At 35.5% G+C, this 72,089-nt stretch overlaps 1 protein-coding gene across 3 annotated transcripts; it reads left to right on the top strand.

The window, feature by feature from the left end:
* The first annotated feature begins 3,365 nt into the window (after window positions 1-3,365).
* LDL3 (LSD1-like 3) lies at window positions 3,366-36,635 on the top strand. 3 transcript variants are annotated; one of them, XR_016358823.1, is made up of 11 exons: window positions 3,366-3,634; window positions 3,861-3,975; window positions 4,314-6,553; window positions 15,255-15,396; window positions 15,892-18,555; window positions 20,328-20,421; window positions 23,440-23,930; window positions 24,067-24,831; window positions 25,131-25,205; window positions 35,561-35,706; window positions 35,806-36,635. XR_016358823.1 is itself a non-coding variant. In XM_089810253.1 (10 exons), exons 3-10 carry the CDS (start codon window positions 4,317-4,319, stop codon window positions 35,615-35,617), a joined length of 6,525 nt encoding a protein of 2,174 aa, XP_089666379.1. In that variant the 5' UTR covers window positions 3,366-3,634; window positions 3,861-3,975; window positions 4,314-4,316; the 3' UTR covers window positions 35,618-36,635. The 3 variants fall into 3 exon arrangements, 2 of the variants coding, with proteins under 2 accessions (XP_089666379.1, XP_089666380.1); XM_089810253.1 differs by having other exon boundaries at window positions 35,561-36,635; XM_089810254.1 differs by having other exon boundaries at window positions 3,497-3,634; window positions 4,323-6,553; window positions 35,561-36,635.
* Window positions 36,636-72,089: the final 35,454 nt, after the last annotated feature.

Raw genomic sequence — 72,089 nt, forward strand, 5'->3', positions numbered from 1 at the left:
TAGGAATTTGTGGAGAATTGGTGATGTCCCTTTTATCACCCTAGATTAGTTTTTCTATGGAAAATTGTTCCACCATATGTTTGCTGACACATATGGAAAGAAAAAAATAACATATTATTTAGGGAGGAGAGTAAACCAGAGGATGTGGTTTTTGGAATAATGGACAAATTATTGGAGGAAAATTTAAGAATGGCTAAATGTAAAATGCCAAAGGAGGAACTAGCTAGACATGAAGGCCTAATTGTTGAAAGATGGGGTTGTCATGAGGAATTTTTCCTCTTTGATAACTCAAAAATGATGATGAGACAGCAGACGAGATGGAGACCCCCCACCCTAACGCAGTATAAACTAAACTTTGATGGTGCTGCAAATGGAGGAATAGGAGCGGCAGGAGGAGTGCTACGGGACAAAAATGGTGATGTGCTATTGGTGTATGCAGGAAAGGTGAGAAATGGAAGCAATAATTTGGCTAAAGCCATGGTTATGGGGCCTTCAACTAACTAGGTAAATGCAAATTAAGGAGTTAACAATTGAGGGGGACTCCAAATTAATCATTGACTTGGTTAAGGGAGTGGTTGGATCGGGTTGGAATATTCGAAACACCATTATAGATATCAAGCAAGTCTTGAACGGAATGGAAAATGTCCACCTGCAACACATCTACAAGGAAGGAAACAAGGTGGCAGACACGGCGGTTGCCATGGGGTTTAATATAATGGCAATCACGTGTTGGAGGAATTGGGTTGATCTCAACGAAGATATTAAATCATTGATAATCATGGAAATAGGTGGGAATAATATATGATGATGACTATAAATTTTAAAAGTAGGGCCAAATTTGGCAACATGGTGATAATTTTCGCTAAATTTAACAATGACTTTTTGGAAATAAAGGGAAGACGTGCTATACAAATGGTAATTGGAGTGATTACAAATTAAAAGGGATGTCATTTCATAATTATGGTAACCCATTATGAGTTTCAAATTACTTCCCAATTGGAAGTACACAAGATATCATTAATCAAGATGTCAGAAAATGTTGGGGTGTGAAAATTATGATTTTATACACTCACAAATCCCATAATAATCTCGCATGGGATTTTGGAGCTCATCAAGCATGGGTCTGCAAATTTTATTTGCTTGTTGTTAAAGGGTTTCAGGCGGAGAGTAGTTGTAAAGAGATTGTTGTTGAGAAAGTTCAGATGCGTATTACTGAAGAAGGGGACCCAAAAATTGGTGAAATAGAGATTGGGTGGGGACTTGAATAGGTTGGAACCCATGAAAATGGAGAATTCTAAAGATAGGATGGCCACTTGGTTTCTTCTGAAGGAAGGGGGTTTTTTGCCCTACATGCAGTCGATGGCAGGGTAGAACAAGATTTGCACGCTCCAATTTGTTAATGGATGGAATGAGAGGAAGGTCACTATTAATGGAATCAACTTCCAAGTCACTGACGAAGTGATTGCCATGGAAACTGGCCTCTCAATGAAGGGGAAAAAATGGAGAAAGGTTACCAAAATTACTAATGAGGCCGGTATGAATAGCTTCTTCACAGAAGGTGAGGAGTCGATTCGTTATAGAGGAGGGTTTAAAAGAAAAAAGTTGCCCGCCTCATGGGATGATGTGTGCCTAGTCCTTATGAGGTATTTGATGTTGGAGGGTAGGTTCGGTGTCTATTATTACTATCATTTCCCTTTGTTAAACCATTTTAGGAATAGGGATTTCATTTCTACCTCCCTTTATCTTCTGCATTCCCTTGAGGATATGGTTGCTGACGTTAGAGAAAAAAGGAGTAAAGGTTTAAATTTTACCATAATTCATTAAGGTTTAATCTTTCGGCTTTATCAATTTCACCTGGCCCTATGCCCCCCTAGGGTGGTGGTGGTGGATAACCAGCGCCACTATCAGAATTCACCCCCAAGCTCCAGTACGGGCACTAAAATTCACACCCCCCGACCCTCCCCTAGTAGGGAAAACAAGAAAAAGAAAAAACTTGATACAATAGTAGAACAAAGGGGAAATGAGAAGACAAAAATTGAAAAATCGGTTGAGGTTGATGGAGAGGATTCAGAGGAGGAGACCGGGGGTAAGGCTAGGAGGAGATCTGGTAGGCTTGCACAATCTCAGGCTAGGTGCAAACGAAAATCCCTTAGATATTTGGTTGAGGAGGTTGAGGAAGATAGTCCAGAAAACAATAATGAAGGAAGGGAGGAGGAAGATAATTCTAATTCCAAGAAGGATGATGGAAAGGAGGAGATGGAGAAAAGTTTTAACTCAGGGGATAACTTGGTGGATAATGCCCAGACCCAGGCGTCTGCTGATAATGTTGTGAATACGGAGATCACCCATGTGTTTGCCAGCTTTTCCCTCAAACCCATTACCTTTTGTGAAGAGAGCAACAAGATGGACACTTCCCCCATAACTATTTCATCCTCGGTTAAGGATAATTCTAAGGTTTCCTCTAACCCAATGGTTTTACAGGATGAAATCCAAGTGCTGAAAGCTAAGGAGGAAGCTTTAAAGGTGGAAGCAACGACTAAGGAAGGGACTGAGGTGCTAGAGGAACGATATGCTAAATTGGAAAGAAGGGTTAAAACTTTGGAGGAGGGGTTTTTTACCTTCTCCAGATTTGGCCTCAAAGTCATACATGTTGCAGCCACCACCCTTCAATTGTTGGCACAGGAAAAGGAGGACACGGGTATGGATATGTAGGACCACAAGTTGCTCTTCAAGTTCCTTGCTGATGATTGGGCCCAGATCCTGCTGGACGCGAAGGGGAAGGGGAAAAAAGAAAATTAAGCTTCTTAGTTTACTGGGATCCTTGGATCCAAGACTTTTTTATGTTTTACTGTTGGTTAAGGTTTTGCTGGTTTATAGCTGTAATTAAGACTCGGGTTGGCCTGTTATGCCAATTTTGGTTAGGTCGAATTTCGTAGTTTGCTAGTTTTCTCGGCTTGGTTTTAGCTTAGTTGCTCTTAAACTCTGTTGGTTTTTGCAGACATTTGGAACTATGTTGATGTTTAGTTAGTCTTTTTTCTGCTGGTGGTTTCTGCTGGTAGTGTGCTGGTTACCAGCTTTTTGCTTGTATGGGCCGACCCCCTTGTTTTGGTCACTTTTAATTTCAAAAATTATAGTACATATATTTTCATTTTTTAGACTCTTTTAAAAATAATAATTAAACAATATCTATGACAAAAACCATCACAATTATTGACCCCTATTGGTATTTGAGTCTTTTCCTCTACACCTTACCCATTAAAAAATAGCAAATAAATATTAAATTACAATACATCACTTAACAACGATCATTTAAAATAGTAAATAAATAAATATGAATTTAAAGCCGGAATTCATGTATTGCATTCATGACATATTCTCTTACTTTGGGGGAGAACAAATTCATTCTTTCTTTTGGTCGAAACTACTAAAGAAACCTCAGGTTTTGGTCGGGTTCGGGTGAGAGCCCTTCGCAGTTGCCCGAATTGCAAATATCGACCATCTTTCAACAAAAATTAGTTTTATTATCCTGTTTTGCTCAGAAACAACAATGACGTAAAGGAAAAACAAAAAGTTTTTCTCGCTCCCTGGAATTAGGTGTTTCTAAGGGCGGTGCTCACTCCAAGCACAGAACAAGGTAAACTGTATTTGACACAAGAATTTCTATGATGGATGACATGGATGCATAGCATTGACGATGATGATGGGCATGTGTGTTTCTGCTTTTCATTCATACTCAAACCCTTTCAATTTTTTTTTTTTTTCATTATTCCTTGCTGATTGATAATTTATGGTTTTCACGTCGTCCAATCTGCAATGTTGTCCGTACATCTGAGACCAATTTTTTTCTCTTTTATAAACAGAACGGTGGTCTTCTGGACAAATTTGATATGATTATCAATTTTATCTCATCTAGAGATCGCTGCTAGGGCAAAAAAATTAAATTATTTTCTGCTGATCTGCGATCGAAGGAAGAAGGTATGTTATCTAATGCATCATTTGAAACCGTTATCTTGTTAATTTTACTGCTGTATTTTGCTTTTCTTGACCTTCTATTGAATTTGGGTTCTTTTCAATATGAACTCTGAAGGGGACCTGTGGGGTGTATTTAAATGGGATGCGGTGAAACCCTATTAAACATACTTTTGCTAGCTACCTCTGTTCTTAAACCATGACAAAATTTGAACTATTAGGGCATTTTATGTTGAGGGTTTAGTTAGGGGTGTTCATCTTCTTTGGTCACGTAGTCATTGGAATTGATGGGAAAAAATCTTATGTAACATGGTATTTATTGAAATGTGTACTGTTAACTTTAGGAGATGCAGGATAACCCCATGAGTGATGATAGTGGTAATGATATCAGTGAATTGGGAATAGAAAGTAACAGCAGGGAGAGTTTTTCACCTCAGACTAGAGGCTGCATGCAGGTTTCAGACTGCAATGGTATGGATACCGTGACAATGAAAGATGGTGTGGGTTTAGACGAATGTGGTGAAATGGTCGATAAACAGGAAGGTGTGGAAGGTGAAAATCCCATGATTGAGATTCAAGCTGACCCTGTCGAGAAGAGGGATGGTGAACTCCCATTGCCAGTATCTGGGAATGATGTTGATGGGACTCAAGCTGATCATTTTGGGGAAGACAATATTCAGTCCACACCTAAGCTGAAGGGTATAATGGATGCGATGCAGGATGACCCAGATGGAGAAGAAACTCTTGCAAAGTTCAAAAAGCCTCGTCGTCTAAAGAGGGCAGGAGTTAAAGCTGCTTTAGAAGACGATATCGGAAATGTGATGACGATTTCCAAAGACAACAATGAAAGCTTGTCTTTAGACAACACTGATAAAGAGTCAAATAAAACACCAGCCAAAATCAAGAAGCCTCGCAGATTAAAAAAGGGAGAGATTAATGAGAATTTAGAAGATGATACATGTGATATTATGGGGATAATATCCGTATCTGAGAATATAATTTCTACAAAAGACAACACTGTTAGAGAAGGGGATGCATCAGCTAAAATAAAAAAACCTCGCAGATTGAAAAAGGGCAAGGTTGATGATACTTTTGAAGATGACACAGGAAACATGGTGCATCTACCTAGAGATGAGAGTGAAAGCTCTGTGAAGAACACCACTGTTATAGAAGCAGTCGAAACACCAGCAAAATTAAAAAAGCCTTGTGGATTAGAAGAGGGTAAGGACAAGGCTATGTTACAAGATGATATGGTCATTATGGAGGAGATCTCAAGGGATCAGAATCAAAGCCCGATGAAAGACAGAGCTGCCAGAGAAGTGGATGATATGCCGGCCAAAGTAAAAAAGCAACGCAAATTAAAGAAGGGTGAGGTCAAGGATACTTCAGAAGCAGACACAGGAAATGTGGCTGAAACATCAGTAGGCATAAACCAAAGCTTCCAGGGCAACATAACAGAAGGTTTGGAAGATTCTCTTGGTACCAAAGAGGTGAATGAATCCCCAAGCAAAAAGAAAAGGCCCCGTAGATTAAGAAAGGGTGATGCCAAGAAATTTTTAGAAGCAGATGTGGAAAATGCTGCAGATATAACTACCGATGTAAACCAAAGTTTAAAAACAGATGCTGCCCAAGATTTGGAGGAAGATAGTATTGTTAAAGAAGCAGATGAGATGCCAGCCAAAATTAAAAAGCTTCGCAGATTAAAAAAGCGTGAGGTCAAGAATGATCTAGAAGATACTGCAGAAAATGCTGCAGGGACATCGACAGACATGAACCAAAGGTTGAAAGGTTACATTGCTGAAGATTTAGAAGATGCTGATGAAATATTGGCAAAAGTAAAAAAGCTTCGTAGGTTAAAAAAGTTTGAATCTAAGAATTCTTTAGAATCAGCTGTAGACAATGCAGTTGAGATATCTAGAGACATAGACCAAAATCTTCAATGTAACATTAGTCAAAATTCAGAAGATAATATTGAACACCTTGATAAGGTAATACAAGTTTCTAAAACAAAAAAGAAGAAGCCCAAAGTTGATTCTGTCATAAGAGAGGCATCTGTTTCAGAGAATGATATTAAAGAAGCAATGGGAGGAGATACTTGTATAAAACGACAGAAAACAATTGCCTCATCTCAAGGTTCACCTTCAGTACCTGTTGAGAAAATGCATATTGGTACGGGTACAAGGGCAGGAAAGTTATCTGATTCAAATCTTGAAGATGTGCTGAAAGATGCTCCAGTTAAAGCATTAGATTCAGAAAAAGGCAACAAACAATTGGATTCACAGAGAGCTTCAAGGCAGGTTAAGAAACGAAAATTTGGTGATATGGCCTATGAGGGAGACAGTGATTGGGATGTTTTGATAAATGGGGAAGAAACTAATGAAAATAAGACAGGTGATAAAGATCGTCTCACTAAAGGCAGGGCCAGAGGCGGGTTGAATTCAAGTTTGTTGGGACAAGTTGTGCCTGGTGAGGAAACAGCTGTTGCTGCTGGACTAAAAATGCGTCAAGCTGGCCCAGCTGAAAAGATAAGATTCAAAGAAGTCTTTAAGCGCAGGGGAGGGCTACAAGAGTACCTGGATTGCAGGTTAGCTTGTTTATAACTTTGATTTTTCATTGTATCTTCTCTCACAAAATTCATACCCAAGTTAGGAAGTCAAAGTGATTGATATATCAGAACCATATTAAGGATGGACTTGGAGTGTTATCAGTTAATTCCTTAATTATAAATGTTTGAGTATTAGTTTATTTTATTTGGTTGGTTGCTTATCATTGTCACTTGTGGTATGTTGGGTAAACTATGGTACTTTTTGTTAATTATCTAAATTTACTGGTCTTTTTCTTGCATTTTTGATCATATGCATACTATCTTTCTTGAAAGTTATTGTAAATTTTGGATGGTTGAATGAAAGATGATAAAACAATGAAGGCGTGGGGCGTATGAAAGACGCAATGCATTACTCTCATTAGTCTTTCTTTATTAAAATTATACTTTACATGATTATTGTTGTCCTTTCTTACTCGGAGAAGATAATTAATTAGCTTTTGTGATCACAATCCTTTGATTGCTGTTAATTTTTTGTTTTGCTGTTTCCATTCATTTGGTAGGATTTTGATTCTGATTTTTTTATATTGCTTGTTATAAATATTTGCACTATATCTCCACATACTTTATATTCAATGTAAACACTAATACCTGATTGTTGGTTCTATGTTTGATATATATGCTTCAATGTGATAGTTCCTCACCATTTATTCCAATTTGTTCATCATGCTTTTCAACTAACTGTGTTATTCCACTGTGGTACCAAATGAAGAAAACTAAAAAGGAGCAAGAGGTGCTGTGCTGTATGCTACTTGATGGCTGGCTGGGCTGACTGTCATAGGAGACTTAATTTGTGAAGTGTACACTTCATCAGTGCTGAAATATGTCTTCCAATCTTTCAACTTACTTGTGTTTGGAGTCTCTATTCATTGTCATGTAGAGAGGCAAGGCTTAATATTTTGGAGTTCATGTTTGCGATCAAGCCTTATGAATTTTTTAGAACTTAGGATAGTTTTCTCAATTTCATTCATTCTCCTTGAAGTTTTCTCCATTCATGCATCAGTTAAAGGCTAATCATTTTAGCCAACTCAAGTGAATTCATTTTTTGTTTGAGGATGAAAGCTTCATGCTTTGTTATCCAAATGCATATTACCAGGCTTGTAGACAGCAAGCAGCAATTACTTGAATGCCAAATCAGAGAGTGAAGCTGGATACTACTTATGTAAGCAGGAATGGCTAACTTACTAGAGGTAGTAAAATCATTTACCATCACATTTTTCATCAACTTTTCTGATTCAAAAATATTTTAGCTGCAATTGTAATGAGCTCATTGCTTCTATCCATGTGGATTCAAACAAGACTCTTTCATCGAAGTCTTCTAATTTATAGGTCTGGAACTCCATTGACACAGACTTAAAGAATCAAACCCTACTCTAAGTTGTATCTTCTACTTCAATTATGAGATTGACAGATTCCTTAATTTGATCTGCTAGTTCCAGTTGTTAATGTTTTTTATTCAGAATACTATAAATGCAATATACAGAAACTCAGAAAAGTTCAAGAACAGATTGACACAAATATTAATCCTTGGAAAACCCTCCCGCTGGAGGGAAAAACCATGCCACACCAGAAAAATATCACTTTATTGAAATGATAAACGAGTCTGGATCTTTACAAAGCTCTCAAGTTTAAAATAATAACAAATGCTTTCAGCATTATAATATAGAATAGGAATCACAGATTATATCAGCATGGTTAAATCCACTGAACAAATATATGATGAACACTAAATAGTCACCTGCGGTAGCTTCTGAATCTCAGAATCTCACAGATACTAAAGACACAATAATTGATTGATTTTAGATACGATGATCAGAAATGCTATGTAGTCAGTCACATCCACTTTTTCTAGCATAACAGAAAATGAGTTAGATGCTGAAACATGCATCTAAGTGATGGTAACTCAAAGGTCACCCATCATACATCTAGTGAACCTACAGCAGTTACTATGACAAGTTGATTTGATTCCTCAAGGAATCCAAAAGCCATATGGTTAGAACACCATACATGTTCATCACACTCCAGTTCTGATGAAGTAATAAATGATATCAAAGATGACTGAGTAGAAATGAAGCCTTGTGACAATTGCAAACGGTAATCTCAATAGCTTAATCTCCTCTAAGAGATCAAGTGTCTTCAACATATTTGAAATGACACACATAGTGACTGTCAAGAGATATAGAAGGGCACGATGGCAAGAGTTGTCTGAGATACTCAAGCACATGAAGCTGGTGGTAGACATTAGAGAATGAATAGCAGAGACGGAATAAACTTGTCAGCACCATAAAAACAATATAGCTGATAACATAGGTGAGAATGATCTCTCACGCAGCTACAAAACTCTAACATCAGTGACTTTTGTTAAGCCTTATGGTAAAATTGACAGACTAGTAATTTTTCCTTTTAGCTCTTTACTAATGTAATCATAAAAAAGTGACTTTCCTTGCACTCATGTTTGGGATTGGTGGATCCAAGTCAATCTCCAATCAATAAATCTACACTATTGCTGCAAACTTTGTCAAAGTGTTATATGTGATTGCTCTTTCACACTGATGATTGGTAAAATTTGTTCATTATCCAGAATTTCTTGGGCATTTCTTCCATATCATGCAAACCGATTCTCTAAAATTCAACTCAGGTAATGTTTTCTTGGTGGAATGTCTCTCACAAAAAGTTTGCTTGATGTGTTTTCTTAGATGGCATTATTTTCTTGAATCGTTTTAACAGGGAAGTAAATATCATATGAAGAAGGGGCATACTTAATTTAGTCTTCCTTGTGTATTGAGCAGACAAGAGCTAGGAGCTAACATCAAAAAGAGCAATATAATGTGACACAGCTACATCAAAAGGTGTTTCAAACTGTCATCCTTGTACACGTGAAAGTCATGAAAATGAAATGCTTATGCGAATCATGTTAAAATGTGGATGCCCTTTTCGGTTCTCCTCAGAAGTCAGTGTGCCTTGAGTGTCTTGTCCCGTTTCCTCGTGTAGCTGTCATATATTGGAAATGATGGCCTAGAATCTCTTGAATATTTGTAGTATTCAGTATTCTCTTAATCTCCACAATACAAAATTAATGTTTGAAAGAATGTTCTGTGATTTTCTGTCTGGTAAGTGGCTGCAGAATTTCTTGCAAAGTGAACTGCAATTATTTGCAGTAAGGACTGATTTTGTTTAGTTCTTGGTATAGAAATCCTAGATTCATATTAAAATCTTTAAAATCCTGCAGATATGAATAGATCCACTATGCAATAAAGTCTGCAAAAAGACGATGTTTTAAAACTCTGTTTTGCAAAAGTGAACACTTGGTGGTTAGCCAGTAGACTTTCTTTTGAGTGTATTTCCTAGTCCACATTTCACTGGCAAACCCGTCTCATGCCTGATAACAGGTTTAGCCCGCTGTCAATCATTAAAAAAACATTCCTGTGTCACTTCTGAAAACATATTATAGCACACAATTATTCACATCTCACTTCAAAAATCTGCAAAATTCTTATCTAAAGTCAACCAGCAGAGGCGGCTCAAGGAAACTATGACAGATTTGAATACATTAATGTTTGATGTCTTTTCTTACTCAGGAAATAACATCCTTGCTTGGCTTGTTTACGCATTTATGTTTTCAGATCTGTTTAGCTGGTTGTCCTTCGAGAAGATGTTTGCATTAATAACGCGGTTACTTTCTGCTGCCCTTTATCAGCACCCAATCTGTACATAAATACATTAGATGTGAATTGATCAATTCATCATCACAATCTTATTTCCCATACCCAAAAAACTGCATGCCACTTTGCAGTGATTTGTTTCTGGATTCGATTGTGTAGAGATTTTTACCGTCAACATTTCGAATCACACTACGTGATCCGTCATCAGTATGAAGAGGGAGATTTGTATGGCACTTTACTGTGCTTAAAGAAGACTTGTGTCATTAGAGGATGTCTTACCAAGACCAGGCATTATGATTTTTCTAGAACCCTGTATAATGATTCAGTGTGCATTCTTGTGTAATTTTGTGGTTGATGTTAGATATAGAACGTTTTCTCCAAGATTATTCATGGTTGTCCTGTTATTCTCTGCATTTACTTATTTTTTTCTCTGTTAAATGCTGGACTTCTTTGGGATCAGACTTCAGTCTATAGTTTTGTTCATTCATGAAAGCCTTTTAATCTAGGTTTCTTATGTTGTAATATGGATAATCACAACACTCTATGCTCCCAAGGATATATAAATTTAAGACCAACCTCAACATTTGCAGACTAGAAGATAATTGGATCTAAGAGCAGTCTTAGGTTGGACATGTTCATCTGTAGATTTTTTTGCATGCTTGTTGTGGACCAAAGAGGGTTTTCTCTTTCTAAAGAAGACAATGGCCCTCTATTAGAGCCCCTCATCTTGTAGTAGAGAGGTTGTCATTTCTTGGCCCAAGTTCTCGATTTTCAATACTTCTGCTTTCATGCCTACCACCTACTTCTGATTCTTTGCAGCATTTCTCTTGACTTTCAAATAAGTGGTAATTTTTATTATAGCATTTGTCTTGACTCTTATTTTGTGCCGGAAAACTATCTTCATTAAAGTGGTACTGTAACATGTGCAATTGATGGAGGACTTCCTCCCATGCGACAACCGTGGGGTGAAGCAAATGACACACAGTATCCAAGACAGTATGCCTGCTACAACTCTATACTTTCTGAGGTTTCCGTCCATGAGTAAACTCTTAACATCTAGCAAAATAAATCCTTATGTTCAACCATGAATCTGCTCCAATAAAATCAAATAGTATAAAATTAATCCATTGCATTTGATGTCTTGTTCTAATAGCACAACACAAGTTACATTTGAAGCCAATCAAAAGCAAATTTAATGTAATGATTATAAATATGTCTCAAATTTTAAAATGATAAAACATGGATTTATGTGCTGAGTAGTTTCCCCTTGGCAATAATTCATTCCTCAGAAAGATTTAGCTTCAGTTGCAACAACTGATGCATAATCTGGTTAGATACTGATTAGCATGAGAGGACACCAAAAGAATGTAGCAATATGTGCATGTTTCAACTGTTTTCTTTCAACTAGTAATTACTGGAATTTAGATACTAATGAGCACGAGAGGAGACCAAAAGAATATAGCAATATGTGCATGTTTCCACTGTTTACTTTCTACTAGTAATTACAGGAATTCCCAACCCCAGCACTATATACTTAATCTGAGGGATCATACTTAAGAACTACATCTCATTAACTGACTCTGTGGAAATGGCACCAAATGGTGATATGCTTAGAGCAATCCTGAACATTGGATTCTCAAAGAGCTTGATGCAACTCTGATTATCAGGGTACACAATTTGCAGCTCCAACATGTGTACTTTTCACAATCAATTTGTGAAGCTAGAGCCTCACAACTAGCAATAAGTTGCCATTACTCTACATTTGCTAAACACAATGCCACTGTTGTCTACTTCCTGGTGAACTAGAATATCTATCCAAAGCCAAGTTGAAACAGAACCTTGAAGTGCTCTGCCTAGCACTAGTATCATGTACCTACTCTGAATCCACAAAAGCATGGAATAGTAACCCTCAATCTTAAATATGCATCAACCCTGTGTTACCGGGTTGCCCCCCCGACCATGTGGGTCATGGTCTGGTTAGAACTGGTTGGGTTTGGGGCCACTACGTTGCAGGTGCGGCAAGGGTTTGGTATTATCTTTGTGGGTTTGTCCCAGACAAACTCAGAGAACCTGGCATAAATTTTGGCAGTTTGAATTTGGTCTGCCAAGAATTTTTAGAGTTTTCTGACAGGATGTGTGGATTTTGGACTTACATTGTCTAATTTCTCCAAACTATTGTTTTATAGTTTATCTAGATAGCTGTTTCCATGTTTTCTCCAGACTTTTGCTAACATAAAAGTTCTCCGAATTTCCATGATTCCTCATAGCTCTTAGCAGAAGTCTGGAATGGACAAGAACAAATAGTAATATAGGTATATTTCGTATGAATGTAGTTATATTTATTCAGTGTTACCTGGGGATGCATCCTCAGCATAAGTTGACCCATCCTGTTTAGGGGAACGTCCTAGAAACTCGGAACTTGGATGGATTTGCGTCCCCTGGCTGTCTGATAGTATTAATTTTTGAGTTTTGATGATTTGCTCGACTTCGACTCTCATGGGAACTTTCAATTAAAACTATTTAACACAAATGTTATATGTTCAGGTTTTCATATGAATATTTGAAATTTCCCCATACAGTTTAAATTTTCCCTAATTTTATAGAGCAGTCCCTTCCACTGTCCCTTCTGCCCCCTAAAGTGACAAAAAAAAGACCATCCCAGAAACTCATTTTCTCGACCCCCATGCCTTTGTCCTCAAAACTCGGGGTAATGTAGTATGTTTTATGTATAAGTGCTAACAAATTAGTTATTAATATTAAATATACTAATAGATTATAATATTATATATAAATATTTATATCTATGCATTACTGTTAACAAATTAATTATTAATATTAGTTTTTTTTAAAAACCTGCTGGAATGGATGTGGCACGCTTTATAAACTGCAGTGCATTGGGTAAGTTTTTCAACTTGACTGTTGACGCTGACGCGACATATTCTCCAGCACCACTGGCTCATTGAGCAGCCCCAACCTATTAATATTAATATTAATACATTAATTATAAATATATTATATTTATAAATTATATATCAATAATAAATAATAATAATTTATCTCTGTATATTTCATTTTATCTAATATTATCTTATTTAGTTATTAATAAATTGCTTACATATTACCTATATAATATATGATAAAATATTAATAAATGATTGAACTCTTTTTTTGTACAAACAAACCTAAGTCCCATAAGTAAGTTTTGATCAGACCTATGAACCCAAACCCTGATTCTGATCCCGATCCCAAATCGGGACTGGCAACTCAGCCTCAACTCATAAGGAATCATATGCTTCAAGTACTGTGGCACGTACTTTGCAACACTCAAGTGAATCTATCTTGTATCAAGCATGGACTGAATGAATTTATTCTCTGCAAAGCAAATACAATTCAGATAATCTCCAAATAAATGAGAGAACCTATCGTCTGCCTAGCAGCTGGAGGATCTACTAAATCTGATTTTGAATCTACTGTAAGATAAAATTAAGAACCATTTGCAGTACATCACCTGAAATATTTTTAGAATCTCTGTTGTGATCTTCCCTTGACCAAGTAATATCTCATATGCAACCCCCTACCCTACGTCAAGACCAAAAAAAGAATGTAAAACTCGATATTTTCTATGTCAAATTCAAAGGTCCACTCCCCCTCTTACTATGCAATGAACTGTTCATTGTTGTCTATACCAATACAAACTATATCATGTGACAACTGTAGACAAATATCACTATCCATGGCATGGACTATCAATCAATTCTATCACATTATTCATGTACTGGCACATGACTATCTAGATTCTTCCTTCAAAGGGATCTGATTGTTTTAAATAGAATGAGAAAATAAAGCAAAAGTTAAATAGTTGTTGAACAATATCTGTGTCTAATTATTTGTATAAAACTTGTTGGCATTATTGACAACGCATCACAATTTGTTCAGAATCTTGAGGTTAGTCACTTGTCATGGTTTCAGTGAGTTTTTTTTTTTTGAATCTGTACTAGGTCAAGACATTTTTCTGCTGTATTTTACTCTCTTCAGCTTGTTACAAACACAAGAAAATATCATGTATATTTTGAGTAATACTATATTGTAGCTTCTGCTCTTCAAAGTCCTTTGTCTGTCATGTTTTGTTGATTGAAGGCTTGCTGCATGCGATCCAAGTGGGTTTCTAATCATTCCAATCTATCGTACCAAAAGATTAAAACAAATATTACGTATGTTTCCACAAGGCATAATGCCACTAATATAGACTTCACGTTTTCATCTACAACTTCTATTAGCAAGTAGCCTAAACTAAAATTAATTTTTCAAAATGTTTATAAACTTAAATTATTGATTACATATATACTATACAGGCACAGGTCAAGAAGATTACTGTTCATTGAAGTTTAGGGTACAACAGAATCCAGATATGGCTTGCTATGATTTTGCAATCATTTTACACACAGTTGTGGAAAATACAAAGATTCGTATGGACTGCAGGCCTGCACATATGATCATCAGAAGAGAATAGTTTATAAATATTACATGCACATGCTCTTACCCGTGTCCTTGCAAGAATCATTATTGATGGCTTTACAAACTCATCCCACCTGTTATCCTCTGAACAATTAATTGGTATTAGCTGGATACTAAAAATTATATTCTGCATTGAGATTTTGTGGATTTATATTTGACAATAAAATAGATGGTATTCGGATGCATTGTAATAATTTTTTCATTTCAAGTCCTTAAAATTATATTCTGCATTGAGCTTTTGTGGATTTATACCAGAGTAAAATAGATAGTAGTTGGATGCTTTTTAATGATTTTCTCCAATCCATTCTGGCATTAGTTGATGATGTTTTGCATCCTGTGACTATTTACTGCACATCATATTTCTCAGTATGGTAGTCTTTGAGTAATGCACACAGTTTTTAGTTAATGACTCATCTGAGTTTGCCTAGTGGTGGCTGAATAATATTGTTGCACAAATTTATTAGTTGTGAACTCTTAATGTATATGGTCTCACTATAATAATGCAGAAATTCAATCTTGTGGCTGTGGGGCAAAGATGTACGTCGGATTCTGCCTCTGTCTGAGTGTGGAGTTAGTTCTGTTCCTTTGCAAGATGAATCACCACGAGACTCTCTTATTCGTGACATCTACAATTTTTTAGATTATCGTGTAAGTACATTTTGCCATTATTGTAGACACGCCAGATATTGGTGTTGATTTAGGTCCAAATGGTATCATTTTAATGAGCAATAGCTTTATTTTGAATCAGATTTATAGTGGATGTATATTTATTTCCATGCGAATTTGAATATTCCCTTTCATTTCTTGTTTAATGTCTCACTTATTTGGGGAACTTGTAGCAATCATGGAATAATTTTTTGATCTGTCTAAAAACTAAATCCTAAATAAGGTTGACTTGAGCACATTTGTTCATTGTTTTCATTGTTTGAAAGGGCTTTCATAATCTGATCACTTGTTATTTGTAGCTGCGAGTTTAAATTCAACTTCTGTCTATCAGACATTTTATTTCTTTGGTTCATAATTGACACTTATGCCTCTGAATGTCATAACCTGCATGTCTCAATTTTTCTGCTATAAGTTTGTGAAGGATAGTATATTTCGAGAAAATCAATGGCTTACATTCTTTCTCAATGAATGGCACAGGGATATATTAATGTTGGCGTTGCGGTGAAAAAGGAAAAAGCAGAAGCAGATTCCAAGCCAAAGCTGAAGCTTTCAAATGAATTCACACACATCGAAAAATTAGGAGATAAAGTAGTTGATGCAGAAGAGGAGGTTGCTTTTATTCTTGGTCAGATCAAGGGTTCTGAGGAGAATAGCTTAAATGGACAGAATCACATTCAAGTGGGAGATGAAAACCAAATGCTGTTGCTTAACTTGGAAGAAAGCAATAAACTGGCACAGGACAGTTCTGGATTAACGATGCCTGAGAGAAAATATTCTGGTGAATGTGAAATTTCGCTGATGGAAATAGATGAAACTCCTTTGTTTGCACAATTGAAGGAAGGCGATGCAATTACAGGGACAGTAAAGAGCCCTATTGTGAAGGATGAGATTGAAAGTGAAAGCATCATTCCCGACAAAGAAAAGGAGGAGCTTCAAACAGGGAACATTCCTGGATCTGGTGGGACTGCAGATCAAGATTCATCAGGAAAGGATTATGATGTAAAAGCTGAAACAGATTCCGCGGCTAAAGCCCCTTCTGCTTTGGAGCAGATAAAAAGTTCATATGATGAAGACGAGTTTAGTGATATCGACAGTGCAAAGGTTTTGCATAATCTTCGTAAATATGAGTTGCAAACTGACTCCCAAACGGATAAACAAGAAGTCAATTTAAATGCTGTACCAGGGGACAAAGCTAATTTAAAAGATCAGAACAAGATAATTGTTGTAGGTGCAGGTCCAGCTGGACTAGCAGCAGCTCGGCATTTGCAGCGACTAAACTTTCATGTGACTGTTTTAGAGGCAAGGGATAGGGTTGGAGGAAGAGTTTATACTGACCGTTCATCGCTCTCTGTTCCAGTTGATCTTGGTGCTAGTATTATCACTGGTGTTGAGGCAGATGTGGCCACAGAGAGAAGGCCTGATCCATCTGCATTGCTTTGTACACAGCTTGGCTTGGAGTTGACAGTGCTAAATAGTGAATGTCCCTTGTATGATTCTGTAACTGGTCAAAAAGTCCCTGCTAACTTAGATGACACACTTGAAATGGAGTACAACAGCCTGCTGGATGATATGGTGATGCTTGTTGCACAGAATGGAGATACAGCAATGCGCATGTCCCTTGAAGAAGGGCTGGAATATGCCCTTAAAAAGCGTCGAATGCACCGATCAAGCACTAGTAACTTGGAGGTGGAAAGTAACCGAAGTCCTCATAATGATCCCGATAACACATGTATAAATTTAGATTCATCAATGACAGGACTAGAGGCATCGGGTGGGATGGCAGATGGTAGCTTAACTGTAACCCCAGAGGCTGATAATAATGTTTCAGAAGTTGTGATTGCAGATACTGGAATTGAAAAAGATTCTTCATGTACTAATATCAAATCATCTTCATCCAGTGAACAGAAATGCTTAAGCCAACTGGAAAGGAGGGTTATGGATTGGCATTTTGCCAATTTAGAGTATGGCTGCGCTGCAGAACTTCGCCGAGTTTCACTTCCTTATTGGAACCAAGATGATGCTTATGGAGGTTTTGGGGGAGCTCATTGTATGATTAAAGGAGGTTATAGCAGTGTAATGGAGGCATTAGCAGGAGGTCTGAATATCTACCTTGGGCACATTGTAACAGAGATCGAATACATTGTAAAAGATTCCAATCCAAAAGGTGAAATAAAAAAAGAGGTCAAGGTTCGCACTGAAAATGGCAGGGAGTTCATTGGTGATGCAGTTTTGATCACTCTACCCCTTGGCTGCTTAAAAGCAAATTCTGTTAAGTTTAGTCCAGCTCTTCCTGATTGGAAAATGGCCTCTATTCAACGCCTCGGATTTGGTGTCTTGAATAAGGTAGTGATGGAATTCCCCAAAGTCTTTTGGGATGAAAGCGTGGATTATTTTGGGGCAACTGCAGAGACTACAGATTTGAGAGGTCGATGTTTCATGTTTTGGAATCTTAAGAAAACTGTTGGATCTCCAGTTCTTATTGCTCTTGTGGTTGGGAAGGCTGCGGTGGATTGTCAAACCACGGAAACCTCTGATCATGTTCAACATGCAGTTATGATTCTTCGTAAGCTCTTTGGTGAAAGTGTTGTACCAGATCCAGTAGCATCTGTCACTACAAACTGGGGTAGTGATCCATTCACTAGGGGTGCTTATTCTTATGTTGCAGTCGGGGCTTCTGGGGAGGACTATGATATTTTAGGCAGGCCTGTAGAAAACTGTTTATTTTTTGCTGGGGAGGCAACTTGTAAAGAGCACCCTGATACAGTTGGTGGTGCGATAATGAGTGGGCTTCGAGAAGCTGTACGGATTATTGACATCCTGGAAAATTGTGTGGATTCTATGGCAGAGGCTGAAGCTATGGCTTCTGCACAGAGGCAGTCAGAAAGTGAGAGAAATGAAGTCAGGGATATTAAGAAAAGGCTTGATGCAGGGGAGCTTTCCAATGTTCTCTGCAAAGGATCCTTAGATGGTGACCAAAAGCCTTTAAGCAAAGATGCTTTACTTCAAGACATGTTTGGAAGTGCAAAGACGACATCTGGGCGTCTACATTTGGCAAAGGAGATGCTGCAGGTACCCGCCGCCGCTGTGAAGGCATTTGCTGGCACTAAAGAAGGACTTAGCATTCTCAATAAGTGGATACTGGTATGGAAGATGCTTGAATCACTGACACACCGATTTTGATTTTGCCATCACAAAATTCAATTTCAATGGTTGACTTTCTTGTTACTTTTGCAAAGTCATTGCTTCCATTTGAATTTTGAATTTTAATTTCTGCTACCAGAAAATCAGGGGTTTTAGTTTCCCTGGGCGTAATGCAGCATTGCTAAGTGATTGATAGTTTAGAGTTGTTATTCATAGGTTTTGATTTTAATTTCTTTTTGTTTGAGTTCGCTGGCTGCAAGACATGTTATGATTGTTTCAAGTTCATGATTATTATGCCTGAATCTTTCTGTCCTCACTATTTGTTGATCTTAGTGTATGAACAATATATTCCCATTTAATTTAGAGTCCCTTCATTTTTTTTTGCTAATATTGATTGGCTTATTAAAAATTTCAGTTCAAATTTGCAACTTGAGTAGCATATATTGTCAGTGAAACAGGGGGATACAGTAACTAGCATGTCAGGGAGGTGTACTGGTGTTTGTGCTATTGCAAAATGTGCCCAAGTCATCTTTTTCATGGTGGACCCAAGGTTCTGATGGTCTTATACATCTTCATGCCCCAAGAATAATCTCCAAGACATGTTTGCATGCCTGGCTAATCCTGGGACAGGTGTGGCGGTTTTCTTAATGTTCAAATTCTGTCCTTGAGAAGGTTGGGTGTTCCTGATGCTTCCAAACCTAAAATAAAGAAATCAAAAAGAGGGTTGTATTTAACAGAAAATTTTGGATTTCAGGATTCCGTTTTATTACATTTGACCTCAGGTCTAGTACAATGAGAAGATACTAGGCCCATAGTTCCCAGACTCGGACCCAACTCTGACTCGGCAAGGGTAACTCGACTCGTGAACTGGCTCGGACTCGGCCATGACTAGGCAAAGCGACAAAACCCTTGAAATTTAGAGATCTTTTAGGATTTAAAGAACATTCCATGTACCCATTATTGAATAAAGCTTAAAGACACAATAACATCATGAAATAGAAGGTAATTAGATCACATACATTAACATACATTGATTACGTAAGTACAGAGGTAAAAATAGATGTATAAAGAAAATTTTAAAACCAAAATTTAAAAATCAGGCGAGTCAGATGAGTCAGCCGAGTCAGCCAGGCGTGACTTAAAGGGTCAGGGTCACGGGTTGTTTTGACCCGGCAGGGGTGACCCGTCTTGCTGACTCGCGTGACTCATGCCGAGTCTCAATTCATAATTTAGGCCTGAACTGATTTTGTAAATGTTTATCATATATATATATTTGTGTATATGCATGTATGTATGTATGAAAATAAAAAAATCGTTTAGCTTTCCTCGTGGACTAGTGTCCAGAACAATGAGAAGATGTGAGGCCTAAACTGATTTTGCAAATGTGAATCTGATATCATTAATTTTAATTTTGTGAACTTCCTCTCCTAGTTTATTGAAAGAAGTATAATGACTTTTTCTATTGTTGTAAAATTTTTCTAGCCAACATTTAGAAATAGTTTCCAGACAACAAATAGTCAGGTCTTAACTAATTCTACTAATGTTCAGCATCAAATTCTTTGTGAAGTTTCTCTCCCTGGATTATTGAATGAAATACAGTTTGAGTTTCAATTGAGTTGTACTTAGGGTTCTTACAGTGTACTTAGGGTTCTTACAGTGTTTTAACTTTTTCTCAAGGCACCCAATTTATTAGTGTAATACAATGTGAATTGAGAAAATGCAGCAAGTCCACTTATTGTGGTGTAATCTCTGTTTCACTTTCTGTCAAACAGGACTCTATGGGCAAAGACAGAACACAACTCTTGCGGCATTGTGTGAGGTTGCTACAGATCGTTTCAACTGATATGATGTCTGTACGACAATCTGGTAAGAACACTCCGACACCCACACAACTTCTCTTCGTTCCTTTTCATTTGTAGATAGATTTAAAATTCTCATCATGTAACTTTTTTTGGGCTATATAGGTTTGGATTACTAGTTTTTGTACATTCTTGGTAATGCTTGCTCCTGGTTTCTATATTTGTTTCTCTATAAAAGCTTTCAGCATATGAAGAATTGTTGGGATTTCTTTTGCTGTTTTTGGCTATACTTGTGCATTTTTTTTGATAGGTAATTGGCGGAAGCCTAGATTATTTGTTATATTATTATATATTGAGATTAATTGTTATAAGCTCCAGTAGAGTCGAACCCAAGGCCTCCGCAATGAGAAGCTCACAATTTACTGTTGTGTTGTAGGCCCTTGTCTACTTGTGCATTTTTTATTAAAATGGTATGGAAGGTTAAGTAAATTGGTGTTTTACATATTGAGCATACATGTATTGTTCTGAACTGAGAGTTCTGTACAACAAATAGTTTATAGGAAATAGCTTTTATCAATTGAGGCAATGAAATATGAATTCTTCAATAAGATATAGATGAGCCTTTCTGAAAGATGGTACAGTGCAAATGTCTTTTACTTGGTAACTGGTTTACTTTGTCTAATTTTTAATCAATCTTGAGTGTTATGTTCAGATTTGCAACTGCAGTGGCAGCAAAGGATGGATTGTAACGTTATGTGTTAGCAAAACCCCTTTAAATTAATTTGACACCTGTTTACACATCAGATTATTAGTACTGAATTGAAGAACTAATATTAGTGATGCCATTTTATAATAGACATAATAAAAATGATACCTTGTTAAGTCTTCTTCATTGAACTATTTTATAATTGTTTGAAGATGTTGTATTTTTTCATTTTATTACTATGGAAAAAATAATATAGCTTTTGAAGTAGAAGTATTGAAAAATAATAGTTTATAAACTAAAAAATAGATCAAAATAAAACAGATCTTGAACAATTGTTAAAACAAATAGGTTTGTGCATTTTTTTACATAGCTTATTGCCTATTTAGTATTTATATGTTCATGCATCTATATAATAGTTTAGAATCTATTGATAGATGTTGACAAATGACATTCACAAAGAAAAAGTAAAACAAAATAAATCTCAAGTAAATGGAAATAAAAATTGTTTTTATTTTAGTATTTGAAAATTTGTGCATGGTTTCGAAAATTTATTGCATTACTATTGAAAAATTAAATAGCTTTTTAATATAAAATACAGTAAATAATGCATTAAATAAAATAGTTCTATAAGTAAATCATCATGTCTATGACTTTTCTTATCTGTATATTTACCTATTTACATGTCCATGTGTGTTGCCTGTATTTAGTAATTTTAAACGGATATTAAAATTTGATATTCCCATGGATATTGTGCTTCATTCATAAAAGCTCGTGTTTTGGGTGAATCTAGCCATCATTCTGCATGCAGGATAGCTGGAATGATTCGGTGCAAAGGCATTCATTGCCAGATTTTATATATATATATATATATGGTGCGATTTCTTGCAGTTTTGGGTCCAGACCATACGCCTTCCTAGTGCGTACCCTGCCATCCGCCATTAGAATAGATAAGTAGGGGTTTCTCCGGGTGGATTCCCGCCTTTCTTCATCGGATCATGCGTTAGAGGGCTAATGCCTGGTCCTCTGCTTCTTTTCCCCGGGTCGGTTGGTTCGGGTTTGCCTCTGGTTGATGTTTGATCTTGGGGAGCTAATTCCTCAATATGAATGGGCAGGCCGGGCAGATTATTGGTTGGCCCCCCTTTCATATTCTATTATTTGGGAGGGTATGTCAATCCCCACGTCTCATCTTGCCGGGCCTTTTGGATTAGGAAGACAAAGTGTACATACAAGCGAATGTTCCCCAGCAAAGGTAGCATGCATGAAAGGAAAATTCTCCAAACTCAAGGCATTGGTTGTGGTTTGCAAATTTCACTTTACCACACATATCTATATGTAATTTCTAAATTAGTATAGATATATTAAATGGATCAATATCGAAGAGGTGCCAAGAGATACTGCTCATGAGGGGTCTATCTGTTCTATATAACAAGTTCAATATGAGTGCTTCAAGATTGAGATCTCTTGGTGTAGTTAGAAAGATGTATAATGTATTTGAGATATCTAAGCTGGTGTAGATAATTTCGTTTATGTTATTCTTCTGCATGGCATATACCATTTCATAATTTATTTTTCCGAGACAGTATTTGCAAATTTTATTTTAGTTTATGGCTACACGTCAAGTGCAATTTCTTGCATTGAGATAAATAATATATGAGGGAAAACTGGTTAATCTTTGTGCGGGATGAATATCTCTATTTCATATTTTACATTTATAAAACTCGTGATTCTTTTGATTTGTACTGTGCAATGAGCTTGATTGGGGAACTCAAAATGTCATGACTCATAATGACTATTTCGTTGTTCATGTGAACTGTGATTTTTTTTTAACATAGTTGATTAGTGCTGGAACTGAAGTTTTATTTAAAGGAGACTAAGAGAACAAACACCGATGATGTGTCCCTTAGTGGATATACCATCTCAGAAACAATACATTACATAGTTGATAGTGATATTTCTGAAGCTTTTATACTTTGATTAGAAAGGAGACTAAGGGAACATGAACTGATTATGTCCCCCATGCTGGATTTTCCATCTCAGAAGCTGTACAGTAACTACCTTGTTCTATTATAGTCCAGGCCTATGTCACAAGGCCAAACGTGCCTTATGGCTGCCAAACACATCCAGACTGTTGAGGGCCTATTTAATTGGATAGGCTAAAATCAAAATGTAATCTTCCCCTCTCTCATATGTTCGTGCTGATGCATTAGCTATTAATCCAATCAAGAGGGATAGTTTCTTTTTCTGCAGCAAAAAATAGTTTGTATGAAATTTAATGCCTGTAACTATATAAGTGCACAACTGATATTACTTAAAACTCTTTTTCAATATAATACTCAAGATTGTCATTTACCATAGTTCACACAAATTTGTCTTGGTTAGGTATTGGAAGAACGGTCAAGCAGAAAGTAATTAACCATACAAGCCGTGACATTCGTGCTGTAGCTAAACAGCTGGTAAATACATGGATTGAATTATTTCGGAAGGAAAAAGCAAATGGAGGTTTTAAACTTCTTAAGCAGTCAGATGGACCTGCTAAGATATCTGGCTTATCAGACATGACAAAAGCAAAATACAAAGAGCAAATTGGGAAACTTTCTAACTCAGCAACCAATGGTTCTAAGGGGATTCTGGTAGAACTGGCTTCTGTTAAGGATCATTCTAGTGCTGGTCTGAAAAATAAAAATTCAGAGGTGCAATCTATACCAATGGATGTTGGTACTGAACAGAAAAAGGATTCAAACTTTGAAGTTGGTCAGAATTATGATCAAGGACAAGGTGATAAATTGGATGACGGTGCTCTCTCTGAATATGAAGCTGCAGCTATTGCTGCTGCAGAAGCAGCTCGTGCAGCAGCCGTAGCTGCTGCAGAGGTTGGTATACACTAAAAAAAGTTGGTGGGATTTTTGTTAAACTCACATGATGGTTGGCCTCATTATGTTTTTGTTAGTTACCTTGTGTTTTACTATGACTTAGTATATTATCCTTAACTTTATGTATTGTTCACAGGCGTATGCAACTGAAGCAGAATGCAGCAGCTTCCTTGAACTACCAAAGATACCATCTTTTCAGAAATTTGCCAGGCGCGAGCAATATGTGCAAAAGGATGATTCAGAGGTCAGAAAGAAAAAGTGGTCTGGTGCAGTACTTGGGAAGCAGGATTCTTCTGAAATAGATTCTAGAAGCTGCAGAGTTAGGAATTGGTCTGTAGATTTTGCTGCTACTTGTGGTAATCTGGATAATTCCAGAGTGGGAGGTTCAGATTTTGGAGGTGGAAATAGTTTGCTCACGCTTGATTTAAACATGAAACAAAGAAGCCAATCAAATGATATTGATAGTCATTCTGACCTTAAGGAACGGTCAGCAGAAACAGGGGCGGTAGAAAGTAAGTCAAAAAAACATCGAGTGCATAACACTGGCAAATTTTCTGGAGGAAATGATGCTGCAGATAAACGTAAACCATATTTGTTAGGTTCACAATCAGACATACTTGACCAGAATATTCAGAAGATGAATGATAAATATTCAAGTAAGACAGAGCAAGTTCGCATTAACCGTTCAAGAAATGGCGAAGATGAAAAATGTGTTTTTGACGGTGGATCAAATAGAGACTCCCCAAGGACCAAAAGTGTTTGTAAAGATGAAGCCAGAGGGTCAGAGCATATTAAAAAAGGAATCACAGACTATGTGGCATCATTGTTAATGCCATTGTACAAGAACAAAAAAATTGACAGGGATGGGTATAAATCTATAATGAAAAAGAGCACAATCAAGGTAAGTTGAAGTGTTTAATTTTTCTCTACACCATGATCCAAGTTAATTGATGATAGCGCCTTTTTTGACTCTGCACCTGTTCTATGTAAATAAATTGTTATGGAGTTTTATGTTAGTTATTGAAGTTATGCACCTGTAGATAGTGCAAGAGTGATACAATACTGAATATTTTTTTTTCTGTTGTTATTATTTTTTGAACAGTTGCAACTTAATGAACTTTATCAAGTTATTTATCTACATATATTCTTTTATATAGCATATAATTTTGATGGTCAAATGTGATGCATCTTGTATTTCAGGTAATGGAGCACAACACATCAGCAGAGAATGCCATGACTGTTTCAGATTTCCTTGATATCAAACGCAAAAATAAGGTATATGTTGTTTGCTTTTGCTTTGCTTGCATGTTGGATGCTAGCAATGTTTTGTTTCCTTTGCCCATTAACAATCTGTTATTCTTGAAATTTACTTGCACAAATTGATTAGGGGCAGCTTGTGGGACTAAGTCCTTTGTCTATTATCAGGAAAGGTTTCCCTTTATTGAACATTTGCAGAAATCTCACAGTTGGTGATATGAACAAGTATATTTACATAAATACAGGAACTTTTTGTAAAATGGATCATTAAAAATTACAGGCAATTGTAAATCTATGCTAGTGAAGAAATAAATGGATTTCCTCCTTGTAGTGCTAAACTGCATAACTAAAAGCTTTGATTTGGAATAAAACAGAAGCAAAATAGAATGACCTATTTTGTCTATGAACAGTCAACGAGTAACAAGATCCATCCTCAGGTTTGTGGCCATTGATTTGTCTGTGCATGAGAGAGGACTGATCTAGATTGGATATTTGATTGGCAATAGTCTCTTGTGCAATTTATTGTAGATCATGTTGACTTCCAAGGGTATGGTGAGTGAATTATATGAGGCAATGAGAGACATGAATTGGCAGACAATCTGGCCTTCTTTAAAACCAAAGGCTCAGGTACATGGCTTTTAAATTTTGATATATTAGTTCTCTCACCAATCAGTGGACCTCATTTCGTTATGAGAGCTGAGGAGATAAATTGAGAGATAAAACCATCACTAAGCACCTTGGAATCCTTTTTAAGTTTGAATGTTCTAATAAAACTGTGGATAGCACTGGTAGACGGACATTCTTTCTGGTTAAATATCTTTTGTAGAGCTGATATTCTGTTTCAGATAGATAGATAGATAGATAGAGAGAGAGAGAGAGAGAGAGAGAGAGTATTCTGTGGATAGCAGTGGTAGACAGACATCCTTTCTGGTTAAATATCTTTTGTAGAGCTGGTCTTCTGTTTGAGAGAGAGAGAGAGTTCTGAAAATCTTGTTTCTTTGAAAAGTCACCATAGCCTTCTATATCCTTTGAGGATACATGCACTTGCTGCATCTGTGATATGAAGTTCAATCAACTCTTCATAAGGTGTTTCTCTTGGAGACAACTGGATCTGCTAGTCCTTTGTATTTGATATCTTTTAGGGGAATTCCGGCATTACTGCCATTTTACCTACAATTGATGGAGCTAGTCATGGCGATGTCACTGTGACAATACATTGTTGCAAGATCTAATTGGGTGTGTAGACCTCCATTCCCGCCATTGTCTGTGCACAGGCCGGACTGCTCGGCAGTTCTATCTAAGGTCATCATCTAGAGCATATTTGAAACTACATCCATGAACTGAGGCACTGCCTCATTTATCTTTTCTCTTGGATTGAAATGGTTCCTTGCATCTTCTATGGTAAGTCTATAAAGTGAACAAGATCCACACACAGGTCCACAGCATCACTTTGTCTTCATGTGAAATCTTCAATTCAGATTAAATATCTGATTGGCAATGGTCTGCTATACACTCCGTTGAAGGCTTTGCCGGTTTCCAAGGTTTGGTGAGTGAATTTCATTGAAGGAAATCAGGTGCATGTTGAGATGGATGTTATGACTTCTTTGGAAACCGAAGGCCCAGATGTATGTGAATATTCTTCTTTTGATTTCGCTATTTTCTTATCACTTGAAGGACCTCATCCCTTCACTGAAAGTTGCGGAAATCTAGATTTGCTTTGAAGTTCAGAGACGACCTGAAGGATAAACCATCATCAATCACTCCACAATCCCTTTCAGAGTTTACCAGATAAAAATATATTCCTCTTTGAGATTGGTGCATGTAGAGAGTTCAAAGTTGGAAAAATTCTTCTTCTACATGGGATTCACATGCTGTTTAAGAAACTAGTGATTTTTTGCCGATCTTATAGTTGAATGTGTGTGTTTAGCTTTCCAGGCTTATTTTAACAGCTACTTCTAGGATACTCAGTATAACTTTGAAGAATTCAGGGCTGAGATTTGCAATTTCATGTACATGGATGGTTCTGATTATGAACATTTTAGGGTGGTAGTGTTTCATGCGTTTCAAAATCATGTCCAGGTACACAATGGTACTTAGCAATCCAGCTGCGGTGATTAATCCAGAGGCAGCAATAGAGTGTTATGTGTCCCTTTTAAACTGCTCCTTTGACCATTTTCTCATGTCAACATGCCGGACGCTGCATAAGAACTATGTCTTTCTATTCAAGTTGTATTTTATTGTGATTAGAAAAATGATCGGTACAGGCAACAAAAATTAGGTTTATACATAATTAGGTTTACGTTTTTGTGATAGTTTATTTACCACCAGGGAAGCTGCTCAGGGTTTACTTGCCACTGCTCATATATTACTACATCTCTGCCCATTGGTCGCTCGCCATCAAATGAATCACCAATGAGCTTGCCCTCAATTTATCTGCAAGCTTGTGTTTGTTGAGACACTGTGTGCTAGGTGGAGATTTCTTTTAAGATTTTCATCCTTAATAAATATTTTATCACAGCTGCCTCCTCTTGACTCAACCACTGACTGGTTTAGGGTGCTGACAGACCTCTATGCCACTCTAGAGATCTAGGATATACGGCTACGAATTTATTTTATAGATACTTCATGCAATTTTATCGCCTATGGCACAAGAATGGATTGAGAAGATTGTTTGGTTTTGAAAAGTTAATCATATATGAATCCCCTAAGATTTTGTTGTAAGCAATGGTCTCTGTTGTAAGCAATGGTCTCTGTGTGTTGTCTGCCACACTCTTTGGTGTTGTTGGAATTGACAAATCTTGGCACCTCTTTTAGCTGACTTTTAGAAAGGTGAATTAGTGATCAAAAGGATTGCTCAAAGCAGCACCTATAAAAGGGAGAGAAAAGGCCAATATCTTTTCAAGTCTACCATAAATGGTTTTCTCAAAATGCCTTTTTTGGATGTTGCATGAGAGTTGCTACATTTCTGACTTTATACTTCTTTGGCAGCTCATGAACTTTAGTCATGTTTGATTGATGTCATGAATCTGGTGCCTTTGATCACCATGCACTCTTACAGTTAATGAAAACAAATATAATTCAACATGTAAGGACCATAGTTGGACAACTTGCCAAGGCCTGAAAAAAAAATTGGCAAAAATTTCGGAACTTAAAAAAATTGCTAAGATGCCAATTCAGATTCAGGGACGGGTTCAGGTATGAGAATCCAATTTGTGGATTCATGATTATTTATCCTATTTGACTTGTTTGGATTCTTGTGTGTGTGTGTGTGCACATTATATATATGGATTTATGTGTACTTATTCCAGGTCCATGTGGATTTGTGACAGATTTGTACAGGGTCCAGATTTGACCCAGCAGATTCCTCCAGATTTGTGTATGCTTGGGGATCCGTGCAGTATAATGCCGGATTCTCTCAGGTTCACATGGATTTGTGATAATTCATGCAGGGTTCAGATTTGACCTCGTGGGTTTGTGCAGCTCACGAATCCGAACAAATCTGCAGGGTCAAATGTGGACCCTATGTGAATCTGGTACACATTGGTTCATGAAACCGGATCCGATATGGACCTAGATCTGCTCTGCGGGCCGGACACACGAATCCGGTAACGTAGAACTAGAGGGTCCGTAAGCTGGACACATGACTCCATCTCTAGTAAAAACTAAGGAAGAGGTAGAACTAGAAGGTCTTGTACTAGAAGTTTGCACTGGGCGTGACTGTACCTCCTTGCTCAGTATGTCTGACTCAGTCTGTGTCTCATCCTCCATCCTAGATGTAGATCTACCTTTAGCTTCTCCTAGCACTAGCAATGAATCCTCATTGGGCTCAACTTGTGTGAAACCAAATCCACCCCACTCCATAGCCCGCCTCTCCAAATCATTGATCTCATCCTCTTCAAAAGCCACCTCAAATTTGCTTCAAATCAATGGAAATCAGTTTGCAAGTGTTTGGAAGACTATTTTCCCTCTCTCAGCAAAATACAATTGAAGAAATGAGAAATTAAATTAATTTGAGATTTATTTTGCCTTTAAGTGCTGTTATAAAACTGCAACCGAGTTTTTGGGAAAAAAACCTGGCAAGTACTTGGTGAGTTTTTCCCAGAAATAGACGAGTTTTTGGTGGTAGTAAAAGTCGTAAAAACCTGTCAAGCTAGAACACTCGTCGAGTACCCTGCCAAGTACATCTATGGTGAGGACAGTGTTGCTTTGTCTTAGACGTGCAAATTTGCCTTCCAAATTTATTTGCCCATTCATGTTATTTGCATGTTTGTTGGGGCATATTTGTCATGGAGTCCCATCCAATTTGACTCGAAATCTCAATATATTTTATATTTCCAAACCTCTGTTCTTCTCAGGTTTTATTTGTATCTCAGTTCTGTTCTTTAACCACACATTGGTATTGTAAGATTTGTTTTGGTTCTGTAAGATTTTGTAATGAAGGGAAATAGGATTTGCTAGCTTATGCATACAAACTTGGAAACCATTACTATTTCCACTTTAATTCTATTGAAGGAGAGTGGATCCAGAAGGCTCAACATCAAATTTGATTGAAAAGGTTTGTGTGCAAGGTGGGTCCACCAGTTCTTGATGGCAAGTTGAAAATTATACTGAAAATATATGAATTGGGTGCTAGATCTATTGGAAAAGGTGTGAAATTGAGTGTTTTTAACATTTGCAGTAAACCGCAGAACATATATGAAGACAAAAGCTACAGATCGGGAAAGAGGAGACTGAAAAGAACTTGTGTCTAAAATGTGGGCTGAAATCAGAAGGTTAATGTCACTTGGGGCAACGTCAACCCAGGAATACCAGATGCCAATGAATGGTGTTTCTGGAATCAGTACACTGTTTAGAACCTTCCTTCAAAATTTTGTCAGAAATGCTGGGAATACGTTGCTTGGAGAGATGTTGACCCTTCTATTTTGGATTTGTGAAAGTCCAATCTGTAAGTCTCTCTGTTCAATCTGATTCCAAATTTGTGTCTCCCAATCTTGTTACTTGCTCATCCAAAAGAAGTAAAATGTTGGGTTGGGGGGGGCGGTTGGCCCAGGCAACGTCTAAACTCTAAACTACAACATAACTCATACCAAGGGGGACACTTAGTTTATTTTCCAATCTTACCAACCTTTGTAAGAGTTACATTTTAGTTTAGGTTTTAGCCAATACCGTTGGCCTAGGTCATACCCTAGTTTTGGAATTTCAATTAATCATGAAATTGAATTAAAATATGACCTAATTGAAAAGCGTGCTGTAATTTTGCAGAGACTAGATCTGAATTGAGTTGCTTGAATGAAATGTTATGCCTTCACGAGCCTCCCTTTTGGCCAAGTGTCCATGAAATGTTAGTGATGACTTGTAGGGTTTACTTCATAATAGGTTGATCCTGGATGCCACCATGAGTGCTTGAGATCTGAAACTTTCCTTCTTGCTTCAATGCCTTGATGTTCTTTTTGTTGCTCAATTTTATTGCATAGGAGACTTGATAACTGATGTTCATGCTGTTTCAAATGAAAGGCTCAGGCTTGCTTTCATACTCCTCCGGAGATGTGTTTGAATTTTCAAAGCAGGCCAAAATGGAGGAGGCATTCTTGCTCTTGTAATCCAATTGTTAGAGGGTCCAAAATTGGGCCCTCTTTGGGTGGCTAGGGCACCCCAAGTGACCTTGTCTCAGGTCAAGGGTGTCCCAGCTGCCATTGACCGGTCAATTTAGTCCGAGTCAAGAAATAGTGGTCAGTAGGGTGGTGAAGATGCTAGTTTTGAATTGGTATGAGTAGAATCAAATATGATCAGACATGGAAGACCAAAAATGCTAAAATAAGGCCTAGGTGGATTTGAGAATTGAAATTGTATAAGGTTACTGTATACAATGCTACAAATTTGTTTTCCTATCCCAGTTAAATTATTTAATACCAATGATTGTGGAGGTACAGAACATTGTATTTCGTAGATGGCAGAAAATATACTGTATTTAAGAAGGCAGGAAATATGAGGAACATGTGATATAATGCGATCTGACCTTTTTAAACAGCATTCAGTGTGGAGTGCTGCCTTCATCAAATGACAGCTTCAGGAAAATATCTGTGTCGTCACATATATGTGTTTAGGAATTAGCATAAAATTTATTCATCTCAATATTGGGCATTTGCTGAATGGCTGTGCAAAAGAACTCTGTTGACTTTACTGGACATCAGACACCATTAACAGAGGCTCTAGTACAGTGGTTCTATGTTCAAATCATCTTCAACTATGGTGTTCCCCGTTTACAGTAATACCTCAGATGTCATCGGAAATAATAATCACAAACGCCAAAGAATCTTCCACAATTGAAAGCAAGTATTATGGGTGCTCACCCACACGATCTTGGAAACCCTTAGTCACCCAGTTCTCCCCTTGGCCCTTCGAACTGGTTCTTGGTCCTGGTCCTGGTTCCCTTTTGGTTTCCTCTTGGGTTCAAACCCAAGCAGGTTGTTTCCTCCAAGTCAAACCTAGGGCAAACCAGGGCAGACCCAGGTAGACTGAGTGTGAACCAGGTACAGTTCCATTGGGGACATTCTATAATTTAGTGCAGAAAACAATTATTACAGGATTTGAATAAATATTTCTAACATTACAAAACAAAATTTGCTGAAGTTCAAATATTTATTACATCAAATTAAACTAGCCCTCAAGATTTCTTCCAGTGAATTGTATATATCAAATTGCTGATAATGACCCTTGTCCAAATAATTGAAATTTCTGTATAAGGATAGATCATATTTGAAATGTTAAATAACATCTTCAATAGGTGAAGGGAGTTGCAGGCTACTTATATAACATTTTTCAATTAGGATGTTAATTACAAACAAAGAAGCTCAGGATGTTAATTACAAACAAACATGCTCTTTGTACAATGAAAAAGTAGTAAGTGTTGGACAAATTGGAAAGCAGTAATGTTATTAGTGCAGTTGATCCCAATAACATTGACAATGTTTGTGATCCAACTAATGCCTTTGTTGAAGAAGAAGAAGAAGATTTAGACAATCAATTAGATGATTGAATTTTTAACTGTTTTTGTACCAATGAACCCATACCCCATTTCAAGATTTTTCCATACTAGCGAACCGATTCTTTGAACCTGAACTTGAACCGGTAACTTAGTGGAAACCCCACAACTACAGCCAGGAAGTATGATGCTCGGCCCAACAATATCAATAAAGAGATAATCAAGGCTATTGGCCTCAAGAAGTGTAGTTTTGCACAAACATATCCCTTGCAAGCAATATACTCAATAGCGAAATTGAACTATTGGGCTCAAAGAAATATCAACTTCGACCTCTAAAGTGCCAGGGAAAATATTTATCTTTCCTTACTGAGTCGATACAAATGTTATTTCTTTATTTTCCCATATGCTCTATAAATTCACATGCAGCCATTATTATTATAAATATGTGAATTGCAAAATATGAAATATAATGCAGTGGGAATTATTTTACTCTTATTGACTGCAGGAAAGAGTTTATCATAGCTCTGTTTAAATTAAAATATGAAGAAGGATCCTCTTTTCAATAAATTAATTCAACAGCGAGATAAATTAAAATGAACTGATAACAATATAATGCTGGCTATCATAATAATAATCATACCATCATTATCTTAGACCAGCAATCAAAGCCAATAAGAATACTCCTTGTCAAACATTCTTACCTGAACTATATACTCCTGACTTATTATTCGACTTAGCTTCCGTTGGCAGTGATTCACGGCACTCTTTTCTTTATAAAGTTTCGATGATAATATTCTGGCTCCCGAACCTCTGAGTCTGCTTTAATACTTATAATTTGGGACTCGTCTTCACAATATTCATATAGGCTCCAAAACAGCAAGACCAAGCCCATATGGCATATATGAATGAATTTATTGACCAGAAAGTAACAGAATGTCCTGTTCTGCTGTGTCTGATTTCTGTGAAACCCCATTAACAGACATGCTAAATAATCTGTTTGACACTTCCAAGCATCATCTAGGTCAGATCTCCCACTGACAAAAATGGCCTTCTCAGGTTTCCATCTGTACACAAATTTGAGAAAACTCTAAAATCAAATAAGCAATATTAATCCCAATCACGCCCTTAACCAATTTCCAAATCTTTTTATCATAATAATTTTTCAGTTACTTTCCCTGTGCCATTGTAATTAATTAATGATTTAACCATCTTTCTAAAGGTATCGAATATTTATTTAGTATTTTATTATTTGATAAAATATCAACTAATTAAATTTAATTCTTTTTATTTCTAGACTTGAGAAAGTAATTTATTCGAACATGCTCGAACTGGGGCATTACATGTGTGGATTTGTTGAGCCAATATCAGTTCCAATGATATTGCTTCTTTCTGTCTATACAACTCATCTGAAGGTTATTCTAAATGCCATGGTAGAAAATGATATTGCTTCTTTCTCTTTGTACAACTCATCTGAAGGTTATTTTAAATGCCATGTCTTCTACCTTGCAAAACCCTGTGCCCAGGTTGCTCAATCAAGAATGAGATCACCGAATCAGGAAACTCGATCTTTGAATCAACATTTGTATGTGACATATTTTTCCTGGTTATGCCTCTGCTTCTCTTTTGGTAATGCTAAAGCATAATTAAACTTAAGTTATTTTTTCTTCTAACCCTCTTTAACGTATAAGAAATGCCAAGGAGGAGAAAATGAAGTTCAAATGCACAAAAAGTGCATATTTTCTTCATTTAGCGGGTGAGATATAACCAGTCATAAGTGCTTTTTCGTTTGATCATGTGTTTGTTTGTAAATATCCATGTTTCACCATCATACTATTGTTGTACATTCATTCTTCCAGTACGTTATTGGATGGCAGAGAACAAATATCAGCTGGAAGATTGTAATCAAAATTTCACTCCAGGCACTGCTTCCATTTTTCAACATTGTAATCAAAATTTCACTTCAGGCACTGCTTCCATTTTTCAACTCACTGATTGTTGTTGTCTCGGAGAACAAACAGTAATATAAACTAATGAGAAGGCGGCAGGGGAAATATTTATATTTAATGTGGAAGGTAGAGGATACACTGACTTGCTGCATATTTTATTGAAAAGAAGGCTGCAAAATGTTAAGAGTATATACTTGTGATATTTACGTTACTACAGTTGGGGAAAAAAAAGATAAAATATTAAAATGTGAAATAATATTTTCCCTGCTGTGTTACTACTGAGTCCAATTAATAACTTCTTATACGTACGCTATGTGGGCTTTCACTCAGGAAAACAAATAGAAGTAGAATATTCAACTGGAAATGTTTTTTTCTTAGTTACCGGATTCGTGCCCTAGAGGCCGGATCCGGATTCGGGTCCGATCCGGATCCGGATTCGTGCCTGGATTCGTGCAGATCCGGGCAGGATCCTTGTTTTACACAGTGGATTCGTCCGGATTCGTGGGCCATGAATCCTGACGAATCCACTGTGTAAAACAAGGATCCTGCCCAGATCTACGTGAATCCAGACACGAATCCTCAAGGATCCAGCATGAATCCTCAAGGATCGACAGGTTCAAGTGAGTCTAAATTATTTAATATGACTTTTTTAAATATATTTTTTGGCTTTCTAGTGCTAAAATGACCTTTTTATGCATTATATATACTAATAAATGAGAGAAATAAATAAATAAATAAATAAATAAATAAATATATATATATATATATCTGTTACTAGTTGGGGCTTGGGCAAGATCAGTAATATATATATATATATATATATATATATATATATAGATATATATATATTCACGAATCCTCCACGAATCCTAATCGGGGAAAAAAAAAAATCACGAATCCACGGATCCGATTCACGTGCCCGAATCGGATTCGTATCCCGAATCGGTAACTAAGGTTTTTTTCAAGCTTTAGAAAAAGATGATTACAATTAATATCCAAACAATCAGTGTCAATAAATTACAATGACATGCTAGTAATTTTCTGGGCATGCAAAAGGCAATGTTATGAGAGAATTGAAAGAGTTGTATAATGAGTACGGGACCTAAAAAGTAACACAATGCATATTGTTAGACAACAAATTCTTTTCTGTCATTTCCTCTCCATAAAATCCTCGTCTTCATATTGATAACATTTAACTTTTTAAGGTAAGGTTGCTTTCCTTTTAAAATCATTTTAAAATCAAATATAGTTTTAAGTACAAATTTCTATGGTTGAGTGGGGAATATTGTTCGGAGTACATTTGCAGTCATTGATGATGTATTATTAACATATGGTTGGATTGTTATTATAATGTTGTCATTTCTTTTCTGCCTTATCAATTGAATAGATCAATTTCTTATGTGGACTGTGTATGATGGAAGATTTCTGTACCTTGTTCTGTGCAGATTCGTTCCTTGGTGGACAAGTTTATAGAGAGGTATATGGCAAATAGGCAACAATGACAAATGGGATACATGGTCTATACTGATATTAGATCTATTTTTCTAGTGGCTTGTATCCACTTCTTTCCATATCACCAGTTGGTTATGAAGTGCGTCACATTCATTACCTTTATTTCTTTTTATCAATTTATTGTTGTGCTTGTGTATCTGGTTCTGATAAAATGTGATTGGTTCTTTATTTGTTCGAGGTTGAGAGATTACAAGAAAATAAGGTAGACAATGGCTCATTACTGAAGATTTTCTTGTCATTTCTCTAAAGAGTACTTGGATAATTCCATGACCAGCCTTTGATGAAGACAAGGGTGCTGCAGCTGTATGATTATTTTAAAGTGGATTCTTCCCTGTGAATTTTCAAGGGAACAGTTTTCCATTTGGTTTGTATTTGATTTTCTCCCTACCTGCCTTTAGAGAATACAGTTTATGGTTTAGAGTCTGGTAATGTTGACGCTTGAGATACACCGGGCACCCAAAAACCAAATACATGCGAAAAAATTTGTAGGATCAAATGTTTTTTTCGCTATTTGGTTTGTCTTTGATTCATGTCCCTCCATTCCCTTTCAGAATTGTGTATAGTTTTGAGCCTGGTAATTTTGACTTCTAGCAAAATCCACGTGCTACTAGCAATAGTTTTCACAGGGATTGAAGAAACTGAACATATACATATGAACAAAATAAAGCATTGAAGTACCAATGCTTCACTGGATAGTTGCAATATCAACTGATTGGCGGTTCTCCATTATATGTATGTTAGCTAGTGGTGAGAAAACACTGAAGAAACAATGATGGTTGTCTCTTTGGTATTTACAATTTTTATGTTACTATTGAAATTCGGAAGGCGGCTATTCAGCTTTAGAGTGATCACAATTATGCAATGTCTCAACTATCATTGTAAAAACTGTCTTAGAGTATGGCTGATTGGGAGTTGATACATTCGTAAGGAAAAGATTCCATGATAGCTCATACATCTTTTGAAGTAATTTTGTGGCTAATTCAATTTTAATTTCTGTATTTTAGATCACAGCTTCCCAATTTGTTTCAATATGCCTGCAACGGATATGACACATCATTTGAAGCATAGTAACATTCATTTACATGCTATTGACATGAAGTATCGTGGAAAAATAAATTATTATAATACTATTCATTCATAATAATTGTAATTTGTAACAAATATTAATTGAAAAACTCATGAACTAACTGCAGGTTCCTGAAAAACTTGGGAATAAATTTCTAGTTACTGAAACCCGGTGAGCAATTGAAGAAATTAGGAATTCTGTTGGTCGGAATAGAATGATTTAGCCGATCCTTGCTCTACTATGATGTGAAGTATATAAAATAAAGCAAACTCCATGCACAGTGTATGAGATGTCCACAAAGATTTTGGGTTTTTAATTGCTTTATGTTTTAGTGAGAACACGAATAACAACTCCTATAACACGCTAAAATGATGATGTTTTATGGAAGGTTTGGTAACTAATTGTGATAAGATTTTTTGGGTTGCATAATGACGAAGGCCCCGCCTTCATTAAGTGGGCCAATGTTTTAGAAATTATGATAAAAGTCAAGACCAGTTACTATTATGATTGATCTTAAATGTAATGATTTGTTTTTTCACATGTTTCAATGCTTTTACGCTGAAATCTGGAAGCATCATCTAGACAACATGCACACCGTGATTTCGATATCTCTTGATGAAAATGATGATATATACAAACAATTTCAATCAGATTTGCTGGCCATGTGGAAGAAGGAACATTTCACATCACTTGTTGCATATGGATTCTTTAAAAGATTGGTTGTGCATAAAATTGAAAAGTTCAAGGAGCACACGACTAAAAAGGAACTAATAGGCTTACGTGTTGCACAATCTCCATACATGAGCAAGAACAAATTGAGAACACAAATTTGTTTCACATGCCAACAAAGTTGGATGATCATGTTTATGGAGATTGTAATGAGGATAAGGAAGCCAAAGAAATTTAGACCATCAACCAACAATATATGAATTTCACAAATTTACCCCCACAAAATATCGTGAATATTAATGGTGAAATGGATTCAAATATTGTTCACAGTAATGAGTTATACAAATTTCTATTGGTGACTTTGAGGTCGTAATTTATCCTATTGAGGATAGTCTTCCTTAATGCAAGAGCAAGATGGTATCTCTAGATGTTTGCAAAGAAGTTTATGAAACTTCACATCATGAGAAATTATATGAAAATGATATCATAGCAATAACCTTGCCTTTGCAAGCAGATTTATCAAACATGAACAAGGAGGGTTATAATGACATTGATATCACCCGCGAAGGGGATGATGAATCATGTGGTCTTTATAGTAGCAATTCACTTAGGCATGATGATGATCTAGATGACCAATCAAACAATACATTTCAAAATGACAATTATGAGAGGTATGCTTTGGAGAATCAACTATTAAAAAATGCATTTCAAAATGACAATAATGGCAGGTAAGGGTTAGACCACCCAGGGTCTCTATAAGAAGGTGATTTTTTGTTGCTAATTTACAAGTGGTCAAAGCATCCTTCAAATCTATAAAATTAGATTTTTTGTGTTTACTTTTAGATAAGAAACACATTTTAAAGGTTGTAATTTATGCTGACCAATCAAGAAAAAGTAGGACAAGGTTACTAAGTTAACATGAAGCTTAATGTTGCTCATTAAGACATTGGATAATATTTGGGTTGCCCTTCCAAGAATAGAAATTTAGATTTTGGTCACTAATCAGTTTAAGGAATAAGAGAATATGGAAACAATTGAGCTTTTCAGGGAGACGAATAAAGGAACTTGATATCATTGAACAAACTTATGATTTGGATATTTACCCCAAGAGATCAACTAACAAATTTTTTAGGCCTAACTATGGCTCTTGTATTAGGGTTTTTCCCTCTGCTCTTATCGATTTTGACTATGGTTAGGTAGTCAAGGTTTCTTTGTCTTGCGTTGGTGCTCTGCTTTCTTGGATCCAGTTGATATGGTGTCTGTTGGTATCCCACCCAATGGATCATTGGTTGACGACACTAGTGACAATGTGCACCTGCTTTGCTATCAATCATTTTTGGCTCTAGTGACTTTGGGCTTTTCGAGCCCAGTTCTTTCTGTGATAGGTGGAGACTTGAATGGCTTGGTCCTCGCCATTCCTTCATCTAAGGCAATACCTACTCGCCAAATGACCCTGCGAAATCTATGGTGGGTGGGAATCTGAATGCCTCTTTGCTTTCAAGTTCTACATAGGATATTCCTAGGGACGATCTAGTTGGAGCAGAAGGCTTTATTCCTCTTTCTGGTAGGTCGGAGAATGGTGTCTTGGGCTTGGAATTGAAGGGACTGCTCCCTATTTCAAACCTTACTATGGTCTCTTTGGACAAGGATGTGGTGAAAGATATTGAGATTGCTTACTCTGATCTTTCAGCCCACGATGTGATCTACCAGTTCAAGGATTTGTGGTCGAGTCTTCCTGACTTGTATAGGCAGATCTCCTCTGATTAGGGACCTATTTTATCTAATATTGTTCACATCTTCCCTATGGCGTAGGGATTTTTTATTGCTAAGTTTGAAAATGCCGAGGACAGAAAGTTGATTTTGTGCAATCATTCTTTTACTTGGAAGATTGTTTTATGTTGATGGTAAAACTGTGACACCTTGAGTTTTCCTCCTCTTTAGAAACCTTCAACAAGGTTCCAGTTTGGGCGAGGTCCCCATATCTTCCTTTTCATCTTTGGGTTGATTCCCTATTTGAAGTTGTGGGGATGGTTCTTGTTCATTGTTGTCCTTCTTCCATTCGAGGAAGGATCCCTAAACCCTAATCATGTTTGGGATGACTCTTGTTCTCTTCTTCATATTTTATTTTAGGTTTGTGCTTGTTCTTTTATTGACACCGTTTGGTGTTCCATTTGATGCTATTTTCTTGGTTGTAAGCTCCCAGTCCCATAGACTTGTGTTGTGGTATCTTGTTGGACATTAATATTATATTATCTTATCTATCTTAGAGATTTCTTGATCGTGGATGGTGAGTCATGTGATATTATGCATTTTACTTATGCTTGAATCTTGGTAGAGACAAATATTTGCAAGGGTTTAATAGAATAGATTAAGCTTGAGCATTATAATGACTTTTGGATTCAAACATTGGACTATGAGGGACTTCCTTTTAGATGAAGGAGATTCCTTAAAATGGGTCATGTGGCGGCCCAATGTGGATTAGAGAAGGCTAAGACAAAAGTCTCCATCTTAGTGGAATGATGCTTCTTCTGAATATTATATCATTTTAAAGAAGAGATTTTCTCAGATTGTTGTGCATGATTCTCCTATTGGTGAAAATCCAGATGTCATTGGTTTAGATTCTGTTGGAAATAATTATGTTGGGTCCGTTGGTAATATTTCTTCCAGAGATGGGATTGCTGCTATCACTTATGCTGGAAATGTTTCTGTTGATTCTATTGGTAAAGATACTATTAGAACTGCAAGTAATGCTCCTACTAGTTCTGAGTAGGTTGTTGCTAATGCTACTTCAAATACTCCTTAGTAGGTTGGGATAGTGTTTTTGTTGGATTCTCTATTTTTGCTATTGCTGTTGGGCTTGATGTTTATCCTTTGCTGGACAAGGTTGGCCTTGGTTCTGGCCTCAAGTTGGTTGGTCTTGAGCTACTTGCCTCATCTTTGAGGGATGTTAGACCTTTGGCCTCATATTCTTTGGGTTGGCAAGTCACTGTTGCTAAAGTTTAGGATGAGCCTTTGTCGCATGCATTTGATATGACCCTCGAGTCCCATAAGAAAGGATTTAAAGGTAAACTAGTGAGGTTTTGTGGTTTTGGGCTATCGACCCTTCAATATTTCATATATGGTAGTGTTCATCACTTCTTTGATTGGTTGGTTCTTGGCTTTGGAGGGCCTATCACATGTATTGGGAAATCTTAATGCCTTATCTTCTGATTTAATCTTTGCATAGTGATTTAGGTCCTCTTCAAACGTATTTTTTCGTTAATAAACATCAATTTTGTTACAATTTTTAGAACTTTATTATGAATTAGATATCATTTTGTTGGTTTCTAATTGCTTGTTTGAGGTTGATGCTAATTTGACATTTGATAACCCACTTTTTGAGTTAAATGAGGAAGATCTTTCCGATTCACATGATGAGGATGGGATTAATTGTAGGACTTGGGACATAGATGCAGTTTCTAGTGATGAGGCTTGGTCACAAGGATGGAGTGACAAATTGATTTTTCAATGGTTTATAATAATGCCCATTCTTTGATTAGTTTATACTTGGTTTCAAATTCTAACTTACATATGAGTTGGATGGTTTTTATGCTCAATTGAATAGATAAGTGTTATATTTTGATCACAAGAGATGGTTTTTTAGGCCCTTCCTTACTCATGACACCTATGCACTTATGGGAATTTCAGATTAGTGACTGTAGTGTTGGCCTTTTTGTACCTATGGTGTTGGTTCAAGCTATTGAGCACTTTGATTCCTACATCAGGAGTTTAGCATGGGTAGTTATGATTTATTGCAAGATGGGTGGTATGCATTTTCACAAGAGCTCACTCATAGATGGAAAGTTGTACAATATTGATAGTTCCTTGCAACATTTCTATCTCCTTATATTTGTTGGTTGTAACCTAATGATAGTTTGGGATCATAGTAATAGTATGATTGACACATTGTTGTGGTGGGGTATTAATGAGTGGCTTCACCATTATGAATATGTTGTTTGTATCAAAATAATACAACAACTTGGTGGAAAAGTTTCTTTGAGGTTGTAATGGTATCCATACATTATGATCACAACATGAAGATGCATATTGCTTGAGGGAAAGCAATCTCTAGGAAGGGAGGACTATAATGTCTCATTTTCTAGGCATTATTACCTGATGTGTAATTGGCCCGTGTCACCATGGTTTTGCGGTCTAACTAGAATTTTATCGGGGTTCAAACGAGATTTTTCCTAGGCAATATCAATTCCAAGCCAATCATAGGTGATTTAGTAGAGTTTCCAGATACCTACTATTTAGGGACCTAGATGCTATTTGTAGTGATTGGGCTTGGTCAAAAGGATGGAGTGGCAGATTGAACTTTCAGTGTTTTTAATAATGTCCATTCTTCGATTATCTTATACTTGGTTTTAGATTCTAGCTTACATATGAGTTGGATATTTTTCATGCTTCAACAACTGAATAGATCTTTGTTGAGGATTGATGAGTGTTGTATTTTGATCACAAGAGAGGGAAATTAAAGAGTCATAAGGGTGTGGTACAAAAGGACTTGCAAAGGATCATTCTCTTCATGCTTGTACATGTCATTTGATTTTTATTCTCGTGGAGAATTCAGAAGCTCTAGTTTTCAACTAGTTTGAGGATGAAACCCTCGAGCTTGAAGGCAATGGACGAAAATGCATTATCTGTTAGAGATATCACACATGCATCTCACTTGTTCTTTATATTTTTATTTCATATTATTCAATCCAATTGTAGTTTGGTGAGGATTGAAATACAATAACATTTTGAGATTATATTTTTATCTGAGTATTTGTGGTATTTATGTTGTGCAAATATGAAATCTACTATATAAATTTATCAATTCAATATTTTTAAAATATATTTGAGAAATTTAGGACAAATATCTAATTTGAGATATTTAAAAATCCATAATGGTTGTTTGTTTTCCGTTGAATCACCCAAGATGCACATTGGGTCTCATGAGAAAATGTTGGGATTTCTTGAATCTCGTTCTCTATTTGAAAGGCTTAATAACCTTGTCGACTGCATATCCGAGGACATGAATTTGGTAAGATTGTTATGATGCTTCTGGAAAATTTGTACTATTTGACAACAATTAAAATTTATATTTGATTTCTTGTAAGTTTCTAGTGTTTCCTGAGCACCAGTTGTTTGATTTGATATATTAAGACTAATCTTCAACTCTTTTTTGGTAATTCATAAGGTTTGTGCAATAAAGTTTCATTTTGTTTTATTTCCAGTTTATCGGTTTTTTTAGAAGGTTGCCAAAATTTCTTATGCAGAATTATAGGAAAAATAGTTTAAATATAATTAAAAACTATTATGGAGGTAAACATATACATGTTCAATGATTGCATACATGCTTGCTCAGGGAATACATGATTTACTAAGCCTGCAGTGTGACCTTTTGACACCTGTTGTGAGAAAGAGACCACACTATTGTGTCAAAATAGTATTGTAGTTATTGATCTCAAAGTATCATGCCAAACAATTGTCACTAGAAATTGGATGAAGGCTAAAGGCGGTGCTAGATGCTAAAGAGACAAAACATGCTTAATGCGGTGTTATATGGGGCTACAATGCTCTCTTATATTTTTCCTTGAATGTTAGATGGATGGAACATGGATGCTTGAGGTGACAGTCTGCTGAAGAGTGTATTCTGTGATTCTCTAGTCAGAATGGAATGGAAACAATTTTACAAGGTGGGATGCAGTTCTTAGAAAGGGCTGTGTCATAGTAAAACAAGAACATATGAATACACCATTTGAAAGAATTGCACCAATTACGTGGTACAAATTTTATTGTTTGCTTTGCCATGCCAACTTTGATACTATTTATGCATTACACAGAGATTGTTTTTAACTACTGGTGGGCTTTGTTTGGATCTTCATTGAGTGAAAATCTTATGATAGACGATACATTTGAAAATTGATTATAAAAATGCTAAGAACAATCGATTAAAATTTCCCTGCTGCTACTGTGGGTTCCCTCGTGCTAGTGGAGGCTGTTTGTGCTGGGTTTTCTAACGGTGTTGGTTTTGTTGCTGCTGTTCTGCCTTTTTTTGGATCTTAAGTTGCTAGCTCTATCTAGCTTTTGATTGTTGGATCTGTTGCTTCAGATAGGATTATTCTAAATAGTAGGAGGCATTTTCATTGGTTGAGGAGGGGTGGATGTCAGTTATCGAAAAACATCATAAGAAATCTTCTCCTTAGTTCAATATGAAGCTTCACTTTTAGGAAAGGGAGGTAAAGGAAAATCATAGTGTTTTCCTTGTGTTAACTGGATGAGGGTTTCTTTTTCTCGGGGTAGATTGGGTCTTCAATTTTTTATTTTTTATTTTTTTTATGTGGGTGCTGATAGTTATTTTATGGCTTATGGTTGTGGGGAGATTGGTTATGTTCATCATTGATCCATTTTGGAACTTTTTTGCTGTATCTTTTGTAAGGATTTTATGGGGTTCCAAGTCCCCTTAAAAACTATTTTAACTCTTAATCGAAAATAATCGATTGAGATTTATATTCAAATTATAATTATCAAGGGAATTGTCTATGTAATTGTGCTTATGCCTCATACTTGATTGCCTTGCAAGTGATAAAGATGCATGCGAATTCCAAAATTTTAATGATTCATATTGTTTGTACAAGTATCATATGCTCAAGTAGATGAAGCTCACAAATATTCATTTAATGCAAGGCAAAAAAACTACTGAACATTCAACATTCAATATTATAAAATTGAAATTTCACATCCATGCCAATTCCTACATAGTTTTGGATTCTTAATGATAGAATGGTTAAATACAATCATATGTTCAAAGTAATATGTTCCTTTGCTATGTTCAGCTTATGGTCAATGTCTATCCTTTTCCATTTAGCATTCCTTACAATTATTTTTATACAGTTGTGTTTATTCCAACCTTATTTTGCACACTCCAATGTAGTTGCTATTGATAGCCTCTAATTGCACTTCTTGCATCTATACACACATTGTATCACCCTAGTAACTCAAAATTGACTCCAAAATTATAAATTTTTATTTTAAACCATTTTTTGGGGTAATTAGTGCAAGTTAACATGGTACATGTTTCCTTGAAGTTTCACTTTAAATTTCATAATTTCACTTGCAACTTTTTTACTCATTTATGAGTTAACTTGGTAAAACTTTCAACAACTTATTGTTGTATATATATATATATATATATATATATATATATATATGACTATAAGGAGGAAACAAGATAACATGAAGAGAAAAAAGAAAAAAGTAATTTTTGGAATATTTTGACGTGGAATCAAAGAAATATTATACATTAAAATCATACAAGCTATTTTTAAAGTTAGAGAATATTTTCCTTGACCATCTGTTTGTAATTCAAATTCAATCATTTAAGAATTAACATAATCTAACTATTTTTGTCATTACTTTTAATTTTTAATGTTCCTACAATTTGTTGAGTAGGATGCATCAAATTTTTTATGTTATTCTTATTACATAAATATATTCGATACACTAATGCTTTGCCTTCTATCCATCCTTTGCCATTTTTCACCCCTTGAACAAGGTCGAGGAACTTGTGCACCCATTCCCCATGATGGGTTGGATTGAGAAATGAATAAACATTCACAATGTTGGTTTGATATTGGTTCTAAAATTGAATAAGGGTGCTACTAGATAACAACCCCAGAACTCAAGAGGCTTGGGACACGAACCTAGAAGAACCAATATTGATTCTTGATAAATATTTTCACACAAGGGCCAACAATAAAACCTTAGCTTCTCAATTTCACAGTAGTAATACTATGAATCTATAACACACATTTGTAATAAATTTTTGATGATCACGTGCAATTAAGAAGTCCTTTGAAGCACCAACATAATCACTTGCAACAAACCATTAATTACCAAAAATAGGTTTAGTTGATGATTTAATATTGTGCCTAAAATAACAATTTGGTAATGAATTTTGTAATGCCTACCCCCACTTGACTTTTCTGTTGTATTGCCATATTCTTTTAGGCTAGTATTGTGATTATGTTTTATGATTATCTATACTTGGTTATCGAGTTTTGATTATATGTCATTTCATACTTAGTTGATTTGTGGTGAGCTACTTGAGTTATTCAGTTATTTCATATGTTCATGATTATTTTGATGATGATATAGGTATGTTTAGTTAGTGATTTCAGTTATCTCATGATGGTTAGATAGATGGATTTATTATATGTAGCTTCTACGGATACTTACCTCAGACTACATGTGTATGGTGTGCATGTATGTTTTCTTTATGTGTGACATTTCTGATGTGGTTGAGGAAGGGAGTCATAGTCACCTGCTAGTTGGAATCTACACGATAAACCACTTCCTGCCATTGCCTATTTACTTTAGAATATTGTGTCTGTACTCGTGTGGATTTTATGCAGATTGTAGGTATTGAGTATCGACTTCCCTGAATTGCCAGGATGAGCGTACCTGCAATATTGAATGGTAAACCTGCAATATTGAATGGTAAAGTGGGGAGATAACTCTTGAGTCTGAATCCTAACCGAAGCTAATTGTCCTAGAAAATAGGACAAGTATCTGAGTTAGTTTCACCCTTCCAAATTCATTAAATGACATGAATTCGTGACTTTGACCCTGGAGTTTGACTTTGTTGTTTGACTTTCTATTGAGTTGTCGTATTTGGTTTTGTGGGTCTATTGTGATTTTATATTTTAATTATATCATATTAAAAGATAATTTAATAGAAATTTTATAAAAAAATTGATATTTAATTAATTAAGTAAAAATAATTAAATTTTAAGATCTTATTAAAGTTCTATTTTTGACGTATTTATATTTATTTAATTTAATGATAAATCTTTAGGAATTTTATTTTAATAATAAACTCTCAATAATGTAATTAATTAAGTTAATAAATATATTATTAAAAAAGTCTCGTGAATTTATTAAATAAAAGAATTCATTTAAAGATAAAGTTATAGTATAATTTTATGCAGTGATAATATTTATTTAATTTAATAATAATATATATAGGAGTTCATTTTTAAATAAATGTTAAATTTTATTATTACTTAAATTAATAAATATTATATTAAAAACGTCATAAATATTAATTAAAGAGAGAGGAATTATTTAATTAAGATATTTTGTAATTAAATATCTAAAAGTTGGTGCATGGAAATGTAAAAGATAATAAAGTAATAAATAGTAATTGATCAGCGAGTTTCCTCACGTGATTGCACAATCAGAGCCCCAAATTAGGGGAGAACTCTTTATCAGAGATATAGAGCTCATTTTGCAATTACATAGGTTTTGGAGACGCAATTTCAGAGGGGAAGGTTTTCAGAAAAAGGGTTTTGTTTGCATGCTTCATGTGGATGTCATTTTAGCATAAGATCCAGATAGGATCTCGTGGATTATTTGTATAGCGGTTTTTGTTCTTCAAACTTCTGTCTTCTTCGTGTCTATTGTGTATTCTGGTTTCAAATTGTTATTTCGGTTGAAACCTTGGCGTGCGAATTTATTGTCCTTTGATTGAGAATTATCTATTTTCAAAATGAATTTGGAATTGAAACCCTTGTCTGGTTTATTTATTGTTCTTCATTTTTTTGAAGATGTCTGTGAATGAATTTCATTCTTTTGAAATTGTTGTTTGTTAATTTAGAATTGAAACCCTTATTTGTTGAAATTATCGCTCTTTGTTTCTTGAGAATATCTATGTATGGATTTAGTTAAAAACCTTGCTTTGTATATTTTAGAGAATTATATATTATTATGGGTAGGGTTTGAATAAGAAATTAAAAAAAAATGAGAACTTTGTTTCGTAATTAGATTTGGATTCGAGATAGGGTCAAAGAAGAATACCAGGCATTAGTTTTAACAAATTTGATCTTTTATAATTAATTTCCCTATATATATATATATATATATACACCAATGTAATTTATAATTACTATGATAACTATAAAAATATAATATAAAAAAAGAAGAACTTGAAACAACCTTTAACGAGGGGCATGATATTATTTTGGGTTTTATTTTAAAAGATTTTTTTTTAAAAAATATTGTTTTGAGTGGGTGGGGGCCACCACCCCCACCCCCCTTTTTCTCCATCATGCCTTGGTTTCGGTGGCACCTTGGCTGCTGCGTGTAGTACCAAGACTGCTACGAGTAGGCCAAACAACTGCCACAGGCATGCTTGGTACTACCTTAGGTAGATTAGTTTGCCCAACAGGCCTAAATCGTATTCTTTTTTTAATGATTTTGTTTTTTTCAATTTACATAATTTTAATTTATTAAATTATTTCAATTTAATTTTTAATTATTATTATTGTTAAATGTTATTAAAATTAAGATTTATAATTAGTTTAAATTAATAATGATTAATTTAATAAGATTATTATTATTAGTTTTAATGTATAGTTATTTAATTATAAAATTTAATATTTGTTATTAATAATAATTTAATAATAAGTTTTAGATTAAGGTAAAAACAGGTTTTGAAGGGGCCCCAAAACCCTTTACATCAAAAAGAAAGATATTCCATGAAGCACTACCAGGTTTTAAAAGGATCTGAAACTAGCTGAACATACTAAGTTATTATTTTATTAATAAGATAATAAATATTATAATCCATAATTAATAATTAATATTAAAACTTGATAATATTGGGATAAATACTTTTTTATTTAATAAACATTTTGTCAAATACTTTATTTGTAACATTTTAATAAAGTAATTTGATGATTCTAACTTTGCTAGGAAAATTGATCGTTTTAATTAAACTCAGAATTCTTTTGGTGTAGTTGGTTTAGTGTTATATTTAGAATGGATTCCTATCTCTAAAGAACTGGAATTAATTGTGAATTCAAAAACTTTAATATTTATGATACTTGGAAAATGAAAACTAAAACCCTGGTTTTGAACATTGAATCTTGTGTTTGTTTGTTAACGAATTGAACTATGAAAACTATGTTTAAACAACTTTATATGAAATCTGGCAACTAGAGGAATGGAAACATGAACCCTGATTGAAATTGAAAACTCTAAAAATAGTCATACTTGGAAAAGAAAATTGAGACCTTGGTTGTTGTTGGATCTTTGTGTTTGAAAATGAAAAAAGAAACTAAAACCTTGATTGAGTCTTTGTGTTTTGATAATGAAAATGGAAACTTCAAAACCTATAGTGAACATTGAACTTATGTGTTTCCAAAACAGAATGAATTATGAAAGTTACTTTTAGAATGTACTCTTTATGTGACGTGTGATTACTAGTGTTGGATTTTTTGAGGTTTGACTTAATGCTTTGACCAAATCAAGATGTTTACCAAAGGCTCAGAAGTTCTGTTTTGTGATGTCATGATGATGTTTTGATCACGATCTTTTATACTCAACAAGGTAATGTGTCTTGTATGCTCTATGAGGTGTTTTGATCTATTAATTATTATTGCTTTTCAATGTTCTTGTGTGAAACTAAGGTGAATGGTGTGACCTATCTGATATAACCTTTGAGTCTTCGAACAGTTGTATTTGAATTATTTTTCGATCGCTTGTATAGGACTAAGGTTTTTATATGATTTATTCTTGGTGATGTCATGTTATGACATGGATTGGTTTATATGCACCCAATTTTGGGATCAATCCTGTTAGGGTGATTGTATTGGTGGAATTTGTGATTATGATCAATAATTTTCAGTACTTGTCAGTTTCTTATTTAAGAACTGATGTATGGTATGTGATCTTTTTTGATCTTCTAATTTTGCTAAGCTTAGGGTAGGTTATCCGTATGTCATGTTGGGAAGTGTCTTGCAATGGAGGCTGTAGCCCTAAAGAGGCTACCTGAGTAACCCATTGTAGGTTATTTTAATAAGTGATAAGATTTCATTAAATGGGTTTAAAATGAATTAATAAGATATTGGTACCATAGAAAGTCACTAGGGGGTCGGAGGATTAAAAGACTAGCTGGGTAACCCATTGTAGGTTATTTTGATAAGTGATAACATTTCATTAAATGAGTTTAAAATGAATTAATAAGATATTGGTACCATAGAAAGTCACTAGGAGGTTGAAGGATTAAAAGACTAGCCAAGTAACCTTAAAGTTGACTCGTTAGTATGCCTTGTTAGTACAAAAGGATATTGGTGCCGCATAGAGTCAATAGGGGGCCGAAGGATTAAAAGACTAGTCGGGTAACCTTATAGTTGTCTTAAATGATGACACTTTCCCACATGCATAATAGATTCCCTACGTGTCTATGTTGCCTCTAGGTTTAGTTGATACTTATGTCTTGGTAACCTTGAGATAGTTTGCTTTCAGGTGATTCCTTGAACTTAGATGTTGGTTTTGAATTTTGAGTTTATCTTGTTTGGGACTTGAGTTTATCTCCTTAGCACAGTGGGAGTGGGCTATTTAGGTTCCAAGAGGTTGGGTGGTAGTGCTTTTTTTCTTATACCATTCAGATTTGACCATCAGATGATGTCGTTGGATGTGTTTGTGCAAATGTTCCTTTTTATCTAATCTTGTATTTCTATGATGGATGGTTATACTCTAAGTGTATTGTATTTGATTTCATAGATCTTGTGAGATCTTTTTGTAATCTATTTTTATGATGTATATTCTTTCAGCCCTTTATACCCTATCACCTGTACAATGGATGAAGGTGCATTATGATTATTGCCAAGTGGCATCTTATATGATTGTATATCATTTAAATGGATTCCTACTTGTATATTATTATTTGATGTGGATTTATTATATATTGGATTTAGTGTTAATTAAAATTAAATGTGATTCATCGTCATGGGACCCTTAAGAGTTGTAAACTGTTTATGTGTTGTTGATGTATGGGTGTATGTTAATTGCTTTCACTATTCTATAACTGTTGTTGTTAAATTATTATCTTTATCTTAGAAAAAAAATGTTTGTCAAACTTAGTAAAACTTTAGGTTAACTTCTTTTGGGTCACATGGTAGGGCGTTACAAGATCTAACTAGTCTTGTCCACCATTTCCTCTCCTAGAAACTTGATTCAAGAAGAATTGTGCTCCCACTCTCTTCTTTGAAGCAAAGTGTAGGGTGTTTTGGGGAGTGTGTGAGCACATGTTACTAAAGAGCCTTCAAGGGAAATCTCTAAGCATAAGTTTTAGAGAAGTGCAAGTTTAAAGGTATGAGGGTATCTATACAGGTCACTAGAGTAGTGGAACTGACAAGTTGGTTTATTAGTAGTGGTCCTATACTAGTATACACAAAAACATGTCTTTCTGTAGGGTCTTTTTTTTATTTCCTCAAGTTCTCTTGTTCCTTTTTTCTATCTTTAAAAAAATACACAACGGAGTTGTAAAAATTGTGGTCTCTCAAAATACATTAAACATACTTAGCCATCACATATTATGCACAAATAATCTTAAAATAGAGGAAAAAGGATTTATTATTAAGAACTATAAGGGTGGTAAAATGGACTCCAATCAGTCTCGTTTCAACAAAAGGGACTTCAAGATCTTATCAGGTTAAGAACGGGGAGACTATGATAGGAATTTGAAATCTCTTTTACATGAATTTTATCAGAGTAATGGAGGCACCATAGGTGATAATCTAGCTAAGTTTCATGAATTAAATCAATATTTGGAGTTGTTAAGGCACAAATAAATTTAAAAGGGGATACCGCTACATTAAAATAATCTTTTTATAATTTTACCAAATTCAACTTAAGAAACTCTATTTTAGTTTTAAAGATGTGTGATGTAGGAATGGATCAGATAGACCGTGAAGGAAGGCAGAAAGAAGGATATTTTCTCTTTCAAAAAGGCATACAAGGCAAAACAAAATGATATTAAACCTTTCAATATAAACAGAGAGATAAGGGATGAAGGATTCAAAGATAATAAAGACCTATGCATCTCACAACCTCCTTATTTCTCTGGTTTTTTGAGCTTTATGTAAGGAAACTCATAAACATGAAAATGTGTATTGAGATTATAAAGGCAAAGTGACAATAAGAAGGGAAAGTTAAAGGAATTTCCATAAGCTAGTTGGAATATTCAAAGGGAGAACAAGCCCCTGAAGAATAAGGTAATAAATATCCAAAATACTATAGAGAGAGGGCAACTATATTTAAACAATTTAAAGTAAGAAGTAGAGAAAAAAAGGGCACCAACGAAAGATAATTTAGAGACAATAAAAAATAGCATGACAAAGTTGGAGGAGTTTCAATCAATAATGCAAGACATGGTATTAAGGAAAAACAAAATAAAGGGCCAAATGAAAGAGGCCAAATGTATGGTTGAAATAGTAAATAAACCAACAATCGAGCAAAAAGAATCGTAAAATAAATAAATAAAGACACAAATAAGAGAAGTAAAAGACAAGCAAGAAAAAATGGCAAATATCATCATCAAAGGTTTGAAATATTTTAGTAAGGAGGAGAGAACATGTTTTCTATCAAGGGATTTTTTCAAGGACAAATTGAAGTGGAAAAGTGTTAGTTAGCAAGAAAATAGGACTGGAAGGAAAATAGGTCAAGGAAAAGATATTTATGTAAGAGTTACTTTAAGTAACTTGGAGGAAAAATATATGATCATAAAGAATAGGGGTATGTTTAGAGGTGAAATGAACAAAAGGTGTAAGAGAATCAACATGGATGAAAAATGGAAAAGCTCAAATATTGAGCATTAGATATAAGAAACATGAACCCTCGTAAAAGAGTATATAAATATGGTAATTAAAATTTTTAGAGGTTACTCATGGAGAAAATGATCATGTTTGGGGTTCATCATAGTTGGAAAAGACATTATTTTCCTTATGGAAACATATAAACACGATGGATGCAAAGTTCTAGATTTTGAAGAGTATAATTAAATTCTCCTTTTGGAATGGAGAGACTAATAAAGGGAATACATTTATAATAGTACTAATAAAATAAATATGGACACAAATAAATATTTTATATGGCTAAAAATACAAGACATTGAAGCTACAATTCAGCTAGTTACTTTCTATTTTTCTCTAAAAATCTTTAAGTTCTAAAAAGAGTTCTAGATAATGATGATCCCTATGTTGTGCTCAATAAAACTATTACTATTTTCAACATTCTAGGATATATAATCATGATTGGAAAATTTGATGGTAGGGAGAATCTAATAATCCATCTATTCAATTGAGTAGAAATGTAGGATAAGGTAGAACCCTCTTATGGCTAGGGAAAAATATGGATAACCTTTGGAAAAAGAAATCACAAGATGTGAATATGGGAGTATTATATTGTGGGGCAAAGTTTTTAGGCCTTTTAAACTTATATGGCATGGTTACATGTAATGACATGCAAAATTGGCTAAAGATCAAATAGTATCACATTTAGGAATTATAATGAGCAAAGTGTAGTGACTATGTCATATGCTCTTAAAGTGCCATTTCAAAGTTGTTGACTTTCAATATTAAATATTTATGAATAGAATAGAATTGTGATTATATGGTTCATTTTTTCGTTTTTGGCATAAGTACAAAAAACCTACATGAAAAGAAGGTTTAACAAAATCATAAGAAAGTTTCTAAGCAAGGCAAAATCCTTATAAGTAAATAAACCAAAAAATATTTGATTCTTCTCTTAGAAGCATTTCAAGTTGGCTAAAAACATCATAAAATAAAGGGAAACAAGAGAAAAAAATCATTAATTGTATGTCAACCCCTTGAATTCAAAAAACATTAAGGAGAGTAAGAGATTGAGACCTTTGAAGAAGGCTTCAAACACCTTTCCTACTAACCATTGGTATAACATAGAATGTAAGGCTTCAAAAAATTCCCTTTAAGAGATGATCTAGACAAAAAAGGAAATATACCATACAATCTATTATTCCATTTCTAGAATTCAGGAACAATGTGGAGAAAGACATATATCATGTTGTTAAAGAGTTCTTTAGCTCTAGATCTCTGCTTAAGTCAACATGACCTTTTGGTTTTGATCCCAAAAAAACCAAGAGTTGATATTATGGGCTTCTTTAGACCTATTAGCCTTTATAACTCAGTTCATAATTTTTTTTCCAAGATGCTTACCTCAAGACTGTTGGTTATTCTTCCTTCTATTATTTCTCCTCAATAGAAAATTTTTATGCCAAGGAGGAAAGTTCTAGACTCTATTATAAAGGTTCATGATATAATCCATTCTTTGGATAATTATAAAAAATAATGTTTTATCCTCAAGTTGGAACTATCCAAGGCCTATGATAGGGTGGACTAGAATTTTCTCTACAATGTACTCAGAGCTTTTGCGCTTGGTGATAGGTTTATAAAACTCATCATGCAACTTAGCTCTACCTCCTCAACTTTAGACACAGTCAAAGGGGATCCCTCTTAGTTTTTCAAGCCTTGAAGGGGTCTAAGGAACAATGATCCTCTTTCTCCTATTCTATTTGATCATGGAAAATATCATGGCTAGATCCTTTCAGATGCTTATTATTTCTCGTACAACCCAAGGTATTAAGCCATCTTTAGCATACCTCATTTGTTCTAATGAGAAGTTTGTAGATGATACCATTCTCATGGGTTCCTCTTCTCTTAAGGAGTCTAAGAATATCAAGGGTATTCTTAACATGTATACACAAGCCACTAGTCAACTGATTAATTAGAATAAATTCTCCTTATTTTTTATTAATGTCCTTGAAGAGAGGAAAAGGAATTATTGGGTGATCTACTGGGGAACTCCTCTCTTCCTATCTTGGTCTTCCATTGGGTTGAAAATAATTGAATCCTTATGGTCTTCTCTTATTGATAGATTTAATAGGAAACTTGTAGGGTGGAAGAGTTCTCTCCTAAGTCAAGCTAGAAAAGTGAAACTTTTGAAAGATACTCTCCAAAACTTGCCTATTTATTCCTCGAGTCTCTTTAAAATTCCTTCCAAATATGCTGAATCCATTGAGAGGATTAAAAAATGTTTCCTTGGAATGGTGTCATATAAAATAAAAGACTTACATTAGTTTCTTGGGAGAATGCACACAAGCCAAAGAAGATGGGAGGTTTGGGTATTAGGACTATCAAGACTGTCAATAAAGCCTTGTTGGATAAACGAGTGTGGAAAACATATAGAAAGGAGAAAGCATGAAATAAAATTTGAAACCTAAAATATCTCTATCTCTACAATTCTATAGTTGATATTTTTGAAATAGACTCTCCCGTTAAAGGTTCTTTCATCTATAATTATGTTATGCAAGCTAAAGACTTGGTGACCAAAGGTAGTAGATGGATTTTAGGGAAAGGTAATTGTATTCAATTTTGGGAGGATAGATGGATAATGGATAGACCCCTGGATGATACTATTTCTTTTAGCCAACTTGCGAAAAGATTCAAACTTTTTTATGGGCCATTGGTTTGTAACTATTGGATTAATTAGATATGGGTCAACCTTGTTTATATTGATCTCTCTCTTGCCCCTATTATGGTTTCCCTTCATGCCTAGTCTATTGAGGTGAATTTTGAAGACTCTTATTTGGATAGCCTCCTCCTCAAGAAAGTATTTAGTTTCTTCTACTTTTTCCTTGTTGAATCCTATCATTGATAGACCCTCTTTTGAGCTTGGTCTTGGGTCAATCATCTTATTCCTAAGATCAATATGTTCTCTTGGATATTCTTGCAAAATAAAGTTCTTATTTTGGACAATATTAATAAAAGAGGTTTTGTTTTTCCCAATAGATTCTATCAAAGGAATGACAATAAAGAATTACAACATATTTTTATCAATTATTTTTTCTCTTAGAAGGTTTGGATGAAGTTTTTCCAAAAGTGGAATCTTTTCTCTTATTTTCTTGGATATGTGTAGGATTTTATAAGAAGTGGATGAATTCTTATTCCCTTGTGAAAAAGTCCTTCTAGATCCTCATTTCTCCTCATGTCATTTGGAACATATGGAAGGAACACAATAACTAAATATCTAGGGATAAGTTCTCTACCCCTTTATTGGTTTCATAATTTAGAAGATTAAAGGAAAATTACTTGATCTTTTTAAATTCAGTGTCAACCTCTATAGACCTCAATCATAGTATATACAAGGGTTGGTTTTCTAATTGTCTGAAACCTTCAAAGAAGAATAGGAGAGAGTATACTGTAATGTTCTCCTCCTCAAGTCTAGGTAAAAGTTAATTCTAATAAAATGACCAAGGGGAAACCATGTAAAGCTAGTTGTGGAGGCATTATGCATGATCACTATGAAAATTACCTCATAGCCATCACTTTTTCTATGTTTACTCAAACAAACCATTTTGTTGAGGCTATGGGAGTTATCCTTTTTATTATGCTAGTTTAGGACCTTTAGTACAAGAATGTGTGGATCAAATGTGACTTGAATAATTTAATTAAATGCTTAAAAGGAATTTAAGGCACCATGGTCCACTAAGAAATTATAATGAAATCCACTTTTGTTATCAAATTTTTATTATAATGTTCATATTTCACACTTGTAAAGAGAAGTTAACATATGGTTGATTCCTTTTTCAACCTAGGTTGCAAATCACATGAAATAATTATTTGGTAAGGGAAAAATGATTTAAATGGGAAATTTATGTCTCTCATATGATTTGATAAGATTGATAGTAAAATTTTAAATTAATGATAATCATAACACACTAGTACTTTGGGCTTATTAGAGATTTATTTAATTGCTTGAGAAGGAGGGGTATCATTAAGGCGATTAATTAGAAACACACTTTTTGGGTGTTCATTTCTTTGAGGAACCATTAATGTTTTTCAAATTTGTTAATCCTTCTCATAGAGCCAAAACCATGACAGGTGATTTGCAAAATGAGGAGCTAACTAGATATGATAAATGGAAGGAGCTGAAGGTTTTGAAGAAGTTGAAGAAGGGGGTATTAGACCCTATCTTGAGTTACTCCATGGTTTTGAGATTGATGTTATCAAATAATTAGCATATAGGGTATGTGGTTCTATATGTGAAGGAGATTTTCTTGAATGATGAGTTTATTATCTAGATCATAGGTTTGTAACATAAAGTTATGAACCTATTTTAGGATTAGATAGACATAAAATAACAATCATATGCAAATATAACCAATATCACAAAGGAATAAAATGCACAAAAATGAAAAAAAAAACATTTAAGGTTTAATGTGGTTCACCCATCCTTGAGCTATGTCTACCAAATAGCGAGTCCAATATTACTATTCGATACCATCAACATGTTACAATCTTCAATCTACCCTTATAGCTCAATACCTCTACAAGAGGCTATAATTTTACTTTAGAAAACCCTAACCCTAATCCAATATTACATGAATTATGTTGGTTTACAAAATTAATTCTAAGCATAATTGATGAGATAACCTTGGGAAATGGTTGATGAGTCAACTTGAAAATTCTTGACAACATAACCGATTGACCCACACATTCCTCCATTCCCAAAATATCTTTTACCTCCAATTGCAGTTGCATCCTCTCTAGATGAGATCACACCTCTAGATGCTCTTGTTGCTCCTACTGATCTTATTCCAGCCACAAATGCTTTGGATTTAGTGCAACAGGACCCTTCATGTCTTCCTACTTTACCTTCATGCGATGACTTCCTTCCCGCCAATGCAGGCCTGTTCATGGAGTCTCACATTGAAGATGTGGGAGACACTATTGTTAATATTCATCTTCTTTTTGAGGAAAATTATTCATCCATTTCTGCAGTGATAGATTCATGCACTTCAACACAATAGGGTACACTTTGTCTTCCAATTCTAGCCTTAGGTGATGACTTCTTTTCAGACATTTCAGCTTTGTTCGTAGAGTCACACACAGCAGATTTGGGAGACTTCTTTGATGATATACCACTTCTCTTTGCTGAGGATGATACTTCTATAATTGAGATTCCTTCCACACATAGGGGAAGCGTCTTACCAATACCTCTGTCACTGTTTCTTCGAAAGGGAGGAATATCATTCAACGATCATGGATCAACTTCTACATTGGAGCATTTCTCACTAGTCGACACCTTACTTTTAGGGGGGGGACTACCTTGTCTCCTTCTTCTTCTCTTTTATTGGGGGGGACTTTTTCCTCTTAGGGCTTTTTTCCTTCTCCCATTTTCTCTTGTAGATACTTGATGTATGTTGTAATGGGAGGTCTTGATTACTCCATCCATCCATGCATCCTATTTTCATCTCTCTTTTTGGGGGAGGGTTTTTCCCATGAGTTTTTCCCTCTTTCTCTATTTTATGAGAGATTGCATTGCATTTTCATTATGTACATGGGTACCTAACATGGCCTAGTAGCTGGGACCCATTATGCATTTCATCCTAGTTCTTGTGAACTTAAGTGCATTCCCCTAAGTTTCACTTAAGGGGGGGTGTTGGTGTAAATAAGTATTTACTATTTACACTTAATTAAGTTTACTTAGGTTAATGCATTATTTTAATATTTATTTATTAGTCACCTAGGAGTATGTGCACTCTTGTGAGTTGTCATGTTGACAACACAAGATTTTGCACCTATTTTATGCACATGATGTCTATAACACAGGCGTTAGCACACTAATTAAGCACATGGTGTCTAAAACATCTCCACTTGAGATACACCTCATCATTCTTATCCTATCATCTAGAATGATGGATAAGACATGTGCTTAGTTATCACGCTTATCTTATCTCCTAGTTCTTTCTAGAGACATTCTAAGTGCTTCCTGAGAGGCCTTTATATACAAGCTCTCCCAGTGTGTACAATCATCACATATAATAAAGAGCAATGTATGAGGACATACTTTGATATATTGATCATACTCCTTTTTGGTCTACAATTGTGCTTGTGTTTGAGTTCTATGATCTTGGGTGAATTTTTCCCTAAGGCAAATTCTTACAATTTTAATGTCATTTAGCATCATTTATTACATGTTAGCTCATTGTATGTCCATTTTCATAGCATTATAAGAGTTGTTATCCTTATATAATTTTCATTATAGTCATAGATCTTGCATACATTCTTGTAGATTTGCATTCTAAGCATACTCCCATTCTAGAACTATCATTGAGATGCTGGTTTGAGAGCTTTCTTAGTAGTTGTAGTTAGGGAAACATGAGATGCTCATAGAATTTACATTTAGATAATGATTTCTTGTGTTTAGTCTAGTTCGTTGTCAGTCTATCTGCATTCTGTTAGTGTAGTTTTTTATTTTTCCTATTTTGCTAGGTTTTTCCTACACTTTTAATAATCTCGCTTAGGTTAATAAAGAATGTCTTATTAGGTGAATGGTTGTGAGGTGTCACCTTCCTACATGTGAGCATCCATTAGCTATCTTGGGAAGATACTTTTCTATCTTCAGTCCAATAGATGGTTGCTCCTTATTGGTTGGTGTTGCCACCTCCTCCCTCTTCCTAGCCTATATAAGCATGCTACTTGGCTTGTATTTGCATCTCTTATTTTTGCATCCTCTTAATGCTATTTTGCTTCCAGCATTTGCATTACTCTCTTGGAGACTAACTCTATGATGCTATTTTGATTTTATATCATTTGTATTCATAGTTTAGATATTTATTCTTTGCACTAGTTTTTTGGGTTATTAATCTTATCAGATTCTAACATGGTATTAGAGCTTTTCTATGTGCAAGAGTAGATTTTAGTTTCCTTATTTGAGAGATTCGGGGGGGGGGGGTGGTATAATAAACTTTATTGTAGTTTTTTTGAAAAATGAAGTATGCTCTTCTCTTGCATCTTTGGATGATCCTGAGAATCAGAAAAGTTTTGATAAAAACAATTTTTCTCTGGGGTTTCAATCTCAAATCTGACAACCAACTTGCATATTTGGAGTTTTCAATCAGTATTGCAGGTTCCAGCATGCCATTGATGGACTTAGGAAGTTGATCCAGCATTTGCATGTCATATTTTGGTTGCTGGGGTCATTTTTAAATTTTTGGAGCCATTTTTTACTGTTAAAGGCGTCTAATTTACACTATAGCATCATCTTCTGCACATCAACAAGAAAAATGCTTTCTGTGTTTTGTTTGTAGCCCCGAAAAACCATCTGGGTATCTTTTATATTTTGCATGCAAGCTGTATATTTTGCAGAATCGAGCATGAAAGGCTACAACCATACCCCTCTCTATTGGTAGTTGCAGATTTGAATGCAGTTTTCAAATGTCTCGTTCTTGCTCATACAGACTCCGATTTTGATGATTCTTGTTATGAACTTGGCTATTTTTTTGTGCTCTATCCACTAGTGGAGTTGTTTTTTGATTTTCATGCATGAATTCTTCAAAAATTGCAAATTTTCAGCTGTGACTGTGCACAGTTCTCGTTTTGGAAACTTCGGAGGATCATAACTTTCTCATAAGACCTCGTATCGAGGTGATTCATTTTTTGAAAGTGCATGATTTTTCGAGTAGATCGTAGTGGTGCTATTTGTTTCCTTGATTATTGTGCCCAAGTTTCACTTTTAGCATATGCTCTTAATGAGGGTTTGTAATGCATTGAAATCAAGACCACTAAGTATTTCCTTCTAGTGGTAGTTGTAAACGCACTAAAATAAAGTGCCAAATCATATTTCTTTGAGGGAGGGTTCTTTGATTGAGTAAAAAGGGGGGGGGGGGGCATTGTCGTGGCTGGGTTCTCTTCTTTTTAGCATTTCTTTGCATTTCTTCATCATGGATCAAACAAATATGTCCATCCTAACTCCATACAATTACTTTGAGTGGAAATCACGCATGACAATTCACTTAAGGAAAGCTGGATTAAATAGGATAACTATGGAACTTGAAACTAAACCTACTAAAGATGAAGACAAGCCTAAGTGGTTTAACAAATGTGATGAGGCATATGGAACATTGTGTTTGTCTGTCTGTTTCTCCTGACTTGCTATTTCACATTGAGTCTTTGGATACACCAAATGAAGTATGGAAAAAGATAGAAACACTATTTGGCACACAAGATTCAATGAGGGGTCATATGTTGGAAAATAAATTAATTAGTTTGAGTCCAGGCAATTTCAACACAATCCAAGATTTTTTCACCAAATTGAAATCACTAAAGCTGCAGTTAAAACAATGTGGAATTGAAAAGAAAGATGAACAACTGATTCTTAGTATTCCCTCTAAGCTAAGTTCAGAATATTCTGTGTTTGTCTCTACCTTCTATGCTACTAAGGGTGCACTTGGTATTCAATTCACCATGCCATCTTTAGATGATTTTGCTATCAATCTCACTCAAGAACAGGACAAGCTAATCCAGATGGGCATTCTTAAGTCCTCTAAGTCACATGCCTTGGCTGCCAACCAAGGCACAAAAGAACAACAAGGACAAAGTAGTAACAACAATAGTAAGGACAAGAAACAAAAGAATAGCGAGGAGAAGAAGGATCAGATGCCGATTTCTTCAAAAGCAACTATTGATACACCATCTTCCAAGGGCAATAAGCCTAAGAAAGAAAAGGTCAAATGTGCCTATTGTAAAAGACCTGGTGATGATGAACATAAATGTTTGCAGAAACAACTTGATCACTTAACATACATTCTTGAGAAGAATAATATCAGTGTTCCTGAGTCTATCAAACGAAGTTCTAATGAAGGGTCTAACAAGGAAAAAGAAAATAGCAAGGGGAAAGGAAAGGGCAAGGCCCTTTTTGTAGTTGCTTCCTCACCATCCACTTGGGTTCTTGATTCAGGTGCTTCACACCACATGGCTTCATCTAAGGAAGAACTTGCATCCTTGGAGCTGTGTACTATGCCTTCTATTATGATGGGTGATAACACTCCTGTTGAGGTGTGTGGGAGAGGGTCTGTTGATGTGGGGGTTGGCACATTCCATGATGTTCCTTGTGTACCCTCATTTTCAACTAATCTCCTATCGGTATACCAGATCACTCACACAAGTTTAAGCAAGCAGGTTGAGTTCACTCCTAGTTCAGTGGAGATATGTGAGTTGCACAATGATTCTATAGTTGCAGTTGGGAGAGTAGATCATCAGTCACGATTCTATATGTTTTCTCACTTTGTTCCTAATCCTCCTTTGAATGTTTTTCTCACTCACTTTAATGATGTGAGCAGATTATGGCATGAGTAGTTTGGCCATCTTAACTTCCACTGCTTGCATCAGCTTAACCAACAGAGCATGGTCACAGGGTTGCCTTCTACTTTGACATTGGAGTCACTTGGAATACATGATAGATCTTCTGATGGGTCAGATTCACTTGAGCAATCTTCTACCTCCACTTTTGATGCAGAGAGTGATTTAGAGGACTCGCCTCCTTCCTCTCCTTGTCATCATTCACAAGTTGATGATTCTCCTCTAGATTCTCCATCTTCTGGTCCACTTTGGGATAGACAAACCTTGCAGTTTGTAGGTGATTGGGTTGGGGATCCATCAGACACCAAGCAGACTCGTTCACAATTCAATGATGCTTTACATATCTTCATTGCTACTACCTCAAATCCACAGTCCTTTCATGAGGCTTCTGGTATTTCTGAGTGGGACACAACTATGCAGGAAGAGTATAGTTCCTTGATGGGTAAACTCACTTGGGATATTGTCCATTTTCCTAAGGGAAGAAAACTTGTTCGATGTAAGTGGATCTATCAGACAAAATTTGCAAGCTTTGCTGGGGGTGTGGGATGCTTCATCTTTTGGGGGGGCCTCTTCCTCTCACTTGGAGTCCTAATTTTCTTTGGGGAGTCTCTTTTCTCTCTCTTTTGGGGGAATTTTATGTACATGGGTACCTCATCAGGCTTGACTTGCCGGGACCCATTTCTACATCCACCTAAGCTTCGCTTATGTGGGGGTGTTAGTGTAGTTTTTTATATTTCCTATTTTGCTAGGTTTTTCTTACACTTTTAATAATCTTGCTTAGGTTAATAAAGCATGTCTTATTAGGTGAATGGTTGTGAGGTGTCACCTTCCTACATGTGAGCATCCATTAGCTATGTTGAGAAGATACTTTGCTATCTTTAGTCCAATAGATGGTTGCTCCTTATTGGTTGGTGTTGCCACCTCCTCCCTCTTCCTAGCCTATATAAGCATGCTACTTGGCTTGTATTTGCATCTCTTGTTTTTGCATCCTCTTAATGCTATTTTGCTTCCAGCATTTTCATTACTCTCTTGGAGACTAACTCTATGATGCTATTTTGATTTTATATCATTTGCATTCATAGTTTAGATATTTATTCTTTGCACTAGTTTTCTGAGTTATTAATCTTATCAGATTCTAACACATTCTATATTAAAGTTTCATGAATACGCGATTACACTGTGTACAAATTGGCACCCATCATCGGGCTTGAGCTCAAAGCCTCTCTATTTTCAAGTCTCTTAGTCTAATCTTTCATTTTTAGTGTAGATCTATGTTTCTTTCTATTTTCTTGTGCAGATATGGTCGATTACAGGCTCTACGACATTTTGGAGGCTTCTTATCAGTGAGATTAAAGTCCCAAAGTCTTCCCCAAATAGACTAGGGCTGGATTTGAATCTTTTGATGCTTTTGAGCTTTTTTTTAATGCTTCCGAGAGATATTCTAACATTATGAACTCTATTTAACACATTCAATCTTTTTGAAGCACTTTTTAATAGTTCTGTAACACATTTAAAACTTTCTGTAGCAATTATAAAGAGTTCTGTAATGCATCTGATCATTTCTAAAGCACATATAAAGTGTTTTACAATGCATTTTCTATTATATAGCACATAAAAAGCTTCTTGCAATGCATATGAGTATTCCTATAACACATCTGTTAAAAATTATAGTTTCTTGAATCTAACTTCTAGATTTGAATATCATTTTCTTACAGGTCCCTTCCGAGTTAACAAAATCTCTCAGATTGTAGATAGCATGTGATAAGAATGAAGACCCTCGTAAATGTTCCTAGCCTTTGCTAGCTTCGAAACAGGTAAGTGGACCTTGGCTCTTGTTAATATAAAGTGCAACATTTTAAAGTTCCAAACATGGCTTAATAAAAGCATTCAATCTCATTGAACTAAAATAGAAGTAGGCCTATGCTCTTAACTCCTTCAAGTTGATTAGAAATGCCAACCTTCTATAAAAGATCAGTCAAAATTGAATGAGGAAAGAATCCACACATAGCTTAACTAGGAACCCTCTGTCTTCAGTAGTATAAGGGTTGGTGATCAAAACTTTGTGTCTATTGTGTTTGGGAAGTCAAAATAGTAGGGATATGCTCTCACTCTTCTTAAGTGATCAAATTTTCAAACTTTTTTGTGATCTCCATTTCTTGCTTTCTACTAGGTAGGATTATCTAGCCACAGAAAGGATACGTCTTGAGTTGTCTTAGTAGAGCCAGTGAGAGGGATTGCCTCCCAATCTTGTATTTGCAATCAAATGCAAGCCACCCATGTTCAAAATATAGCCTTCCTCCAGAAATCCCATAAGGGATTGTGCCAAACCTCCTTAGTGTTGGTGGGAAGCTCTATGTTATAGGAGAGGTAAATTCGAACATAGTTGGTTAAACACTAAAATCCACTAGTCATTGGCTTTAGATGACCATGTTAGGAAGCTCTTTCCTTTCACTTTATAGGTGTGTGTAGTTTTATGTTTTACTTTGATTTATACTGCTATTATGCTTGGATGTGTCTTACAAATTTAATAAGAAACACCAGTGCATATCACTATTCTTTTGAAAAATGCAACTTCAAACTAGCATTGAGAAACCAAGTCCAAAACAAGAACATTGCTAAACAACCTTGAAGTAGCGCATATAATGCATAGAAAAACACTTTTGAATATTCCTGTGATGCTTTTGATCTTATTTATAATGCATATTCCTATAAGATAATGCAATTGAGCTTTTAAACAACAGATTTTCCCATCTAAAGAATGCATCTGAATCATTAAACAATACATATGACAATTAGAATAACACAACTGAGCATTTAAAAAGAACATATGATCTATTTAACAATGCATTTAATCAATACTATGATACATCTAAGAAAAGACATAAAATAGAGGCCATCTATATGCATGATAATTGTGAACAAATGACAAATTTGGATACCCTTTTCCTCACCGATATTTTACAAGTCTGAGAGATTCCATAATTGACTAAAAACATCTTTTTGAAACAAGTAGAGCTACAAACATCACTATCCACCCACTAGTTTTTATTGCTTCATTTCGCACATCAAGCCAGAAACATTTGGAGACATACATCCATCCCCTACCTAACTTCATGAAAGTGAACTCATCTCATCAATATTATCAAACTCCTTGTCCAACCTAGCTTGTTACCCCAAACGAATTGCGGTCAATGAAAACCTTCACATTTTGAAAATGCATGAGAACTAAAGGAATCCAACTCACATTTCATGCCACCACACAAAACTAGTATAGCTACAAAACTGAGATGGTCGCCTATACGAGTGAGTGCTAGAATAGTCAATAGAAACATCAAATGCACAAAACCTTTAAATCTCCTTGAACCTACTATACCAATAGATTGCTCACCAAATGTAGTTACTCACAAATCACCCTTGTTTAACCAAAATTTGGACTCCTTAGCCACAATGGGCTCATCTAATGCATGGGATGATAAGAGTATTGAAACTAAAATTGAAGATATTCAACAAAATCCCAAACTTGTTGACATCATGGATAAGATACTCGAGAAATACAAGGAACATTATATAGTAACATTAGCACAACAAGGTACAAAACTGTCATCTAATTTTGATGTGACCAACTTCAGACAAGATGAAGAAGAGTCACCCCTAGATGTCATCATACAAAAATTTCAAGACCTACAAATGGAAATGGAAAGAATAAAACAAGGAAAGACACAACCCACAAAATTTAGCCTTGAAAAGGCGTGTCCTCTCCCTTTTGATAAGAATATTACCTTCACGCCTTTCCCACAAAATGTACAAATACCAAAATATGATAAATATTTTGGCACATCAGATCCACAAGATCACCTCAGACAAATCTATACCCTAAGTATGGAATTTTTCCATGGCATGATATACTTGATGCATCTATTTCCTAGGAGCCTTGAAGGGTAAGACATGGAGTGGTTCTCCAATCAAGAAATCAATAAACAAAAGTCATGGTGGAGAAAAAACAACAAGAACACTGTTAATGACTCGATGGTCAAAGCTAACCATGTCAAACCTCAAACCAATCTAAGTCAGTCATACCATGTTGTCAACAATACCAACTCCAACACACCCTAACAAGACAATGCCTATCTATTCTATCAACATAATGCTGAAACTCCCTCAAAATCCAATCAACAAGTCACTTACAATCAAGCTCCTCCTCCTACAGATATCAATCTTCTGACATACTTGAGTATACTTCTATCGGGGTGTCTTACGAAGTACCTTGCAAACCCTCTTGGCTAATGAGCTCATTATACTTCCTGAGGCCAAAGCCTATGAACCCCAAGTCAAGTCAAAGTGGTGGAATGACAAGAACACTTGTGCCTACCATCAAAATAGGAGGCACCTAACAAACAATTATTTTGCACTTAAGGGGGCAATACAATGATGAAACCATCGAAGTAAAAAATCTTACCAATAATGAAGACCATACAACCTTCAAGAACCCTTTCATGAGCCATGAAAAGGGGGGAATCATCTAAAGCTAATTAGACTAAGGTTAATGATGTGCATCATAACGACAACACCATTAACATGATCTCTAGTTTTGATGATGCCAAAAGAATGTTATCATAGTTAAGGAAAAAAATAAGAAATACTCATTGAATGCTGTCACCTAAGGCCAGACCTCTAAATTTGTTCCACTAGGACCTATGACAAATCCTAATCATGCAACTGTAAGTTCTTCATTTCCCAAGTACAACCTGGTTGACCAATTACTTAAGACTCCAACCCATCTCTCCATTTTTGAACTATTAGAAATCTCCTCAGAGCATAAAGAAATACTCACCAAATCCTTAGTAACAAATGAACTAAATGTGATTAGATTTTAGAACATGGTTAGCAATCTAGTTGCCCCTCATAATTATCTTTTTCAACCCAAGATGACATGCCCGTCATCTAGCCACAAAACTCTCCTTTGCATATTGAAGTATTTATCCATAGAAACAAAGTTAAGAGAGTATTGGTTGATGGTGGGGTAGGCCTCAATATTTGCACACTCAATTTAGTAAAAGCCCTAGGGTATCTAGAGGATGCTGTTGACCAAAGAAAGAAAATCACCATCAAAGCCTATGATGATGAAGAGAGATCCTCCAAAGGCATAGTTATTTTTCCAATTAGAGAAGGACTAGTTGTGAAAGAAACTATTTGTCAGGTCTTAGACCTACAATTAAATTATAACATCATGTTGGGAAGATTGTGGATTGATGACATGTAGGCCATTTCCTCTACTTACCATTAGTGTCTTAAATTTCCTTACATGGGTCAAGAGGTAACCATACCTGAAGATCAATATTTTTCCCAATATTGTAATTACCTTTTCCCTCATAACAGGGAAGAAACTGGCACACCGACAGATGACCTCAGCTAGTCCACATCTGCAGACACTGTTGGAAATATTCAAGATATGATAGGTTACTGAGAGGGGAGGGGTGAATCAGTAACTTATCATATCTTGAATATTTCCAACAATTGGTATCAGAGCATTTTGGTTCTTAGGACAAAGCTTGATAGCTTGAGCAAAGATCAAGGATAATGGAAATATTCAGACTTGACAAAGCTATTGAAAATGAAAAGCTAGATCTGGAAATGGCCATGGCTCAACTCAAAGAAGCTAAGGAGCATCTTTCTCAATCCTTGAAGAGAAGGAAGGAACTTGCAAGACAAATGAATGATCATCAGTATGTTGAAGAAAAGATTGAAGACCTTTTACCATCAAGCAGTTCAAATGAAGCTAGTGAGGCTATCAAGGAACTCCTAGCAAAGAATGGTTCCCTGCAGGAAGAAGTAAGAAAGCTTAAAAGAGAACAAGAAATCCAATCAATCAGGCTATGTGAAGTTTTGGAACAGAGAAACAAGGCAAATCAAGACTTAGAGGCAAGAAATAATCAATCCCTTCAGCATGAAGATCTTGTAGATCAACTATCTAATGCAAATGAAGAAATTATGAATCTGAGATTTGAAAATGAAAATTTGAGGAATGATCTGATCATTGAAAGAGAAATCAATGAAAGCTTAAAAAGTGACTTGAGATCTGAAAGACAAATCAATGAAAATTTGGAAAATGACTTGATCACTGAAAATCAAATCAATGAAAGAATGATGAAATCTCAAGCAGACATGACTCAATAAATCAACAAAGTGAGCAGAATCTTCATAGACAAAAAGGAAAAGCTAGACTTGGTTACAAGGAAGAAGGTGAAACCTCCAAATAAGGTGCCCAAAGGAATCAAAGACCTACTTGCAACCACTGTGGTAAGCTAGGTCACACATCAAACAAGTGTTGGAGCAATGGAAAAAGAAAATTCAATGGTAAATGCTACAATTGCAATCAACATGGTCATAAAGCTAATGAATGCAAGGAGAAACCAAAATTTGAACGCAATTGTCACAAGTGCAAGAAGCATGGTCACAAGGCATTCCAATGCAGATCCAAATCATTCGATCTAGCTGAACAACTTGTTAAAGAAATCTTTGGATGGGATTACAATACCTGGTGTAGATGTCATTATTGTGGAGAATATGGACACATTAGCAAAGACTTCTCAAGGCATCACTTGAGGAAAAGAGACACAACAGTAAGATGTTATACATGCACTAAACTTGGTCATATAGCTAAAAACTACATGAATATAGAAAGAGTTAAAGATGAAAAGAAAGCTAAAGCTGAAAACATTCAGAAGCAAATGAGGCAATAGTGGATTCCAAAATCTACCGAGCAAGATAGTTCAAGTGATGGAAATGTCACTCAAGAAGTGGGTGACTCCATCATTTCCAATTAGATTCATAAAAGATCTGGAACTGTATCATCAAGCTATATCCAAAGTAGTTCCAAATGCAAGAAAGTGAAATGATCAAATCAGTATTCCAGATACACGAAGATCAAAGAAAGCATATCTTTTTGCCAAGTTGCATCTACCGAGGAAAGTCTTTTGAAGGCTTTACCGAGCTAGGTCGAGAATAACTAAAAGTTTTGTTCGATCACCAAGTTGCAAGCTTCTACCGAGCAAATGAATGATAGCCTATCAAACACTATTTCATCTCATCTACCTTCGTACCAAGCATTTATGGAAAATTTTTGTCAAAAGGGAAAAATTTGATTTCATTCTTCATTGTGAATTCAGAGCTAAGAAATTTCAAGCAAATTCCAAGCAACTCCAAGCTATTTCAAGTGATTTTAAAGGAAAAAAACTATTCAAAATTTTCTTACACTTATCGAGTAGCAATGGCATCTAGGAGTAGCAGCGGCACCAAGGCAAAAGGAGGTTCAAAAATGTTGGTAAAGGGTAGATAATGGAAAGCGCCTAACTTCAAAATTGTTTCAGCCATTGGAGAATCACTTGACCTGAGTGAAGCTCAATCACAAATTCCACCTAAGGTACTTCTTATCAATGATATTCATACTCATTTCAAATGTTCTATTCAAGAAATTGGAAACCTAGAGATGGACAATGCCCTAGGAGAAATGAGTGTAGATGGCTCTCTGAAACCCAAATACAAGCATCTTGAAACCAAAGTCTTGACTCATATCTCGCATATGCCTAGAAGCTTCCAAACTAAATGGATTAGGTATATCTTGAGTCGGGTGCACAATGGGCAACTGTGGTTAGAGAAGCTAGTGTTAATTACAACGAAGATGATTCACAAAATCACAGGTCTCCCTATGCTTAGTAAAGCAAAAACCACCAAAACCCTAGGTCGGGAGGAGTTATAGAAGAAAACCCTAGCCGAATGGGACGGTAGAGGTTTAAAGGTCACCACTGTATCAGATGTCAAACTAAGATTTGGCATTCATGTCATTGCCCACAAAATCTATAGCTCCAGTCAACTGAACAGTGTACCTTGTGAAGCTATGGATATCGCTTTTAAAATTGTAAAGAAAAACCTTGAATTTGATTTGTTAGAATTACTATTGAGACAATTGAATAAAAATATGGACAGTATAAGGACTTCAAAGAATAATCCTTATAAATTCGGCTCTCTATTGATCTGTTTATTTTTCTATGTTCAAAAATTCTTTCCATCAAAAAGAATAGTTGTATGGAGAAAAGACATTCCAATTTTGTATCAGATAAATGAGTTTGTAGCAGTAATGGGTAAAAATTTTGATAACATCATGGACAATTATTTTGAAGATTTCAAGGAGAGAATGAATGATAGGTTCTGAATTCCACCAAAACTAGTTGAAGACTACATAGATGATGTATGCTTTATGGTTGACTGTGATAAGGTATACATTTAGGCAGTTTGACCCTGAGTTGCATGGGTAAAACCTCTTCCTTATGAGGTAAATATTGATGAGGCAAAGGATATTATTGAAGCATTGGTGAATGAGCTAGTAGACCCAAGGAAACCAATCTTCAAAACATGTGACGAGGCAAAGGCCAGAATTGAGCTTGAAATCAAGCTACCCCAGGCCATAAGCAAAGGCAAGAAGAAGATAGCAAAATTAAAAACTGCTACTAGTCCTCTTATGCTTATCGAGGGAAAAGGTGAGGATGAAGAAGATGATGAAGAAGAAGGAGAAGAAGAAAAATAAAAACATGAATCTAAAGAGGAACAACCAAAGAAGAAAGGTAAGGTAACTATTACCAAACCTAAGAAAAAGCCCACTGTAGTATTCTCCAAAAGAACTAGAAAAGGCAAGAAGGAGCCTATACTAGTTAGACCTCCACCCACATTCGAGGATAGGCTTAAACAATTGGAAGAAGGAGCTGGCATCACAAATTTCAAGGCATTGAAATTTGAAACAAGAACTGATGCTGAGAAAATGCAGATTAAGGAATTGGTACTCAATAAGATGGGTAAATGGAAATACTCCTCGGACCAGTTTGCCTCTCAAATCTCCAAAGAATTGTTGGAGAGATTGCAACCGAGATGGGAGTTAGCCACCCAAATGGTTAAAGGCATATATGAGCAATCTCTCAAGAATCTCCTACCGAGTCTCACTGGAGTAGAAATAAAGGCAGCAATGTAAAACCATGAAGGTAAAATGATGATTAGATTTCACACATGTTTGATATTAATTAAAGACATTGAGCATGTTGTAAATGATGCAACAAACATGTGGAAGAACATCTATCATCTGCAAAAGCCCAATGAAGATCCAATGGAGATCAAGGATGATGATAGCAGTGACGGTGATGATTTTGATACTACAATGATTTTGATAGCACTCCATCCATCACAATTACTCCAAGAGAGCTGCATGCACTTATGGAAGAAAAAGAGGAAGAAGAAAAGGAGGAAGAAGTAAATGAGGAAGAAGAATATCCAGTTAAAATAGCAGCAGAAGTGATTGCATCCCTTCCTCATTCTCCATCGAAAACTGTTATATCCACTATGGAGACAACTTTTGCAAATGAGATTGTGAATCTTCACTGGCCACCTCCCAACTCCAGGTATCTGAAACAAATGTGCCAAGAACTTCATCTACTGAGCTGACTATTACTTCTTCAGCTACTGATCCAACCTCCTCAACTCCATCAAAAATAAGTGTACCAGTAAGTTCCACATTTTTTTTTTCATTAGTTCCAGCAAGTTCTATAGTTTTGTTTCCATTAGCATCAACTATATCACTTCCACTCCAATTAGTTCCACTTTTGGTACTCTACCAAGTATGATAACATTTTTGGGAAGTGTTTCAATTTTTGATCTAGTTAATACTTCTATTGGCATTCAATCCTCAAGTCCTATCCCAATTTTTACTGCTAGCCCTTCCATCTCCACTATTGTATCTATTCCTAAGGTCAAATAAGTCATCACAGAAGTCAAACAAAAGCATCCATTAAGACTTTTGATCACTGGAAAGGAAATTGCAGAAGATATTGACTTAGACATAGAGATAGTAATTCCCAAGATTGACTATGAAAATGCTACCATTGAAGAAATGAGGTTAGCTAGTCAACTAATAGAGATGAAAGCTACGCAGAAGAAATTGAGGTCTGAAAGGGATAAGGAATACAGAATAATTAAGAATGCCAAGAATATAATTATAGATGCTATAGGTGTTGAAGTAGATTCTACTCAACACATTTTGAATCAATTAGAAGAGGCTGTACATAAATTCAATGAGGATTCTTTCAAACAAGAAAAACTTATTGAAAAAGATGAAAATAAATTTGATAATAAGGTACTAGAGCACATTGCTCAAAAGATAGCAATAAAGCAAGTTGAATTGTCAACATTTTTGAGAAATTTTGAAAATTCTTTTAACAATGTAGCATCACTTTTTGCTAAACTTTGTGATGTTTCTAGCTTCACCAAAGAAATAAAGGATAAGTTAAACAAGATTGACATTGATATGCAATTAAGTGCATCAAAGTTGAAGGTGGACTCCTCCTCCACAACCTCCCATTACACCAAGATCAGATATTTGGCAAATATTCAGGTAGAACTATTGAGAGAGGAAGCAAGGATCCGGTCTACACTCATAGACATCTAGAATATGATCCTTCCTATCATGGACACAATGCAAAAACATCTTGTACATTGCAAAACATTGGTCCAAGACCAGAACTTCTGAGTGGCTGATCACTTGATCTAATTATCAGTAGAAGTTCAAATTGCCCTCTCCACTTGTCAAATTTTTTAGTAGACTTGGGATAGTATTTTTGCAACTATTCTTAAGGTACA

The sequence above is a fragment of the Cupressus sempervirens genome, chromosome 11, assembly GCF_028749045.1.
Source record: "Cupressus sempervirens isolate cs-2001-9-10 chromosome 11, ASM2874904v1, whole genome shotgun sequence".
Taxonomy (NCBI): Eukaryota; Viridiplantae; Streptophyta; class Pinopsida; order Cupressales; family Cupressaceae; genus Cupressus; species Cupressus sempervirens.

What these genes read in the sequence shown, in the direction of transcription:
- LDL3 (XM_089810253.1), top strand. Translation starts at nt 4,317, where the DNA reads ATGCAGGATAACCCCATGAGTGATGATAGTGGTAATGATATCAGTGAA. An exon ending in TGAAAAAGAGCACAATCAAG is followed by an intron (nt 24,832 to 25,130) that starts GTAAGTTGAAGT and finishes CTTGTATTTCAG; the next exon opens with GTAATGGAGCACAACACATC. An exon ending in ATATCAAACGCAAAAATAAG is followed by an intron (nt 25,206 to 35,560) that starts GTATATGTTGTT and finishes TGTTCTGTGCAG; the next exon opens with ATTCGTTCCTTGGTGGACAA.